We start from the raw sequence: 70,974 nt of genomic DNA on the forward strand, positions 1-70,974 counted from the left end.
GACTGCTGCTGTAGAATGGGATGTTTTTTTACATAACTTTAAACGTGTGCTTTAGCTATGTCAAAATGAAAGCAAATTTTTAAGGGCTCTGCGTTTTGTCAATTGTATAGCTTTAATAATAATAATAATAATAATAATAATAATAATAATGGATATAACAAATTATAATATTATAGTATAGACATTTTTACTAGGCTACTTTAATATTAATCCCTAACTGAAAAACGAATGTGAAAATGACTGGCAGCTGTGCTAAAATTAATATAATGGCAAATTTCTTCTGCGTTTTTTCCCTTTATAGCTCAATAGTTTTATTCAAAGAATATAGTTCTCTCTTCAACTTTCAGGTTTGAGGTGGGGGAAGAAGTGGCAGAGGCAATTCAAATGTACCATCTCTAAATTAAAAAAGGCCACTTACGCGGCATCTGTGTGTAAAGATTATTACCTTATATTTATTGTATTATTATTATTTATTTATTCATTCATTCATTCGTCATTCATTTTCTTTTTGGCTTAGTCCCTTTATTAGTCTGTAATTGCCACAGCGGAATGAACCGTCAACTTATCCAGCATATGTTTTACGCAGAGGATGCCAGGAGGGCCAGCTGGGGCTTCGGGACGGAGTGAAAGGAGAGGCAGGACTTTGCCCCGAGTCTGGGAAAGATGGCTTGCCGTCATTACACTAGTTTTCCGATGGCACACGATGGCACACGAGTTACATGCGCCAAACACATGAACAAATAAATTAATAAATAAGGGAAATAAAACATCTAGCCTTATAGGCTGAGTTCTTTTTGATTATAATCGCCGTTAAGTTTCCGTTTTAAATGTAAGGCTGTTGCAAAAAATAATAAAATTGCTTAAAATAATACAATTTTAATTTATAAGTGACTTTGCTGCGTCCCCCTTGATGTTTCAATAACGCATAATAATCTATACACCATATTAAAGACACTTAAATAGACATGATTTCGGCCTCACTGATGCCCATTAACTCCTGACAGACAAGCTTTTGGTTATGAGAAGGGGGAAGGGGTCTCCACTATTAAGTGTTTTTCACAAACATGAATACACAAAATCCAAAACTCCTATAGGACGGATGGCGTAACAAAACCTATGCGTTTAAAAACGAAACCGCATTAAATATGGGGCCTTATGAAAATGAATGTTTCTATCTTTTGAACGGTGACGGCATAATATCATGGAATTACTTTCAATAGCAAAATAAAAAACATCTCAAGGAAGAACGGACAAAAGAAAGTTTCACTTCTATCACTCTTTAAAAGTTTTGGTTTGGTTCATTGTAAATGCTCAGTCTCGTTATGAACTGATCGTCATTTCTCTGTGTTGGTGGAATAAAGCAGGCGAGTCAGCCGCACCAATTTATGAGCAGACAGAGCAGGATTCTCATGATGACCACCGGCGCAATTCCGCTCTTTGTTATGAGCCGTAGTTTCAGTGTAAACTTAGTAAAGGCGAGTTTCTTTGGCGATGATGTCTACAGTGTTAGATTTTATATTTAGCGGACATTTGCGCTGAACACGCGGTGAATGCAACGCATCAAGATTCGGGCACCTTCTCCGAAAACACTCGATTGATCTCAGCTGGCGGATCAACATTTACCTCATGTTATGATCGCTGTCATCTGCGCCATTATTATTATTATAACTTTAGGGGAGGTTTGCAAACCTGTGCACTTTTCACTCTTCAGCCGTTTGTATTTCCTGCAGTAACAAAATCTCCCTGTTCATTATATTCAGACACAAAAATGCTCCCAAATATATTATGAGGGCGCATAGATTACATTTCGGGCGCTCATGCGACCAAAATGGTTGCAATTTCGAGCCCTGTAGTATAAGGACATGTATTCAGACCACAACTGAACGTTTGAAGAAAATTGAATGCCTTATTATTTAGAATTAGCTATTATTGATGTAAATGCAGCCGTTCAAGGCGCATAATTGATTTATTACGGTGCTGACGGTATTAGAAAGTCCATGTCGTGGCGCAATGTCACACCGGTGATGACTATGACACCGGTGTACCGCCCACCCCTACTACCTGTTATTTAAAATATCTATATTACGCTCCAAGCATTCGCCAAAAAGAAAATATTTCTAAGTAAAAACACAGAACATAGCTGAATAGAGTGTTGCCTGCATTAGAGGATGGGTTAGTAATTATATTATAACTGGTTATGTTCAGGTCAATGAAATAATACCTTTAATAAATAAAATATGTTCGTAAGAACGTGGTGGGCCAGTGATTCCGTCGCTGTCATCAGTGGTTTAATGAGCTCAGGAGAATTCTGCTTTGCATTTTTCTATGCATTACTAACATCACTAAACCAGACATTTGTTTTATAAGTTAACCAAATATTCGCAGAGATTCAGCAGTTTTTTTTTTCTGACGCGTTTGCCAGTCATGCCAGTCAGTGAAAAAAAAGTAACCGTGGCCCTGTTTGCAGGTATTAATATTCGTTTTTTCGTCAATCTGATGCAACTTTTATTATTTATACAGGACGTTAAAATGCAATTAAAAGTTTAAAATCAATTAAACTCAATTTATAAAAAGGCTAGCCTATTTTATGCATTAAATATAACTAATTTCCTTTATTTCTGATTAGACCATGCATTTTAGACTATTTTACAATTGTAATATGTGCATATGCTTTTTTTAAAATAACATTCGTTTAACAAATATTTTAGCACATCGAAAGTAATTAAGTGACCTGTTTTTTTTTTTATTAAAACCTTTATGCAAAAGGATCAGAGGACAAATTATCGTAGGATAAACGTATCTTATGGAAAAACACCAGTTGACGGGCTCTGCTTTCGGTTTTAAAAGAATCAAGCAGGTTTAAAAAATATAATTTGCTAAAAAGAAATGACAGGAAAAAAAGAAAGAAAAAGAAAGATTAAATATATAGGGACTGTTAAAAAAACATTTCTCTTTAATATATTCTTTCGACTCCGAAACATCAGCTAAGATTATGATGAATGACGGAGTTTCTCTATTGCCTGCTTTAGCAGTGCGTCCCGGTCTATGAACGAGGAGGCGGAGAGAATGCGATGTTTAGTTTCGGCTTGATATATTTAAATAGAAACTAACACCGAACTGCTTTTAACGCTCAAAAAGTTAAACTAAAATGCACAACTCTTGTTGGTTGCACCCGCGGGATGCACAATGAAACGCGCCATTATTTTAATTCTATATTCGTGAAGAATGAGCCATGAGAGATTTTTGAAGGTGCTCTCTAGCGGCGAAGTTCCTGGCAGAGTAGCGAGTGAAAAAATGTGCATAAAGAAATTGGACAAGAGGAATAACATTTTAAATTATATAACAAACATCGTATTCTTTCTAATCCTCGCCCAGTTTTAATACAAGTTGTGTTTTTTAATATTTGTGGCTGGGAAGTTTATTAAGAATATATTTATAAGTATATATAATTAAATAAATACATAATTATATATATATATATATATATATATATATATATATATATATATATATATATATAGAGAGAGAGAGAGAGAGAGAGAGAGAGAGAGAGAGAGAGAGCGAGAGAGAGAGCAAAAAAAAATTTTTATTATACTTTTAGTGATCTGCTTAAGGTAGGTCAATTTATTTATTTTTTTTGCTTTTGATGAAGCAGCATTCAACTTAAGCTCTTTAGACCATGCCCCTGACGGTTTCTCAGTGTTTCGCCGCAATATCTTTAAATAAATTATTTATTTAGGCATATTTTCATTATTAATTTATTTTCATTATTCGTTTATTATTATGTACAATAATTCAGACATAAAATAAGATAGTAAAATATAATCAACAACGAAAATGTAAATAAAACATAAATAAAAACATAAATTAAAAAGTCTTGTCTTAGTCCTTTCAAACGGCAAACACTAAAAGCAGGCTAAAAGACTGCGTTATTTATTTATTTAAGACTACTTATTGTACTGAATGTTTGTGCTTTCATGCTAGTTGTCTTTTATTTCTTCAATTCCAAAACGAGTCCTCTTGCACTTAAAAAGTTTACAATAAAGTGTGTTAACAAATTTTAAATGATTAATGAAGGACTTATAATGCTTTGACCTATTGTTTAATATCATTTACAAGCACAGTAGCATATTTAAAGCTGCTGTAAAGGCTATTTCTTTCCGTTCGCATCCCGTCCCTTTGCGCCCCCTGGCGGCTTTTTCACAAACTGCGGTCTTACACTAAAAACAGAGCAGCATTTATTTCAAACGGCGGCGGTATAAGCCACGGCGGTAATAGCCACTTTGAACTCTCACCTACTGTATGTAGTTCTTCTGTAATTGGTATTATATCAGAGACTGTAAAGGGCTGTATGTCTCTATATATGTTCATTTATTTAGTTATTTAATATACTTACAGACGTTACAGTAGTCTGTTTCGCACTATCATTGATCTGCAGTTATGATCAACTCATGTTCATTGAAAAGTTAGTAATAAACATTTCTACACAAGTATTTATGTGTGTAGAGCGTATGTTTTGTGAGAAGTGCTTTTCATATGATATGTGAGTGACCCATACAGCTTTATTGTAGACATTTCCTCCAGCGAGAATGACGTCGACTGAAACTTTCTGTCATACACCACGCCCACCAAAAGGGTACCCCTGTTAGTGGAAACGCAAGCTTGATAAAGGTGACCCGTACCAAACCGAACCGTACCGTACCAGTCAGTGGAAACGAGCCATTAATGCGTTTACACTTATACATAGATATACACATTAGATGTTTCCTACCCTGTTGTTATCTATTGCAAGGAATGCGTCAATAGAGCCGCCATTTTAGTACAGGGTAGCGCTCCTTTGAAATGAATGCAGGACCCAGCGGCAGTGGAGGACTGTGGCCATCCAGAGATATACACTTATATCTATGATCGGGAGTTTTCCCGGAGGTCAGTATGCTAATTTTTTTTTAAATTACAAAACTTATAATTTTACATCACTTTTCTATGTTGATAGATAAGTGATCGCTCAGGCATTCCTGACAAAAAGCTTGTGCTTGTGTGTATGGAAATGTACTATACACCCTCCCTGTTAAATTTGATCTTATCTGTGTCCTGGAACACACCCTTCTCCTGCTTTCACTTCTCATACTGATGAAGGGAGCGATTTGTTTGTGAATGAATCTCCATTATGAACGACTCCTTCACTAGGCGACAATAATACAAGTTTCTAGCACCGCAGCATCACGTTGTCATATTTCTTTTGCTTTGTTTGCTGATTTTGTTCAACAAAACTAGCATAAGCCGAGTATTTAGTGCGAGTTGGTGCTACTTTGCCTTATGGTGAATGCAGTAGGTGACTGTATTATCATCAATAACGTTATCTGTTTAGCACAAAAGTTCATAACATACAAATCGTAAGAAACAAAATCTTACTATGAAATGGTCTGCCTTTGTGCTTTGTTTTCTTTTTTTTGCTCGTTACTACACCTGTACACAGCGCTAAAGTCCAGTATCTTCATGTAGGAACACTGTCTTGATTAGTGCGGTTGAATGACACTTGTCCTGGGAGCACCGTACAAATATGGCGGCGCTATTGACGCATGCTCAGGGTCCGTATGCGATACCTAGTGTATATATCTATGACACTTATACATCAGTCTTTGTCAGGTGACGTCACCCTCGTAAACACTGAACTGCATTATGGGACATAGCCGCCAATTGTTTTGTATCCAAGTTAACGTGAGCTGTTGTATGGGTTTAGTGTCTTTTGCAGAGTAAATACAGTGTTACGTTCTTGTTGTGTTAAGGGCTGTAAGTTAATAGCAAATCATGCGATAAAAAAGGTAAACAAATTATCACAACGACAGATATAAGGATATTGACAGACTGTAGCGGTGCATTGGGTGTCTTGGCCTGCTGCATTGAGACACAAAATATATCTTTTGCTGGCAAATCTCCGTTTATGCTCTCGACATTTTCACAAAGGTAAGTACGTACGAATACTTAAGTAACTTTACAGTTGTCATTGCTTGAGCTTTAAATAATCATTTTAATTCAATGTAACACTTTAGTTTTGGGGGTAGAACTGCATTTAAATCTTAATGAATCAACTTAGTGCATATGGATTTAAGATTGTGAAGTAATTGATTGTTAAAATATTGTAAAATACTTTTTAAATCTTAGTTACAACATACATTAACAAAGCAAAACTATCCCGTGAACTGCCAAATTATAAACAGCATGTTACATGTGCCACAAGAGACAGTAACATATTGGATCACTGCTATACCACAATAAAGGATGCACACCGCTCCATCCAATGAGCAGCTTTGGGGCACTCTGACCATTGTTTGATTCATCTCATTCCAACCTACAGGCAGAAACTGAAAACAGCCAAACCTGTATTAAGATCTGTGAAAAGATGGACTAACGAAACAGAGCGGGATCTACAAGCCTGTTTCTACCTCACTGACTGGAGTGTTTTTGAAGCTGCTGCAAACGATCTGGATGAGCTCACAGAGACTGTAACATCTTATATCAGTTTCTGTGAAGACGTGTGCATTCCTACCAGAACTCAACCAGAACAGCCCGACACAGAAACAGTTTCTTCCCTCAGGCAATCCATCTCATGAACACTTGATGATAATAATTGTGGAACCAACATCGCTACTTACTATACACTTTTATACACATATACACTTATTTAACAACACACTTTACATGCCAATTTGCACATAACAGCTGCACATATAACAATGTATATAGTAATATACCTGTACATACAATTGTTAATTTGTATATTTGCATTCACTACTTACTTTTATTTTTAAAATATATTTATTATCTGTTTTTTGTCCTGTCTCTGTAATTCTGTTGCACTGTAGAAGCTCTGTCACGAAAACAAATTCCTCGTATGTGTGAACATACCTGGCAATAAAGCTCTTTCTGATTCATAAAACAAATAACTCTCACTCCATAATCACCCTAGAAAGTTATTAGTCCAGTACTTCCTTGAACGCTATCACACACTTTACGTGTGATTAAACATTAATTTTATCAACATCGCTCACACATCAGCCATTCATTAGTGCATGCATAGTCTTGATAGCTGGATTATTTATTTTATTTCACTATGAATTGTTATACTTTTTCCTAATATATTTACTTTCCAAAAATGCATTTGCTTAAAAATGTAAAAGGTAAATTAAAGAAAGAAAACAGAGGCGCCTGCTCAAAAACCAAATACAAGTCAAGCAATGGAGTGCTCCCTCAATTATCAAAAAAAGTTTACATGCAAAAGAGGGGAAAAAATCCAGAAAGGTAACGGTTTTATGAATTTCTAAATCAAAAACAATTCAAAGCAAGTGTTGGCTTGAACTTCAAAATCAAACACCGGGCATTGAAAGATACTGCAGGACTTGTAATTAAGACAAAATGTTTTTATCATATGAAAAAATATATATATATAAAAAGTTACAATTTAAGATAAGAAGCTTTTATCATAAGGAGGTAAAAAAGCATGACATTACAAAAGAGTTATAGCTGAGATGCAATGTTTTTACCTTTTTCAGAATCTAACAGCACTTAGTGCTATAAATTCAACAAAGTTAATCAATATTGAAGTTTGCCGTACACATTCTTTTGCCTCAAAAGCTTAAAATGTTCATGTAATTATACAAATCAAAGCGTTTATGATTTTTAAATTACAATATAAATTCAACTTTCTGCAATGCATCAATAGTGAAATATCAATACTGAGACGGTATGCAATGCAGCTCAAATCTTTTCAGCATAATTGCTGCTGTTGGGGGTCGGTTATGAGCAGAGTTATTTTTTACCCCATGACCTTCCAAGAGGCCACACTCCTATAGTCAGATCTTGCAGTGTTAGCTTCTCACTGTAAACATGTTCAGTCCTTCCTTCTACTCCATTATATAATATTCTACTCTTCCATTTCACTCTCCTTAAACAAACACCTGTCTGCAGTTTAGGGTTTGTCCGAACAGTGAATGGCTTGATTCTTTCATAATTACTTTCATTAATGCTTGACACTACTACAGGATTCAGAAAAATATCCAAATATTCGTGCCTTCCTCTCCATCTTCAACGCTACATCTTTCTTCTATGAAACTTCCTACTGTATTAATGTTAATGCGTTCGTCAATGGCCTTTCTCCAGTCAACCATCGGCCACTCTCTTTCTACTTCAGCCAAACACCACTTAACTGTTAAATGCTTTAGGAATTATTTTTTTCCGTTGATTCTCACTTCTTTCCTAATATATCTATATATAGTGAGATTCTCTCCAAAAGTGCGTTTCAGAACCCGCAGTTTCAATCAAGGTCTTAGCTCTTTCTCTTCTAGTTTCTGTAGAAAAAATTGCATTCCAAAAAATGTGTCGATCAAAATCCATTTCTTTAATTTATTTTTTATTTATTTATTTTTAAATAATTTTTTAACTTCAAGTGAGAAAAAATGAGAGAGGAAAGGAAAAATAAGAGAAATAAAAAGGGAATTAGTAAATAAGGGAAGAAAATAGAGAAAAAGAAAAGGATAAAGAGAGGGTGAGAGAGAAGAAATATGTATTTTATTGCTATATATAATTATTCAATTGTTATCTCTTCTTTTTTTAAGGTATTAATGGTCTCGTTTCTTCATTATCGCAAATTTTACAATTTTCAGAATGGTCTAATAATATACACATCCAATATTTTGGTGGATTTTTCATTCTAGGGACTTGCTTTGGTTTGATTCTAATTCCTTACTTTTATTTTATTTCATTTCCTCATAATCCCTGGCTCGGGCCTTCACAAATAACACATAAGTCTACATTCATTGCGTCATCCAAAAATTTTAAATTTAAGACATTACCTATGTTTTCTTTATGTTGTTTGATTAATGTTTAGATTTTGTTCCTTTGTTTGCACTTGTATGTAGTGGAAGTTATTTATTTCCTTGAGTGTTGTTATTATTTGAAGTTATTATCTTCAACTGTGCTGTTATTTCACATTCTTATTAAACAGTTGCAGAAATGACCCAGTGTCTGTTTCAGTGGATTCAAATTATGCATTTTAAACTAAATAAAAGTGTAAACACAGACACAGTGTTTAGGATAAATTTAACGATATTTCAAACGATTTATTTCATTTAAAAACGAGTAATCCTTTAAAGAAAAAAAAACACTTCATTATTTAAAAGATATGAAGCTTTTTCAGATAAGTGCAACACTTTTTCCCCTTCACCTGAAAAGTGTGTGATAGTTTAAATGAATAAGAAAAAAAGGAAAATGACACGGAAAAACAACTTAATGATTAATTTTTTTAAAATTCCCTGCAATTTTCCTTTTTCCTAGTGATCAACCGAGAACAAAAATGAAGGAATCCACAAATATCCACAATATCCTAGAAAAAAACACTGAAATAACGGGCTCTGTATGAGAGCTCTTTGAAGAGAATAAGGCAGGTAGCCCAATTAGAAAAAACACTTTACAGCCAAATACAATAAGAATTTATTTAAGCAAAAGAGAAAAAGTCAATCTATTTTGGACAGAATTCAGTGTAAAATGTAAGACGTTATTTATAAAGACAGACAGGCCTACAGAATTATTTTTGGAGTGTTTGAACATGAATGGCAGCTGTTGTTTATGATCTAACATTTGCAAAACTACATGCTGAACGCTGTGAGTTTGCGTCGGGATGATGATGATACATTTTGAGCAATGTTAGACAGTACTATAGGGTGTGATGCTGCTTGGCTACTTAAGTAAAATTGGCAACAAACATTTTACATAAAAATTTAAATGTAAGTTAGTTTATATTAAAGTATCAATAGGATGTGAGGTCTAGTTATCCACCTATCTTCAGCTCAGTCCCTGATTTAACAGCCAATTATTCCAGTTAAGGTTTTACACAGCAGATGCCCTTCTAGCTGCAACTCAGTACTGGGAAACACCCATACACTCTCACATTGACACATGCACTACGGCTAATTTAGTTTATCTATACTGCATGTCTTTGGACTGTGAGGGAAACCGAATATTAACCTAGCTGTTGAAACTAAAACATGTAGTAGTAATGGGTACTTTTTACTAAAAGGGCACCTATTTTACCCCTTTTCAAGATTTAAGATAAGTCTTTTGTGTCTCCAGAATTTGTCTGTACAGTTTCAGCTCAAAACACCCATCAGATTATTTGTTATACGTTTTGGGATTTGGGATGTTGGGATTTTCTGCTTTAAACACTTGATTAAAAAGTTTTTCAAATTGTCCTAAAATTGTTTAGATTAAATGTTTTTGATTAACTTAAAATACTGAATATCTGTGTGTCTGTGTATGTGAGAGAGCAGATTTGTTGTGTAAAGTGGAAAACGAGGGAGAAATGTATCAAGTCATGATTACAATAGTGAGTGGCAAAAAAAAAAGCTTTTAAAAAAGACTTTTATTTTGGCGAGGCATGTGAGAACTAGAGAAAGGTTTGTTTTTAAACTTTTACATAAATATAAACCGATTGATTAAAGTTTCAGGTTTTCACCCGATGCTTCATTATGTTCCTACTGTTGACAATATTATTATTCTCTCTATATATAAGAAATGGAGCACTAGTTTTAATCAGCTCATTTATGGCTATTGTTTCTTACTCGGACTTAGCCGATTTCTTTAGTTAATTACTCTCATATAAAGAAACTGTTGAAGCAAGTGTTGAAGAGAAGTTATTTTGTTTCTGTTCATTGTTTTATTCAGTTTAAACAGGATATTTTTATTGTTTTGTTCATTTTAAACAGGATAAAGTGTCCAAACACAGAGAAAAGCTCCTGCTGAAGTGACTGATCTCCACACTGTTATAAAGATGGCGTTTATTAAAGTGGAGAGTGAAGATGTGAAGATTGAAGAAACATTCAGAGTCAAACAGGAAGATCTGCAGGAACAAACAGGTTGGTTTTCATTCTCAAAGACCAACTCAGTCATCTGATCCTCATTCAGATATATTTTAATAATAAAATACTAAATTAAATCCATCTTGCAGCCCTGACTGTGCTGCCTAGTTCTCCTAAATGCACATAAGCACTAATTGAAAGACAGGAATGAGCTTCTTTCTTGTTACTTGTTCTCATGTCTTTTGTCATTCTTTTATGTATTATTAGTCTCCCATTTTCTCTACCTTAATGTTATTGCTTTTCTTGTTCTACTGTTTGTAAAGCATCCTTAAGCACTGGCGCTATATAAAATAACTAAAAACAACAAATAAAAAAAGTTTAACTGAGCTGATGATATTTGACCTACAGTATTCTCATAGAAGATATCTGCTATTACAGTGATAGTGTTGGCTTAGTACATTCCATTTGCATATGTCACGTTGATCACAATTTTATTTTTTTTCATTAAATTCTTATGGGTTTAAACTTGTTTCTTGTAGTTGTTACTTGTTCTCACAGATAGTATCTTAGTTAGAATTACATCATTATTATAATTAATTACCAGGGCTATTGTGTTTAAACAGATTTCTGTGGCATCTCGGTGGGATATGAAATATTGTGTTGTAGGTCTTAAATCTTTTTTTAAACAAGTCTTCATTTTCCTTTGTTCATGTTTTGCTACCCAATCTGGCCAAAGCCCATACAATCACCAGCAATCCATCTCAATAAATCTTTCAACTTTTCATTCAAAAAGGTCATTTTAACTCTATTTATCATAATGGTTTAATTATTTTCCTTACAATAACATTTGTTTAAACGTGCTCCATGTATTTACTGCCGAGGACATCGACCTGACAGATTGTTGTGCATAGATTTAGTTTATTATAGTTTTTAAATCTTTAAAAACATTTGTTCATTTTTATTATTTTGTACAGAAAATTTATGTTGGTATGTGTATGGATACAAGTAAAGCTTGCTTGTTTTTTACACTATTTAAAATCTTTTGCTAAGAAATATCTAAAATATTGTAATTTTTTTATTATTCATTTATTATTGTATAATTAAATACATGATATTATAATATTGTTTTAATAGGGCAAATACAAATCTTTTCCATCTGGGCAATTTGAATAATTCTTTAGCCTTTTATGAGTCTAAAATATCATTCATAATAGTCTTAAAAATGTTTAAAGTCTTACATTTAACTTGGTGAAACCTGCAGAAACCCTGGATTAAAGTATGTAAAAAAAAAATGAGGAGGCCCCTAATTTTAAATGTGCTGAATGAAATTGACACTAAAATAATTAATTATTATTAAACATTGTACAGTATTCTAAACTATATGATGAAGTGTTGGGACGACGAGAGACAAAACGAACAAATTATAGTGGAACAATAACATTTAGCATTGCACTGACTACAACTGGCCAACAAACTAGTCTAAATGACTTTTGCTGCTTAAGAAATGGATTACAGCATGCTGATGATATGCAAACATTTGAGTGTAAAGTTCATCAGTATTGACCGTATTCTTCACGTACCAGCAGGCGGCACCATTGGAATCTATTTGCTTGACTTTATTTAAAGAATTAATTTTTAGATCTTAAAAACAGGTTTATGCCGCTTAGGGATGGGACGATATCCACTTTCAATGTATAAAACCGCTAAATGGTATATGTAAGTTTTTTTTTGTTTGTTTTAAGTTTTTTAGGACAACAGTATCTCCAGCAAAAAAAGATATTCAAAGATGCCTTTTAAGATGGCATTTCTGCATCTTGTCGGGTATATAAAATGTCATCACGTAGGTCTTCAGCTAAGCCTCAGGACATGCACAAAGGCAAGAAAACAGACAAAAGTACAAATGGATAAAAACGAATAGCAGAGTAAGTCATCTTGCCATCACCTCATCACTCCAGTTTACAGCAAACGTGGCATTAAGCATTTGCATAAATTCATTCATTCATTTTTCTTCAGCTTAGTCCCTTTAATTATCAGCGGTCACCACGGCGGAATGAATCACCAACTTATCCAGCATATGTTTTAAACAGCGGATGCTCTTCCAGCTGCAACCCAGTACAGGGAAACATTTGCATAATTTAAATACAATAATGCTTACTTACTAATATTAGTGTGAATTATGCGTACTTGCTGTGAACATGAAGATTTGTCTCAATCGGGTCTTCAAAGCAAGTTACAAATGTTTAAATCCAGTGGTAGATACACATGAGGGAACACAACACGAGTAAACTAGAGTGAGTGCATTCGATCATTTGCATTTAAAGCCACAGGCACAAAAACAGCTTGGTTTTTCTCTGACCCCCAAATTAAATATTCTGCAAGGTATAGGATCTGATTTTGAACTGAAACCTCAGACACATTCTGGGAACACCAAAGACTTTTTCATTTTTGGGTGAAACATTTATTTCATGCTTGTCTCTTTGTGCCTTCATACTAAAGTTAACTTTTTTTTTAAAGACCTGATGGTGCTGAAAGAAGAGACTCATCAATGGAACGAAATGAAAGAGAAACAGCAGTTTAAGAAACCCCAAGAAATAACGACTGATGAAAAACTCACACAGACTAAAAAGACTTCATCACTCGGAAGACCTTGGAAATCTAAATCTAGGTGTAAAACCCACATGAGAATTCCCACTGGAAAGTTCACATGCCAAGAGTGTGGAAAAAGCTTCTGTCATGCAGGAAACTTTGCAGCGCACATGAGAGTTCACACTGGGGAGAGGCCGTACACATGCCAAGAGTGTGGAAAAAGCTTCTATCATGCAGGAAACTTGGCAGCGCACATGAGAATTCACACTGGGGAGAAGCCTTACTCTTGCCCTCAGTGTGGTAAGAGTTTTAATCTAAATGGCACCCTTGAAGTCCACATGAGAACACACACTGGAGAGAGAAGTTTTACTTGCACACAGTGTGGGAAAAGTTTTTCTCAAAAACAAAACCTTCACACCCACATGAGGATTCACACTGGAGAGAAACCTTACACATGCACAGAGTGTGGTAAAAGTTTCCCATATAACAGCTCACTCAAACACCACATGATAAGTCACGCCGGAGAGAAGCCGTTTGCATGTGCTCAGTGTGGAAAGTGCTTCACATCCAAATCTAGCCTCATGAACCACATGAATGGTCACACTGGAACTATAGTGTTCACATGTGATCAGTGTGGAAAGAGTCTCACACATAAAGACTCCATTAAGAGCCACATGATGATTCACTCAGGAGAGCATTTTAGATGCAGTGAGTGTGGAAAGGACTTTAAACATAAAAGCAGCCTCAGCACTCACATGAAGCTTCACAATGGAGAGCAGAGTCCTCAAAAATGAGGCCTTGTCCACACAAACATGAGTATATTTAAAACAGCAGCTTGTTCGTGTAGTTTGGCTGTTCATTTACGAGACGTTTAATTATAAACTACTTTCAAGAGGATCACATGCATTAGCTGCATTAGTTGCATAATTCTGCATTAGCTAACACATGATTCACCAATCAGATGGATCCTAACTCACTGTAAATACCCAGAGTTTTTACCTCAGTTACCTTTGTCTTGAAGAAGCACCTTTCACAATTACAGCCTCGAGTCTTTTTAAATCCGATGCCACAAGCTTGGCACACCTGTTTTTGAAAATTTTGCCCATTCCTCTTTGCAGTACCTCTCAAGCTCTATCAGGTTGGATGGGAATTGAAGGTGTACAACCATTTTCAGATCTCTCCAGAGATGTTCAATAGGATTTAGGTCCGGGCTCTGGCTGGGCCACTCAAGGACATTCACAGAGTTGTCGTGAAGCCACTCCATTAGCCGCATATCCACTGTCGGGCCAGTGTGAGCCAGGGCTTTTAATGGATCGGGCTGAGCCAATCGCTCGGGAGGTAGAGCAGTGAGGCCAAATCATGTCGAGTTTCCACTGTCGGGCTAGTAGCTCGCAGCGCATCACGCAAATCCCACTCCCAGAAGTCCCCCGAATCAAACATCACACAACCCTCCCACTTCAGCGGGAAATCAGGCAGATAAAGCACACCATCGCATTATCACAAGAGCATTAAAATAAAGACAACTGAAACAAGCAAACGACACGATACTGTACAGCAGTACATTATATGTCTATACTGTGTGTTATTATTCATCATATTCATTTACTCACCGACCGACTGTTGGCATTGAAAAATCGAGTGGTCTCGCCAGCCGCATGGAGTGCACCATCCATAATATAACACCACAGAAATTCTCTGTTAATAACTCGGTAGAAAATGTAGTTTATAAAATCCTTATTTAGATATACGCTGTCAAACATTCAGCCCAAATGCTCCACAGAGCCCTGAAACATTCATTTTTCCCTATAGGCTATATGACACAATAGGTGATTCCCCTTTATTTAAGGATGCTGCAGTTTATTCTGTGATCTTGCACTTAAGAGCAAGTAATAAAATATAGCCTATAGTTTGTTGCGCTCAGCAGCTTTTCGTTAATAAATCTCTTCATGTATTTAAAGTTTCATTTTTAAATTTTAGCACGTCATATAAAAGCATAAACACTTGTTTGAGGACACAGAACACATTTGTATTTGCAGTTTTTCCTCGATGCGTTTGTCAAGAGGCGCTGTGCAGGACAGAAAAAAAGGTAGCCTATTTCGCTTTCACTCACCCATAAAATGCTCCTGTTTGCACGGTTTGATTTATATCATCGTATTTTAAATACTTTATAAGTCGTATTTCAAACCTCCTCCGGTGTTTATTGTTTTTAGAAAATATCTAAAATCTTTATTTCAGACAGGCCTTTGTAAAATGACATTTATATATGGCTTAACGGTTTGATTTATGTATTGTATATACCTAAATTGTTATAGCTAGCTTTTGTTTGTTTTATATTGGTTTATAAAAAATTCACCCCCCCCTCAGATAAAACTCCAGAGGAACAGCTGGATAGCTCGGTAATGCGACATTAATTGTTTTATACTGAAACTTTCCTTCTAATGTGCTTTCTTGGTCTTATCCATATTTATTGGTATGTTGAACACACATCGGCCCCACAACAGGAAATAAAAAACTGCAACTGCGTGAATTTTTTTTAACACGTTAAATATTTCAAATTAATCGCATGCGTTAACACACTAGTTTTGACAGCCTACTAATATATATCTGACTGCTATTAACCAGCAATGTTGGTGGGATTGGAGGGGCAGACTTTTGACTTCAAAAACCTGCATTTATGAATGAAGAATTTGGCAAAGCATAAAAGGATGTTAACCAGGTAATGCTGTATTTTCTTTAGTTACACCAAATTTAACTTGTTTATAGCAAAAAGGGTTTACATGGATATTGACATGAGACATTCTGTCATGAGCCTAAAATAACTCAGAGTATATACAATTGGAGAAAATATGCTCAGTGGTTTCAATATCACTGTCACAACCTCGACAAGAGTTCTCCTCAGTATCAAATCTCAGGAATTCTTTGATGGATACACATCATTAATCATTTTAAACTGAAGCTCTTTGATTTTGGGGAGAATTGGAAAAGAAATTTATTTTTTCTAATTCCTGTGAATTAAAGTCTTTAAAAATAAAATGAGGTCTGAGCTGATTAGGATGAAGCCTTTGAATAAGAATATTCCTTAAAAACGTATTATTAAGCTGGCACTGACATGATCATTGTTTTGATTTCTTATTAAGTACTCAAGGGGCTACACACTTAGCTGAATTAGCTACATTGAGCAGGACATTTCTTTCAGTTATACTCTTAAAGAGATGAAAATTAAATAAATTCTGTCATTAATGACGTGTCCTTCACTTGTTCCAAATTTGTCTGAGTTGCTTTCTTCAGTTAAACACACACAAAAAAAGGATATTTTAAAGAAAGATGAAAACCTGTGAACATTAACTTCCAGAGCATTTGTTTTTCCTACTATGGATGTGAATAGTTTCAGGTTTTCAGCTTTCCTCAAAAAACTCCCTTTGTGTTCAACACAATAAAGAAACTTGCAAGATTTATAAAAAAAGGTTTGCAGAGAGTAAATAGTGAACTATTCCTTTAACCCAAACTAGCTGACTTTACTAGAACATTGTATAGAAACCTATTGCCTTAAACCTTTTACATTTTAACAAGATACAATTAAACAGCCCCACTCGAATTAACATTTTACCGCAAGTCCAATAATATTGTAAAGGTTCTAAGTTAATTCAAGTAGGGCTGTTTAGTTTCACCTGGTGTAAATACAAAAGCGGTTTAAGGCAACAGGTTTCTTTGGAGTTTTCTAATAAAGTCAACTAGTTTGGGTTAAGAGTGTAATGGGTTACAGTAATAGCAGTGAAGGCATAAAATAAATGTTTAGCCATGTAAAGCATTAAACTTGTCATAATTTAGCAATATTTCTAAGGTGGAGTACTGTATGCTGTTGTAATCTTTAAGGAATTGATGAGTCGAACATGAGATGTGTGTTTTAAATTGCAAGAAGTGATTTACCAATATGTTCATCAAGATTCAAATCTTGCATCTTATATTTTTTAAGGTTTTGGGCCAATAATACTCATGTTCTGCTATTTAAAAAAGCCTGCTGGAATTCATGTCAGCATTCCCTTCGTTGAAAACTACAGCAGTGGACATCAGTAGAGATGATGCGATGCTGTAAACGTTCTAAGCACATCGGTTATCGCTCGCTTCAGGCAACACCCAGTGCTGAACACATCAGTGTTATCGTACGCATCAAAGGGTTTGAAGTGTGTTCATTTTTTTATTTATTATTCAGTGGATCTTCTGCAAACTACAGCTTGAGAACCACTGCCTTAACAGTGTGTGTGCAAATGTAACACTTTGTTGTTGTGTGTAGTGAAGTTAATTCTTGTGTGTAGTCACATATTGATGTTCATGTTTTCTCAGTGTAATAAATGAAGTGTAGTAAAAATAGCATAGTATTGGTCATTTGTGTCTGACTTGAAAATTATTTGTTTTGTTTTATTAACTGTATTATACAAATAATTTATAATTTCAAGACTATTATAATACATTTATTCCAAATAATCATAACAATACAGTAAAAAATCTTATATTACAAATATTTCATTTATTTTCTTTTCAGCTTAGTCCCTATATTAATCAGGGGCGCCCACAGCAGAATGAACCGCCAACTATTCCAGTTTTATGTTTTACACAGCGGATGCCCTTCCAGCTGCAACATAACACTGGGAAACACCCAGACACTCTTGCATTCACACACATACACTACGGCTGATTAAGCTTATTCAATTCATCTATATCGCATGTCTTTGGACTGTGGGGGAAATCGGAGCACCCGGAGGAAACCCATGGCGACGAGGAGAACATGCAAACTCCACACAGAAATGCCAACTGACCCAGCCAGGGCTCGAAACAGCACCCTTTTTGCTGTGAGGTGATTGTGCTACCCACTGTGCCACTGTGACACCAGCTGGAAAAATCTGCTGCGTAAAATATATGCTGGATAAATTGGCGGTTCTTTCCATTGTGATGCCTTTCACTCAGTTTTTAGTGTTTCATGAACTCCTGCAGCTAAAGGTGCCTTTTGCCAAGGCCAACACCAGACAGACACAACAAATGATAATGTAGGTGGTAGAAGTTTTCACATCATGCTTTTCAGACAAATGCACAGTCGATGTAAGTGTTTCCTCCGACAACATGAACAATGGGTCGTTCTATAAAAGGGCTTGACTTTCATGAGAAGAAATTAATAGGAATCTGTTGGTGGTTTGGATTTGTTAGTACCTACATTTGTAAAAGCTGATATTTTAAATAGAAACAGACTATTCCTCACGTATCTGGTCTCAGTTAACCGTCAAAATATTTCATAAACACACTTTACGTTAACTGGTCTCGAAATCGAGAAGGTATTCAAGATCGAGTGAAACAGGCAACAGAAGGAGGACGAAGTGAAAATGTGGAACAACAAAACTATTGTGGTAAAGTAGAACTTTTATTAATTTCAATTCATTTTTAGATAAGTCTATAACAGTGTCATGTAACACTCCTTTAAATGGAAATTAGAAAAAAATGACATACATATATATATATATATATATATATATATATATATATATATATATATATATATATATATATATATATATCATAACTTAATGTTAATTAACTTATAATGTGCAATAATAATTTTACATGTGTCAAAATAAACTACAAAATACAGCAGCCACACAATGTATCAAAATAAAATATTGTGTTAGGACTGTAGGATCTACTGTAGGACTTATTTTAATGTAGTTTGTCTCATTTTCTTGGCATTTACAATAGCAATCCATCCCAAACTACTGTTATTTAGTAGTTGTTTAGTAGTTAATACTATTATTTGTGCAGTATAGTCACTCGCCCGAGTGTTTAACTTCTTTAACTGGAGGAGTCACAGTGTGCCCTCTTAGTGAACATCAGTACACCATCTGCGGGTGTTTCATATTTCTAAACTTATGTTTCTAAACTCTAAACTTCTCATCCTGTTCTTAAGGACTGATATTTTATTTCTTCTAATTTCTTAAGCAAAGATGCTGATGCCAAATTGTACACTATAATGCCACACACATACATACACACAAAAAATTATATATATATATATATATATATATGTAATTATTTGAGGTATTATTCAGATGTACGATTGTAATGATTTGGGGAATCAAACATTGATTGTTATAGACACCTTTGCTTATTTGTCTAAGAGATGTAAGGCAGGAACAGCTATACCCGTTAACAGGTTTCTTATATGTAAAACAGTCCTATTCAGTTAATGGTCTGCCTATTAGACAGCTATTAAAAGATAACTGCACATGATGATGATCCATTTATTTAAATGAATATGTGACACGAGTATTTAAATTTCATTGTTGAAAATAAGTTACAGTAGTAAGTGCAGTTGTTGTTTTATGAGATGTCCACCACTGTAATTACACCATGGTGAAAAAGAAGTCTGAGAAATGCTGTAGTTGGTGTAGGTGGACATTAAAAGCTCTGCATTGTGTAGATATAAAAGTGCACTCTTGTCATTGAATTACCCTGTATAAACTGCCTATACAATAATTTTACTTGTGATGTGATTATTTCCTAGTTCTAAATATATAGATGGATGACAGATTTGATGGTGGATAACACGACAAAGGTAAGACCAAAGCTTGAAATCGCACCATGTGAGAGCATGAGACGAATAGACGATCAAAACATGACCTCTCTGGACATAAAATTTAAATATGGAGCAATCGCTTCCATTTATTAACGTCTAATCCAAGCGGCAACCTCCCGCTCTCCCTCGGGAGGCCAATACGGAAGTAACTGAAACTGCAATTCATCAAAATTCCGCTAGTCCTGGCTCCATAATAGAGCAAAGTGCAATTGAGCCCTCTGTTAGAATGGCCAACTTTACAGCAGAAAAAAAGGTGTTTACAGCCTGGTACAAAGAACGATTTTGGTTCATATAGCTAATATTACCCTCCATGACAACTGTGAGGGGGGGTGAATTTTTTTATAACTCATCCATTTCCTTTATATTAGGTTATATTAAGTTTGCATAATTAAGGGCGTGGCCACTTGAGTGACAGCTAGGTCTCGCTGGTCGCCGTCCCTTCACCTCAGCTGAATCCGGCAGATTAGCCACTGATCTCGGCATATTCATCGTATTATTGTGTTGTTTTATGTGGCTTTACACAGTCAGCTGTCTTTTGGACTTATTTCTTACAATTATCAGATGATATGGGATGCTGTGTGCATTTAATTGTGCTCACAAACCGTTCACGTGGCCTCGTTTCCCATGTGAGTAAAGTTATATACTTGTATACCATCTCTATAAATGTATTTGTTTTATTTAAGATCATTTATCATTAATATTTTTCTTTAGACCCGTAAAGCACTCCAGAATGTGACAGATTGATTAGCTGTAGGCTCTTGAACAGTCATCTGAAGCGTTGTCATACAGTGTTATGCTGGAGATCATCAATAGTCTTGCATTTACTAACAGACACACACATCTGAAGTGTTTGGAAGTAATTTGCGTTTTCCTTCTGTAGAAAAACGTCATAAGAACAATGTTTAGTGGCTCAATGTATTACAACAGTGTTTTTGAATGTCTAAACACTTTATTGATATAGTGTACAGCCAAGCACATTTGGTCAGAACACAAACGAGTCGCAGGTAATAAAGTATCAAGCGTTTCTCCCAAAGTAAAGTCTGTCTGCCAGGTCTTAGCAAAGTGCCAGCAGGTGTCTGTAGCTCCGCCCACTCTCCGCCTCTTTGCCCTTGTTTGGTATCCCGCCGTGGGTGCGATGACGCGCGAACAAAATGGCGACGGTTGGCCGCGCCTACTTGTGGCTTCTTTTGCGCTCTTCAGAAACCTATGGGTGACGTCACGGATACTCCGTCCATATATTTTACAGTCTATGGTCTAATCACAATGTTTTATCCCGCTCCTTTTCGCAGCACTGTACAACATAATTTCGCAAGCAAAAAACTCTGTATGACCGCAGCCTAACTTGCTTTCAGATTAACTATGCCCAGCTGCTACTAGTTATGAGCCTACCTTAGACAGAGTGGGTGCATTTAGAAGCTGCTGTGCTGTGGAAGTTTCTGACTAGAGGTTGCTTTCTTGATTAGTTTGTTACATGTTGCTTGATTTGTGCCCATTGCAAAAAAAAAAAAAACCTCTTGTTGTGTGTGTCTGTCTTGGTAACGTTTTAATGTGGTGATTTTTTTGTGCATTGGTTCAGTTGCATTGATTACTTTTGTCTATTAGGCTAGTTTCAATTGGATTTCAGAATGTCACTATGCAAATTGAGTGCATCTTCCCTCCTCCTGGTTAAGTGAGGAAGCTCTGGAAGTTGACAAAATCAAATAAACCCAACCTGGTCACAACGATGTTAACTGATTTGACATTGCTTGATATAAACCTTTCCTGTTGACTTGATTTTAGTTTGTGATCAACTCTTGAGAATACGCAGCTGAAAGTGTGACGTGCAGCAAACAGCCAATCTCACAAGCACACAAGTGCAGTAAACGGCCAATCACAAGACACATGAGAGAGTCAGTTTGACTCATTTCTCCAGAGTCAGTTTAATTCAGTTCTTTGTTGTAGATTATAGATATATCGTGATATAAAAATATAATGAATCTGAATACATTTACAATCCAGAAATAAACACTGCTGATGCAGCAAATGTTTAAGACGGCAATTTAAAACATAATATCAGTGCAAATCAATCAACTTAAGTTAAAGATTTAGCTTAACAAACAGGTCAATACACAGTAAAATCTTTATATATTGAAGCACATTTAGATGCATATTTAAATGTATATTTTCATATTAATTGACAATTCACACTAATTGAATGTATAACATTTAAAAATAATAGAATTAGTTATATTTCAGATAAAATAATCAATTATCAGCAACAAAAGACCAATTCATAATGCTTTTAGTGTAAAAGACTTTAATTTGAAGCAAAAAAATATGCTGGAGGACTGGATCAGATATATGGCACTTTACACCTGATTACATACATACATTAACATTTCACAGCACCTGGAATGAACACAAATGAGTTGAAGTTACAGTGTTTCTCATCCATTTGTGATTAATGTACAAACAATTATCTACAAAGGCCAAAAGTAGCAAAAAATGGCCAGTATGTGATCGCTTTACTGTGTTAAAAGGAAAAGGTTTTGTCACAGGGTATCTTATATATGCTTTTGTGAATGTTTATGCATATTTGTATGCACAAACACAAGTTATAATTAGAGGGAAAAACATCTTTGTTACCTACCAGGTGAATAAGAGGCTATCAAGAAAGCTGAGCTGCTCACACATGTTCTGTTCAACTAAAAACCGAAGGAAAGAAAACGAAATTGGCACAAAAACAAGTTACATTTTGATAGTTAGAATCTATAGACCAGGGCTGTCCAAACTACGGCGGCCCGCGAGGTTTTTTATAAATATCAAGAGAATTTGGCCCGCTATACAAAAATGAACAGTCAATGAATGCATTATTCAATGAATAACCACCGGGTGTCGCTATCACATGCCTTCAATTAGGCAACAGATCCTGTTATGAAGTCAAACAAACCAAACAAACCAAAGGAAACATAATTCAGGGCTTGACAGACTGCCCGATGGCCCGGGGTCAGTGTGCAAGACGCTTGGGCCAGTGTACAGAATGTTACTGGCCCAATCAGGCCAGTGCTGCCTTGTCACACAAGTTTGGCTGTGACTGTCTGTCAATTGCGTGTAAATACAATCTTAGGGTGCTTTCACACATAGACGTTTGTTTCGGAATCTGTCTTGTTTGCCCCGTTAGCGCAATTCGTTTGGCATATGTGAATTCAGCAATCTCGCTCGCATCCGCGCCAAATCAATCGGTCCGAGATCGCCTGAATGAGATGGTCTCTGCTCGATTAAGCCGATCGATTGTAGTGAGAAAACAAAACAATGCAACTAACGACCCAGGCTATCACAGTGTATTATGATTGTGTAATAGCCGTATATACGGCAATACAAAGAGAGAATGAGTAAACCAAGACGTCATTCCTACTGGTAAATATTGTTTAAATGCTGTGCTTTGTTATTATGGCAAGTTGTGGTGTCGATAGGATGCTCTCACAGAGCATGTGACAGTCCCTTCCTTTTCACCTCTATGGTGAACTTTGAGCTCTAACGACAAAGATATGTTCGAACTGCACAGGCATGAAAGCAGCTCTGAGCGCAAAAGACCTCCTTCGAGCCAGAGACCTAAGGATTGCCAACAACCCACCTACAGTCCTCCGCTCTACCAACTGAGCTATCGAAGGCTTATGAGAGCTTTCCACAAGCCCACCCTCTTAAGGTTGCTGCAGTCCGACTGCTGGCCAAAAAGGGCAGAAGCAAAAACGCTCAAGCCTTCCTATACCGGGAGTCCAAGCCGGGCCGCTGGGTGAAAAACAGGAATCCTGACCGCTAGACCATATGGGAGATATCACTTGTGAGGGCCAGTCTGCACAAACTTCAGTTCTTTCTGATCTCATATAGTCTCATGGTTTCCGTAAGCTAGAATCTTCTCATCCCTAGTCATAAGCGTTATCCTTTGTGCCACTGTCACTCTGTTCAGCACCTTGTTAGAACATTGTTTGAAACAAGGACAAGGCTCTGTCAACCTGGAGTTCCGTCACCACACAGTCTGCTTTGTTTTTATGGCAAGAGGTTGTGTGGATGGGATGCTCTTACAGGATTCCTGACAGTCCCTCCATAGAAGACCTGAGATCCAGGGTCGGAGACTCTCTCCTCTCCAAGAGGAGGTTAAAAGCCATAGTTTATTTTATGCATGTTTTATCAGAGCACTTAGGTATTGCTGCAGCTCAGAGACTTACAAGAGGAAGAGATTACGCTGCAAGTTGGCTGGGTGACTTCAAAGTGGTAGGGACTTTTGCAAAAAGTTGGCTGGGTTTATGGTTGGTGTAGCTGTAGTAGACGTTAAGAAAAATCAGCAGTTGGGATAGCCTTTGAAACCAGGGGAGCACCCCACGGGCTCTGTGCTGGCGGCCCCAGAAACTCGATTCACTCCAGAGTGGAACTGAACAGCTCCAGCGGGGGAAAGGCGACCGCAGTGCACTGACTGACAGCAAAGCAAAAAGACCAAAGCGAGCCAGCCAGGAGTTGAACCTAGAATCTTCTGATCCGTAGTCAGACGCGTTATTCATTGCGCCACTGGCCCTCTCAGCTTAGTTAGTCATCGTTAGCTTGTTGCTTGTAATAAGGACATGGCTCTGTCAACACGGAGTTCATTCAACAAATGCTGTGCTTTGTTATTATGGCAAGTTGTGGTGTCGAAAGGATGCTCTCACAGAGCATGTGACAGTCCCTTCCTTTTCACCTCTATGGTGAACTTTGAGCTCTAACGACAAAGATATGTTCGAACTGCACAGGCATGAAAGCAGCTCTGAGCGCAAAAGACCTCCTTCGAGCCAGAGACCTAAGGATTGCCAACAACCACCTACAGTCCTCCGCTCTACCAACTGAGCTATCGAAGGCTTATGAGAGCTTTCCACAAGCCCACCCTCTTAAGGTTGCTGCAGTCCGACTGCTGGCCAAAAAGGGCAGAAGCAAAAACGCTCAAGCCTTCCTATACCGGGAGTCCAAGCCGGGCCGCTGGGTGAAAAACAGGAATCCTGACCGCTAGACCATATGGGAGATATCACTTGTGAGGGCCAGTCTGCACAAACTTCAGTTCTTTCTGATCTCATATAGTCTCATGGTTTCCGTAAGCTAGAATCTTCTCATCCCTAGTCATAAGCGTTATCCTTTGTGCCACTGGCACTCTGTTCAGCACCTTGTTAGAACATTGTTTGAAACAAGGACAAGGCTCTGTCAACCTGGAGTTCCGTCACCACACAGTCTGCTTTGTTTTTATGGCAAGAGGTTGTGTGGATGGGATGCTCTTACAGGATTCCTGACAGTCCCTCCATAGAAGACCTGAGATCCAGGGTTGGAGACTCTCTCCTCTCCAAGAGGAGGTTAAAAGCCATAGTTTATTTTATGCATGTTTTATCAGAGCACTTAGGTATTGCTGCAGCTCAGAGACTTACAAGAGGAAGAGATTACGCTGCAAGTTGGCTGGGTGACTTCAAAGTGGTAGGGACTTTTGCAAAAAGTTGGCTGGGTTTATGGTTGGTGTAGCTGTAGTAGACGTTAAGAAAAATCAGCAGTTGGGTAGCCTTTGAAACCAGGGGAGCACCCCACAGGCTCTGTGCTGGCGGCCCCAGAAACTCGATTCACTCCAGAGTGGAACTGAACAGCTCCAGCGGGGGGAAAGGCGACCGCAGTGCACTGACTGACAGCAAAGCAAAAAGACCAAAGCGAGCCAGCCAGGAGTTGAACCTAGAATCTTCTGATCCGTAGTCAGACGCGTTATTCATTGCGCCACTGGCCCTCTCAGCTTAGTTTGTCATCGTTAGCTTGTTGCTTGTAATAAGGACACGGCTCTGTCAACACGGAGTTCATTCAACAAATGCTGTGCTTTGTTATTATGGCAAGTTGTGGTGTCGATAGGATGCTCTCACAGAGCATGTGACAGTCCCTCCCTAGAAGAACTGTGATCCAGGGTCTGAGACTTTCTCCTCGCCAGGAGGAGGTTACAAGCATTAGATTTATTTTTAACAGAGCAGCTGCAGCATACTTGCGTGGAGGCCCACAGTTAGGCTTGAGGGCAAAATTCTGCCAGCCTTCCCAGGTGGTCTACCGAAGGCTTACGAGAGCTTTCCACAAGCCCACCCTCTTAAGGTTGCTGTCTGCTTAGTTTGTCATCGTTAGCTTGTTGCATGTAATAAGGACACGGCTCTGTCAACACAGAGTTCATTCAACACATGCTGTGCTTTGTTATTATGGCAAGTTGTGGTGTCGATGGGATGCTCTCACAGAGCATGTGACAGTCCCTCCCTAGAAGAACTGTGATCCAGGGTCTGAGACTTTCTTCTCGCCAGGAAGGGGTTACAAGCATTAGATTTATTTTGACAGAGCAGCTGCAGCATACTTGCGTGGAGGCCCACAGTTAGGCTTGAGGGCAAAATTCTGCCAGCTTTCCCAGTCAGGGAACTTCCTTTTCACCTCTATGGTGAACTTTGAGCTCTAGCGACAAAGATATTTTCGAACTGCACAGGTATGAAAGCAGCTCTGAGCGCAAAAGATCTCCTTCGAGCCAGTGACCTAAGGATTGCCAACAACCCACCTATAGTCCCCCGCTCTACCAACTGAGCTATCGAAGGCTTATGAGAGTTATTATAGTGGAGGTGAACTCCCATGGCAGATAAAACGGTCTACATTTAACCATTAGAAATTCCAGGTTAACAGAGCAATGTCTCCCAACGACGACAGAGTTTGTGCACCAAGCTTTGTTAATATAAATGCATAATCCTCCGCCTCTGGTCTTACCGGATTCATCCGCTGTTCTGTCTGCTCGGAATGTTTTATGCTCCGTTAGCGATATAGCGTTGTCTGGTATCCCGCTGTTTAGCCATGTTTCTGTGAAAATCATGACATTACAGTTCCATAATCTTTTGCTGTGGTTGATGCGAAGTCGAATCTCATCCATTTTGTTCACCAGTGACCGTACATTGGCGAGAAAGATGCTGGGTAAAGAGAGCCTGTTTACGTTCTCTGCGCCGCCTCCGAGCACTTCCGCCCGGCCGGGTATGACTCTCAGGCTCGGGTGTTCTGGCGATCTCAGGGATGAGTCGAAGATTGTTAATAAAACTGTCCGGAATGCACAGTCCAATATCCAAGATGTCCTGTTGGGTGTACGATGTAAAGGCACTGCTGTTCCGCACGAACAGACCCGAAATGAGCAGGAATAATACTGCAAAATTGCAGATACTGGAGAGACACTGAGCCTTGCGAACCGAACGCGCCGCCATCTCAGATAGACCTCAACGGTTATGATATTGCCTCTGCAAACGAATAACTATAACAGCTACGAACTGTTCTGTGTACCAATCTGGACATGCAACGACAAGGTGGCATCAAACTTTAAACTGCCAGCAATCAGCCCTCTGGCACCAATGAGTGCATATGCGGTGTCAGCAGAACAGGTTATTGATTTGTCCAAAAATAATTACCTATACATTGTTTCATTTTTACTTAAAGAAAAGTATACACTACTTATGTGAATCTGGGAGAAGAGAATTGTGGGTAATCTGCTAAAGGGGGCGGAGTCACAACGCTGAACGGCAGAGAAAAGGGTTGAGATTGGGATGTATTTATTGGGCTGTACAGGGATTGGGGTAAGGTAATGAACAATGCAAGGGCACTGAAACCATATTTTGACAGAAATCCAAGGTCAGCTATGCTGCCGTTTTTAGACTCAGGCATTCTGTCTAGTTTCTCTCCAACAAAACCAGAAGAAACATGTTGCAGTTAATGTTGAACCATGAAGCCTGGTTTATACTTCTGTGTCAAGTGATCAGCGTGATCCACAGCGCAAGCCTTGCGCGTAGCCGTGCACTTATACTTCTGCGCACTGTTTCTGTTGCTCTGCAATACACTTCCGAAACGCTAGCTGGCAGTAGGTGTTTATGTTTCTCTGTGTTGAGTTTCTTCGCTGGTGTTTTGTTTTTTTCTGAACGCTTCCTTAATGTGCAAATGGCTCAAATTCACTCATTTTGAGGAAGGAACCAGTGGACGTGCAACAATTTTAATTAAAAGGTAAACACAAAGCAACAGTCTCCATCCGGAGCTCCTCCATAGGACTCCACACTTGTAAACACCCGCTGCTTCACGCTTGTGCGGCTCTCACCTCCGCCCACACTCGTCATCGCTACCAAGTCGACCAATCTCAGAGCTACGCGTACGCATTACATTTTTTGAGAGGTGCGCGTCAATGTCGCTGACGGCCACAGCGAGGTGCTATGCAATCACGTGTAGGCTGCGCCATGGCATACGCGTGAGCTTGACGTCGAGGTATAAATCAGCCTTAACTCTGGGGCACTGATCAGAGCTACTGATAAAGCTCCTTATGACAACCTTTATCTTCTTTTCTGTAAGAACATCCATTCGAGTCCCAAAAGTTAATCCTTTCTCTAGCACAATGCTGTGCTTACACATGACGAGGTGGCCGAGTGCTTAGGTTAGTATGTTGTACTCTGCAAGTTCTGGTTTAAATCCCAACCTCATAGTTTCATTGTTTTGAGAGAGGCAACTACTTCTGTCTAAGGTTTCCTACTTGCACCTCTCAGCGTCTTAAAGGATGTTTATGGCAAAATTGTATGTAATATTTAGCGAAAATAGCTGCAAAAACATACGTTTATGCCAAAGTCCAGCCTCCATTAGGAGAGCACCTATGTGCGCAGCGAGGTGGCTGAGTGGTTAAGGCGATGGACTGCTAATCCGTTGTGCTTTGCATGTGTGAGTCGAATTCCAGCCTGGTCGTTCGTTTAAGAGAGCCCGGTGTTTACGTGGAAGGTAATCTTCGTGCTTTGAAGCATGTTATGGCAAAATTGAGTGTCATCTTACCGAAAATAGTTGCAAAAACATACACGTACACATATGTGCTACAGTCCAGCCTCCATCAGTAAAATGGAAACGTATGTGACGAGGTGGCCGAGTGGTTAAGGCGATGGACTGCTAATCCATTGTGCTCTGCACGCGTGGGTTCGAATCCCATCCTCGTCGCTCAATGCTCTGGTTTTTGAGAGAGCCCGGTGCTTCCGTGGAAGGTGTTTTCTCGCACACTCTTAGCGTTTTGAAGGATGTTATGGTATAAATTAATCCAGCCTCCGGCAGGGACGGACCGCTAATCCACTGTGCTCCGCCTGTGTGGGTTCAAATCCCTTTCTCATCGTTCAATTGCTTTAGCATTTTAGAGAGCCTGGTGTTTCCATGGAAGATTTCTTACACGCACTCTGCTTGCATTCTGAAGAATGTTATGGTACAGGTTAATCCAGCCTGCTGCATGTTTAGGAGCTACACGAAAGTTGCAACATGTTAAAGAAACAGAAGCACAGCTATCCTTTTCAACAGAACATTAAGCCTACTAAGAGGCTGACAAAAATTGCCAGAGCTGACTGTATTTCAATTCATCTCAGCGAGGTATTGGGTAAAGTTTTCAACCAGCAATGATCACGCCTCGGATAGACCTCATAGGCTACGATATTGCCTCTGCGAAAGTATAGCTATAACAGCTATGAACTCTTCTGTGTACCAATCTGGACATGCAACGACAAGGTGGCATCAAACTTTAAACTGCCAGCAATCAGCCTTCTGGCACCAATGAGTGCATGCTGTGTCAGCAGAACAGGTTATTGATTTGTCCAAAAATAATTACTTATACATTGTTTCACTTTTACTTAAAGAAAAGTATACACTACTTATGTGAATCTGGGAGAAGGGAATTGTGGGTAATCTGGTAAAGGGGGCGGAGTCACAACGCTGAACGGCAGAGAAAAAGGTTGAGATTGGGATGTATTTATTGGGCTGTACAGGGATTGGGGTAAGGTAATGAAGAATGCAAGGGCACTGAAACCATATTTTGACAGAAATTCAAGGTCAGCTATGCTGCCGTTTTTAGACTCAGGCATTCTGTCTAGTTTCTCTCCAACAAAACCAGAAGAAACATGTTGCAGTTAATGTTGAACCATGAAGCCTGGTTTATACTTCTGTGTCAAGTGATCAGCGTGATCCACGGCACAAGCCTTGCACATAGCCATGCACTTATACTTCTGCGCACTGTTTCTGTTGCTCTGCAATACACTTCCGAAACGCTAGCTGGCAGTAGGTGTTTATGTTTCTCTGTGTTGAGTTTCTTCGCTGGTGTTTTGTTTTTTTCTGAACGCTTCCTTAATGTGCAAGTGGCTCAAATTCGCTCATTTTGAGGCAGGAACCAGTGGACGTGCAACAACTTTATTTAAAAGGTAAACACAAAACAACAGTCTGCATCTGAAGCTCCTTCATGGGACTCCACACTTGTAAACACCCGCTGCTTCACGCTCGTGCGGCTCTCACCTTCGCCCACACTCGTCAGCACTACCAAGCCGACCAATCTCAGAGCTTGCGCTACGCGTCCGTGTTACATTTTTTGAGAGGTGCGCGTCAATGTCGCAGACGGCCACAGTGAGGTGCTATGCAACTACGTGTAAGCTGCGCCGTAGCAAACGCGTGCGTTTGACGCAGAGGTAAAAATCAGCCTTAACTCTGGGGCACTGATCAGCGCTACTGATAAAGCTCCTTATGACAAACTTTATCTTAATCTTTTCTGTAAGAACATCCATTCGAGTCCCAATAGTTAATCCTTTCTCTAGCACAACGCTGTGCTTACACGTGACGAGGTGGCCAAGTGTTAAGGTTAGTATGTTGTACTCTGTAAGTTCTGGTTTAAATCCCATCCTCATAGTTTCACTGTTTTGAGAGAGGCAACTGCTTCTGTCTGAGGTTTCTTACTTGCACCTCTCAGCGTCTTAAAGGATGTTTATGGCAAAACTGTATGTAATATTTTGCGAAAATAGCTACAAAAACATACGTATTTGCCATAGTCCAGCCTCCATTAGAAGAGCACCTATATGCGCGGCGAGGTGTCTGAGTGGTTAAGGCGATGGACTGCTAATTTGTTGTGCTTTGCATGTGTGAGTCGAATACCAGCCTGGTCATTCGTTTAAGAGAGCCCGGTGTTTACGTGGAAGGTAACTTACTTGCACCCTCTTCGTGCTTTAAAGCATGTTATGGCAAAATTGAATGTCATCTTATCGAATATTTTTGCAAAATAGTTACAAGAACATACATATACACATATGTGCCACAGTCCAGCCTCCATCAGGAAAGTAAGAACATATGTGACAAGGTGGCCAAGTGGTTAAGGTGATGGACTGCTAATCGATTGTGCTCTGCATGTGTGTGTTCCAATCCCATCCCTGTCGCTCACATGCTCTGGTATTTGAGAGAGCCTGGTGATTCCGTGGAAGGTGTTTTACTCACACCCTCTTAGCGTTTTAAAGGAGTTCACATCGGACATTGTCAGCCATCTTGATGAGGTGAAAGGGATGATTACCTCCACCTATGGCCATATCCTGAAAACGGATTCTACAAAAAGGTACAATACATGAAGGTTTGACTATAAGGTTTATCTTCAGCAGTTCATGTAAATAATAAGAATAGATTTAATTTCATTGTAATCCTAAAAGTGTGTGCATTTGTGACAAAAAAAAGAAGGAAACCTATATCAGGCCTGCCAAAATGTCTACATTTTTTATGTTTGTTTTTGAGGTTACCAAAAAGGTGGCTGGTGCCATTGGGGACATGGCTGCATGGATGACCAACATTGGGTATGAGCTTGGTCAGGTTTTGAACAGTGTTCTTATAACAGCTGAAGGGCATCGTTAGATGCTACCAGAATGCTGGGGAGCCAGAGCCTGAGGTCATCTATATATCAATTATTAATTAACAAACACTGGCCCCACCATTATTGTATTTAACTATAAATATTATAATTAAAATTGTATTTAAAACATTTGACCTTTTACGTTTAAAAATAAATAAATATCTGAACAACAACATCAACAACAAAATGCAGTTTATTTTCTTATCTGAATTTTTACCATAAACTGTAATGAACTAATTTCTGATTAAATTAAGTTTTTGTGTAATCATCTTGATAAATGTGTCTTTTTTATTTGTAATTGTTTTTAAATTGTAAATGAAAATGAATTGTGAATTGAAATCAAATCAAATCCATGATTTTTTATTTTATATTTTCCCTCCAATATTTATTTTTTTCCACAGGTGCACCTGTGGTGCTAAATCTTTTCCGGCCATGAAAGTCTATTGTTGGGCTAGATATCTTCCATTTTATGAGAACATTCAACTGTGGCCTTACTACAAAGCACCACCCTCTCTATAGTATTTTTTTGTTCAAAACTTTCCTCTTGTACATTTGAGTGGGATCAGGAGTATGTGAAAGAACTTAAGGCAGCCAAAAGAGGGGAGTGGAAGACTCCTACTGCCCAGGTGAACTCACAAAGCATTGTAGGCAGCGAACACCAAGACTGAGGAGATTCGGGTCATGATTTCAGGGCTGCTGGAGTCAGTGTGGGAGCTTACTGACACCACAGGTCTTTATCTGGTTAACCCTGACAGCATGGACCATGTCTGGGAGACACAACAAAAACACTTGGAGGGCATCCAGGACCCTCCCCATGTGGAGTCATACACAAAGACAGGGACAATCCAGAAGGGTGGTAAAGTCCTAAATGTGCTTAGATGTGGCAGGGGGTCATCCTCACTGGGAAGTTTTAACCGCCATCTTTGTGCCTATATTCATTTACATTTAAATTTACATTTAGTCATTTAGCAGACGCTTTTATCCAAAGCGACTTACAAATGAGGACAAGGAAGCAATTTACACAACTATAAGAGCAGTTCCAGGTGTGTAAAGTCTAAGAAGCTAAGCATTTGTACATTTTTTATTTATTTATTTATTTTTTTGAGAGAGAGAGAGAGAGAGTGAGTACAGTTAGTGGTAAAGCCAGAGAGGCAGTTGCAGATTAGGAAGGAAAGTGGAGACTAAACAGTTGCGTTTTTAGTCGTTTCTTGAAGACAGCAAGTGACTCTGCTGTTCTGATGTAGTTAGGGAGTTCATTCCACCAACTGAGCAGATTGAATGTGAGAATTCAGGAAAGTGATTTCTTCCCTTTTCGGGATGGAACAACGAGGCGACGTTCATTCACAGAACGCAAGTTTCTGGAGGGCACATACATCTGCAGAAGTGAGAGCAGATATGAAGGATCAAAGCCAGAGGTCGCTTTGTAAGCAAACATCAGAGCTTTGAATTTGATGCGAGCAGCAACTGGCAGCCAGTGCAAACGGGTGAGTAGCGGAGTGACATGTGCTCTTTTGGGTTCATCAAAGACCACTCATGCTGCTGCGTTCTGAAGCAGCTGAAGAGGTTTGATAGAATTAGCTGGTAGCCCGGCTAGCAGAGAGTTGCAATAGTCCAGTTTGGAGAGAACCAATGAGTTGAGCTGTATGTTCAGATAGGAAGGGCCGGACCTTTCTGATGTTATACAGTGCGAATCTGCAAGATCGAGCAGTTCTAGAAATGTGGTCAGAGAAGTTCAGTTGGTCATCAATCGTTACTCCAAGGCTTTTTACCATTTTGGATGCAGTGATGGTTGCTCCATCCATCTGGATTGAAAAGTTATGGTGAAAAGTCGGGTTGGCAGAAACTTCAAGCATTTCCGTTTTCGTGAGGTTAAGCTGAAGATGATGATCTTTCATGCAGTGTGAAATGTCTGACAGGCAGGCTGAAATGCAAGCTGGAACCGAGGGATCATCAGGGTGAAAAGAGAGGTATAGCTGGGTATCATCAGCATAGCAGTGGTAGGAAAATCCATGTTTCTGGATGACTGTTCCTAAAGATGCCGTGTAGATAGAGAAGAGAAGTGGCCCAAGAACAGAGCCCTGAGGTACCCCAGTGTTTAGATGCTGTAGGTTGGACACCTCTCCCCTCCACGACACCCTGAATGACCTGTCCGAGAGGTAAGAACTGAACCATTGAATAACAGTGCCTGCGACGCCCAGTGACTCAAGCGTAGATAGCAGGATCTGGTGGTTTACAGTGTCAAAAGCAGCTGATAAATCCAGCAAGATAAGAACAGATGATTTAGAGTCTGCTTTAGCCAGTCTGAGATCCTCCACGACCGAGAGCAGGGCAGTCTCAGTTGAGTGGCCTTTCTTAAAGCCATATTGCTTGTTGTCCATGAGGTTGTTTTGAGTAAGAAAGTCCAGGACTTGATTGAACACTACTTTCTCCAAAATCTTGGACATGAATGGAAGCAGGGATACCGGTCGGTAGTTTTCAAGTAGCATTTGATCCAGGTTGGGTTTCTTTAGCAGTGGGGTTACCCTAGCCTGCTTAAATGAAGTAGGGAATAGACCAGAGTCAAGAGATGTGTTAATTATGTGAGTCAGTGTTGGTATGACTGCAGGAGAAATGGCTTGCAAGAGATGAGAGGGAATGGGATCAAGCGGACAGGTGGTTCCATGGCTTGATAGCACGAGATTGGACACCTCAGACTCAGAGAGCTGGGAAAAAGAGGTGAGTGTGTGTGGTGTTGGTGGTGTATCTTGCGTGTTTGTTGTAGGTGCAGCAAATTGAGCACTGATTTTTGCAGTTTTGGTGCAAAAGAATGTAGCAAAGTCATCAGTAGTGAGTGTGGAGGATGCTGGTAAAGGAGGAGGATAGAAGAGGGAGGAAAATGTTTTAAAAAGTAAGCGAGGATTGGTGGCACTGTTGACTTTCTGACGGAAGTATGTCTGCTTTGCAGAAGTAACCTCAGCCGAGAAAGAAGACAGAAGAGTTTGGTATGTTATGAGCTGTTCAGGATTTTTAGTTTTTCGCCAAATTCTCTCAGCAGCCCGAAGTTTTAAGCGATGCTCACGGAGAACATCAGAGAGCCAGGGTGCAGGAGGACTGGCCCGGGCTGGCCTGGATGTAAGAGGGCATAGTCTGTCTAGACATGATGTTAGCGTGGAGCAGAGTGTATCAGTGGCACTGTTCGTATCAAGTGCAGAGAGTTTGCAAGATGGAGGAAGAGAGTTAGAAACAATGGTGGATAGTCTATTGGGTGAGAGAGAGCGTAGGTTTCTGCGAAAGGCAACTAGAGTTGGAGTGTGTGGCGGCTCAGGAGTAATGTGGATGTTGAGAGAGAGAAGGAAATGATCCGATGTTTGTAGTGGAGTTACTAGTGTTTGATCAGCGAGGCAATGTCGAGTGTAAATAAGGTCTAGCTGATTACCTGATTTGTGAGTAGCAGAAGTAGGTGCTCTTTTGAGGTCAAAAGATGCAAGCAGAGTCTGGAAGTCAGCAGCTTGAGGTCTTTCAATGTGGATGTTGAAGTCACCTAGCACCAACAAGGGAGTGTCATAATCAGAAAAAGATGAGAGAAGAACATCCAGTTCATCTAAGAAGTGCCCTAATGTACCCGGGGGGTGGTAGATGACAACCACATTTATGCGGAAGGGGTGGATAATGGTGACTGCATGGAATTCAAAAGTGCTGATTTTTGGAAGGGACGGTCTCTGAGTGAATTTCCATTCTTTGGAAATCAGTAGTCCAGTCCCACCCCCTCTCCCTGTCTGATGAGGAGTGTGGGAAAGAGAGAAATTAGTAGAAAGAGCTACATGTGTAGCAGTGTCCTCCGGTCTCAACCAGGTCTCAGTTAGAGCCATGAGACTAAAGTCAAAATGAGTGGCTATGGAGGTAATACAATCTGCTTTGTTAACAGCAGATTGACAATTCCAGAGGCCCACAGAGAGAGAGAGTTGTGAAATAGAGGATACATGAATTGATCGAAGGTTGTGAGGGTTGCGCCTGCAGCATACCTCCCGTGCTTTGCGAGTGTTAGTAACAACAGGAATTAGTAAACACATAATAAAGTGCAAGGAAAACAATAATGAGTGCAGAGATAACGTAAAATAATAAAGTAAAAAGTACTCAAGTGCTTTGTCGGTGTCTTTGCTCGGTGGAGTCGCGCAGGTAGAGTCGATGGTCTTTACTCTCGTCGGTCTTAGTCACGCAGGTAGAGTCGATGGTCTTTACTCTCGTCGGTCTTAGTCGCGCAGGTAGAGTCGATGGTCTTTACTCTCGTCGGTCTTCACACGAGGCGGGCTTCACACGAGGCTGCAGCGACCGCTGCCGCGGTGAGACTAGTTGCTTATATACACCCCCGAGCGCTTTGCTGATTGAGCTCAGCTGGACACGCCTCGAGAGTAAAAACGCCCGAAACTGCAGCGGCGCGAAAAAACCTCCGGCTCGGCACACAAGCTCTTACAGTAACAAAGGAAACAGTGGCTAGTACTAAACACATATAGCTGAAAACAATTTTAAATGTCCAACAACCAATACACAACCAGCTGAAAACAAGTCTAAGTGTTCTCTAACCAAACACAGCAACTGAAAACAGGTCTAAATGTACTTACTCTGTGTTGCTCTCGATGCTAAAGTGCTTCTCCTGCTAGCTAAACCTACTGTGTTCAAATATATAGTCTTTACCTGGCGTTTGGACACGCCTCCAAAGTTAAAAAACACCCGAAACTGCAGCGGCGGGGGCGCGAATAAACCTCCGGCTCGGCACACAAGCTCTTACAGTAAAAAGGAAACAGTGGCTAAAGCTTGCTAGTACTAAACACAGATAGCTGAAAACAATTTTAAATGTCCAACAACCAATACACAACCAGCTGAAAACAAGTCTAAGTGTTCTCTAACCAAACACAGCAACTGAAAACAGGTCTAAATGTACTTACTCGGTGTTGCTCTCGATGCTAAAGTGCTTCTCCTCTTAAATTTTGAGTGTTCGATTGCAAAATGTTCTGTATATTTTTAAGCTTATAAGCAAATAAGTAAACTGCTGCTATTGTTTAAGCATTTTAGTCGCACCCTGGCCACTAACTGGATTTGGCTTCTTTTCATTAATTTATTGATTTAAGTTGTTATCATGGAATTTACAACCATAGTTGTCTCTGTATTTTGTTACTGTTCTATTACTGTCATAAAATTTTAGTTTTCTCAGTTTAAAATAACTGTTACCTGATTTTTTTAATTCCTAGGATGGAGATGCAATGCCATGTACACACAAATGTACATGTTAGAGGGGGCCTTGAGATGGAACATGAGCCGGAAAAAAGAAGCTGTGTCTGTGGCGAGGACCTCAAACATCAGGACATTTGATGTGTGTTTAATGTCTTATTTAAATAGCATAAGCCAACGAGTCCTTGGTAGGGCTTTGATGCCAGAATTCACCCCTCCAGGAAAACCCACTGGTAAGAGTATGTCTCAGGACAAAGCATTGGATTATTGCTCTCTCTGTCTCCTGTGTTAAAAATGTGTTAAACCTATTGCAGGTGAGCGCATTGCAGTGGAGTACTTGTTGGTTCAGTCCAATAGAGGAGACCAGTTGATTCCACATCAAAATGACATGCCTGAAATTCCTGCAGAGGAGCCTGAAGATGACAGTGAAATTGACACAATTGTGTGCCATGCAGCTGACCTTGCAGCTGGCGATCCTGACCCTCTAGTAGCTGTCTTTGAGGCCCAGGACAGTAGATGTGACTTAAGGGGTGTTTCTGGATGGGATGCAGTGGACAATTTGGCAGGGTATCTTGTCAGCCTCAACCGCACTATCACTGCTTTATCTACCAACGACATAGCAGAGATCTTGAGGTTGTATTCATGTTTGGATGCCATTGACCAGTTCCCCTCCAAGTATTCGCTTAAGAACAAGAAAAAGGTCTTGGAAGGTCCTTGGAGAGCTTCACTGAAGGGCAGTGGCTCAGCCCCAGTTCAACAAGCAGCTGAGAGGCAGGGTAAACTGTAACATTTGACATTAGTCTTTTGATGCTGCCTATGTAAAAAAATCAATCTATATGTCTAAAATACTATAATGAGACATTAAATACAGATCATACATAATTTATTCAAAGCATTTTTATATCCACAGACTGTTCATGATTCATGGCCAGGCTGCCCAGAGACCTAATGTCAACCGGGTTTCAGAATGTGTGACGCTGAAGCTTTTGAAGAACTTCAGGGAAGCAAGAAACAGGCCCAAAGACCAAAAGGGCAAAATCTTACCCATTCCTCAGGCAATTGTGATGACGTACAGGCACATTAAGCAGCTGCTTGAGGACTGCAGAGAGATTTTGGACAAGACCAACTTGGTGCTAGTTACAGTCAACACTACTACATTGTCATCATGGTAAGTTGGGCTTCTTACAATCACTTAAGTAGAATATTACTATGAACGACTGCTCTTCAGAAGCAAATATGAAACTAACTACTCATATGTCAGAATTAATTTTTATATTAGTTGCTATAAAAGTGCACAGTTTTTTCACAACAGCTTTACACAGAACTGTTACTGCTTACAGTACCTTATTGCTGTAATATTAATCACCTCTTGATTTTTGATTCTCACTGGTGAGTTGTGAGATTGCAAATTTAGTTTTAACGGAATTATGAACATCATTAACAGTAATGTTTAACAGATGGCTGATGCTATCTGAAGCCAGCTCTTCTTTTCTGTCTCTTAAATTACACTGCAAACTACATGCTTTATATTTCTTTAAATAATTTCCTGACATTTTTTATATATGGTTTTTCTCATTGCTTTGTGGTATATACTTAACCATTCTATACACTTGCATAAAGAGTAGTTGTGCTCTCTTCAAACTTAATGTTTTTTTTTTCTCACAGGCTTCTGGACCGACAAAAAAGAACTGAACGGGACACGCTGCTTCAAGGACTAGAGCTTCCCCAGCAGGTGGGTTTGGTAAATGAGCCACTGCTGATGCCTAAGGTGCTCCCAACTGCACCTGTTGAGCATGGACATGTTCCAATTCAGTTCCATGAGCCTGAAAATCAGGAAGGTGAGCGACCGATGCAGACCGATGCAGACTCCCTAAAGGCCTTTCAGATTACACAGTGCCGTTTGCCAGTTTGGACAGATCAGATTTGTGTCAGATTATGAGATGTTGACTTGAGAAACTCCTGATGTGTTGTGGCATCTCCTGTTTCCAAAATGCATCACAAACTGCTTACGAAACTGTTCTACTATGATAATTGGTAATCCACAACTGGAACCCAGCAACTTAGCTAATTATAGGCCTATTTCAAACCTTCCATTTATATCTAAATACTAGAAAAAGTTGTTTCTGCTCAATTATGCTCCTTTCTGCAGACCAACAATGTTTTTGAAGTGTTTCAGTCAGGTTTCAGAGCTCATCACAGTACAGAAACTGCATTAGTGAAAATAACCAACGATTTACTCTTAGCTGCTGACCAAGGGTGCATCTCGCTATTAGTTCTACTCGATCTTAGTGCGGCATTTGACACCATTGACCATGGTATCCTTATTAATCGCTTAAAGTCTACAGGTGTCTAGGGACAGGCCCTACAATGGTTTAAGTCATACTTATCTGACCGTTACCAGTTTGTAAATATAAATGGACAGCCTTCACAAATCAGCCCAGTAAAATACGGGGTGCCTCAAGGATCAGTTTTAGGCCCTTTACTGTTTACAATATACATGCTACCCCTGGGAGACATTATTAGAAGACATGGGATCAGCTTTCACTGCTATGCAGATGATACTCAATTATATATTTCAACTAAACCTGACGAGACGTCTAATCTGTCCAAGCTAACTGAGTGTATTAAAGATGTTAAAGACTGGATGACCAACAATTATCTTCTCTTAAACTCAGACAAAACAGAATTATTACTTATTGGGCCTAAATCCTGTACACAGCAGATCTCACAACTCGATCTACAATTAGAGGGATACAAAGTTAGCGTTAGTTCTACTATAAAAGATCTGGGTGTCATATTAGACAGCAATTTAACTTTTAAAAATCATATTTCCCATGTCACAAAAACTGCTTTCTTTCATCTGAGAAATATAGCTAAGTTACGAAGTATGCTATCCATCTCAGATGCAGAAAAGCTAGTCCATGCTTTTATGACTTCTAGGCTGGACTACTGTAATGCTCTGTTTGCTGGCTGCCCAGCATCCTCTATTAACAAACTTCAATTAGTACAAAATGCAGCTGCCAGAGTTCTAACCAGGTCTAGAAAATTTGATCACATCACCCCAATTTTATCCTCCTTACACTGGCTGCCTGTTAAGTTTCGTATTGAATTTAAAATATTGCTTCTTACATATAAAGCTCTAAATAATCTAGCTCCTGCTTATCTAACCAATCTTCTGTCTCGCTACAATCCAACTCGCTCTTTAAGATCTCAAAACTCAGGACTTCTGGTAGTACCTAGAATAGCAAAGTCGAGTAAAGGAGGTCGAGCCTTCTCATTTATAGCTCCTAAACTCTGGAATAGCCTTCCTGATAACGTCCGAGGCTCAGACACACTCTCCCAATTCAAAACTAGATTAAAGACCTATCTGTTCAGTAAAGCATACACTTAGTGCACCACTTAGGGGGCTTCCACACAGGTTATGCATCTTGCTGATATACACTGTGAACATCAGCTACGCTAATTATTTTCTTTATTCTCCATTTCCACCTGGGGATACTCTTCCCGAGGCCCTCAGACTATGCAGAGTCACTGATTCGATCCAAGACCAACGACGAGATGATCCCAAGGTTTCCATATCCTTGACCTGGCCGAATCCTGAACAACTACTGCGATGGTCATGGAAGAGTGGAGAACATGAGACTGTTTCCTATGACGCTCCAGAGACAGACGAGTCTTCGCTGAGGCCCGCTTCCAGCCTCCGCCACTGAGACTGCAGCTCTGCACAAGACGTTTGGCCAGCGGAGAAATTAAAATGGTCGTGCCCTACTGAGCCTGGTTTCTCTCAAGGTTTTTTTTCTTCACTTCCGCCTTTAGTGAAGTTTTTTTTCCCTCTCCGCTGTCGCCACTGGCTTGCATGGTTCAGGATCTGTAGAGCTGCGCATCGTTGGATTTGCTCTTCAATATTTGGACTCTCAGTAGTGATTATTAAACCACACTGAACTGAGCTAAACTGAACTGAACTTAAACACTACAAACTGAACTACACTGTTCCTATTTACTATGACCTTTTATGTGAAGCTGCTTTGACACAATCTACATTGTATAAGCGCTATACAAATAAAGGTGAATTGAATTGAATTAATCAAAATAAATGATATTCAGTAAGATGTACTTGTGTTTACTAACTGTTTATTCAGTTAAACATGAATGTTGAACTGTAGGCCTACATAAGCTCCAAACAGCGAATTATTATTATTTTTTTTATTACCTTAATCTGACTAAAGTCGTAACTGAACTAAACAGAAATGGAATTAAGATGTGGAGTATGCATATATTAGTGGCATTATTGAAGTAAACACTGCGATCAAACTATTACCGTCATGTAGGACTTTTCGCCATATTTTCCAACAAGATCCACACATGCGGATGTCAGTAAAGGACCGCACACACACATACACATCGTGAAATGCAGAATTTTTTTTCTTTCCATTTGTCTTGTGTTATTAAATTCTATAACACTCTCACCAGTCCTTACTCCCTAGTTGCGTCTAATACCCCAGTGTGTCATGGGGGCATGAATGCAATGTTTATGGTTGAATGTGGAACTGCCGAACTGCAGTTAAAGTCACCCAAAATTACAGGAAACTCTTACATGAAAGCACTTTACGTAAACACCTTAATTTTATTGTGGTGCATACATTTATACGTGTTACAGAATTCACAAGTTGTTCTTGAGGTTTTTCCCCTTTCAGAGTAGATAGTCTGTAGTGTCTTCGAAGTATGTGAAAGATCCAGAAGGGCATCTTGCTGATTTGATTTAGAAGGGGACTTTTTGTCAGGTATATATCCGCGCTAAAATATCAAGGTGAAAGTCATCATAGCTTGCGTGGAATAGACCCAGCTCCCAACCCAGCTGCAATTTTTTTTTTATCGCACTAAATTATATATATATATATATATATATATATATATATATATATATATATATATATATATATATATATATACAGTGAGGTCAATAAGTATTTGATCCCCATGTGATTTTTCAATATCTCCTACTTAGAAATCATGGAGGGGTCTAGGATTTTCACCATAGGTGCATTTCCGCTTTCAGAGACAGAATCTAAAAATAAAAATCCAGAAATCACGTTGAATAATTTTTTATCAATTTATTTGTAAATTACTGTGTCAAATAAGTATTTGATCACTTGCTTTTCAGCCAGATTTCTTACCCTCAAAGACCTGTTATTTTGCTTTTAAATAGTCCAGCTACACTCTGCTCATGATTCTAATTTAGTAGCATCGGTTTGAGGTTGTTAGCTGTCATAAAGACACCTGTGCAGCCCAAAATCAGTCAAAAGTCTAAGTAGCAACATGGGCAAAACCAAAGAGCTATCAAAAGACACAAGAGACAAAATTGTAGACCTTCACAAAGCTGGAAAGGGCTACGGGGCAATTGCCAAGCAGCTTGGTGAAAAAAGAACAACTTTTGGAGCAATTGTCAGAAAGTGGAAGAGGCTAATGATGACTGTCAGTGTCCCTCAGACTGGGGCCCCACGGAGGGTCTCTCCTCGTGGGGTATCAATGATGCTAGCAATGGTCAAGAATCAGCCCAGAACTACACGGGAGGAGCTGGTCAATGCTGTGAAGAGAGCTGGGATCTCCGTTTTCAAGGCTACCATCAGTAATACATTAAGACGTCATAGTTTAAAGCCATGCATCGCAAGGAAGGTTCCCCTGCTTAAGTCAGCCCATGTCAAGGCCCGTCTAAAGTTTGCCAGGGACCTTCTGGATGATCCAAAGGAGTCATGGAAGAAAGTCCTGTGGTCAGATGAGACCAAAGTAGAATTTTTTGGTCTTAACTCTATTCGCCGTGTTTGGAGGAAGAAGAATGATGAGTATCATTCCAATAATACCCTACCTACAGTGAAGCATGGGGCTGGAAGCATCATGCTCTGGGGGTGTTTTTCTGCACAGGGGAAAGGACGACTGCACTGTATAAAGGAGAGGATGAACAGGGTCATGTATTGTAAAAATATTGGGCAAAAACCTTCTTCCCTTAGTCAGAGCATTAAAGATGGGTCATGGCTGGGTCTTCAAACATGACAATGACCCAAAGCACACAGCCAGGAAAACCAAGGAGTGGCTCCGTAAGACGCATATCAAGGTTCTGGAGTGGCCTAGTCAGTCTCCAGATCTAAATCCAATTAGAAAATCTTTGGAGGTAGCTAAAACTGTATGTAGCTCAGCGATAGCCCCGAAACCTGACAGATCTAGAGAAGATCTGCATGGAGGAGTGGGCCAAAATTCCTAATGCAGTGTGTGCAAACCTGGTGAAGAGCTACATGAAGCGTTTGATCTCTGTAATTGTTAACAAAGGCTTCTGTACCAAATATTAAACATTTTTGACTCAAGTGATCAAATACTTATTTGACACAGTAATTTACAAATAAATTGTTAAAAAAATCATACAACATGATTTCTGGATTTTTATTTTTAGATTCTGTCTCTGAAAGCGGAAATGCACCTATGGTGACAATTCTAGACCCCTCCATGATTTCTAAGTAGGAGATATTGAAAAATCACAGGGTGATCAAATACTTATTGACCTCACTGTATATATATATATATATATATATATATATATATATATATATATATATATATATATATAAAGTATAATATTAAGAACAGAATTTGAATAAGATATAAAACTAAAACAAATGAATTAAACATGACCTTTAGAAATGTAAACAAATTAAATAATTACATAATAATAATTATTATAACTTTAATAATTGTAGCTTTAGTCAATATACTACTATTCATATTAATTTGGCAATGCATTCAAGGTTTACCTATTAATAAAACAAACTTATATTTTAATAGGACAAAAACAAACATAAGAAACTTTAACATTATTATTATTAACTATAACTATAAATAACTACACAACAACAGTAAAAATTAAAATAAAAACATTATTTTTTAAAGATAAATAAGTAAAAAAAAAAATTATATATATATATATATATATATCAAATTTAAAGTACATTATAATAACAATAACTACAAATACATCTTAAGTTAACCATTTTTTTTGGTTGTTTATTTATTTATTAAATCTTTAAGAGCTTTCCTTTACATTCTAATTTACATAATGCACTTTAAATGCACCAACTTAAAATATAATGTATGTATGAAAATGTATGCATGTATGTATGTATGTATGTATGTATGTATGTATGTATGTATGTATGTATGAAAGTCAAAACAAGTCAGTTACAAAACAGTTGCTACGCCCTTGGGTGGAGGAAAAGAAGACCATTGTGGAGGCGATGGTGATGGAGCTGGTGGAGCTGATGTCTCTTGGCCTGCTGGAAATGACCATCCCTGAGTGGGTGGTAGATCTGAAGCTGATGGCTGAGACCATCCCTGAGGCGGTGGTGGAGCGTATGAAGCTGTTGGTATGGTGGGAAAGAAGACCATCCTGGAGGCGGTGGAGCTGATGGTGGATATGATGGAAAAGAACAATCTGAATGTCCTTGCCTGGAATGCCACCCAGGAAAGTGCTGAGCCCCAGGCCAGAAAAAATGTGTGCCAGATGGAGATGCTCCTCCTTGCCCAGTGTCTATGCGTGTAATGGAAGCTGCTGCAGTTCCAGTTCTTGAATATTTTCGTTGGCGAAATAATCCTTTATTTTCACAGGTTTCACTCTCAATTCTCTTCAATTTCACAGATAGAAAAAATAAACTTGACTCTTTATCAGTAAGGTGAAAAACCCTTATAAGTAAAGATTTAAATTGTTATGAAATAAACTATTAAATAAAAATATATATTTTCTGGATTTATTCTCAACTGTGTTAAATTCTTCTTCCTCTCTGATCTATGCAATTTTTGTATGTTAAAAAAACAAATAAAACAAACCCAAACCTATTACACTTGATACATCAACAATAAATGAAGTAACGAACCAATAAAGCAGTTCACATATGATCACTTCACAGTTCTTTTTTTTCTCTATAAACTGCAAAAAGCAGTCAGTAAATGTATATTAACCGTTTTGTGAATATAAAATTTCTCAGGGAGCAACAGTGAATTGTCTGTCACTCAGTTTCTCCTCTGTGAGTGAATCCTTTTCCCAAAAGAAAGAATTGAACGACTGTTTGTGCTTATAGTTCAGTTTTCTACTATCCAGATCGGCAACAGTATCAGTTTCACACAATGACAAATTGAAGTTAGGTCCGTGTGGCTCGCCAGTCCCAACCAATTCAGCGATCACAGGAGTCAGAACGAATCCAGAATCCAGTAAGCATCAATCCCAATCCAGCATCAATTCAATGGATCACACAGGAGCACAACGATGGCACCAATCCAGGTAAAATAAGGGAAAAATAAAACAACAAAAAACCTGACCACAACCAGATGAACTTTTAATCTCTTTAATGTGAAGAACTTCTTTACTCGATCTAATTTAACTCTAATCGTGTTTCTTTTCAGACGATCTCCTATGTTAATCGAGTTAGTTTCACGTTAACAAGGCTTCTTGTTATCAGCTCCATCACAATCATTAACTAATTAAACACGATTTCTCTCACATAAACGGTTTCTTCTAGCTTTTCTTCCTGCTATATTGTCTTTAGACACATATAATTCAACATTCGATCAAGAATCTCTTATTTGCTCGTTATTTTCAAACTTAATGTAAAGACACCTAAATCTGCGTCTGCTTTCTTCCGCTCCGCCGATGCGAGTGTGCACGAATTCTAACCGCATCAGTGATCCGGAACTGGAAAGACGTTACGACATTCTAAATCCTTTCAGATCACTTTTACAGCAAAAAAATATTTTAATGTCTTCTAATCGCCTATAAAAATAATTTGTAAAACAGAAAAAGAAAAACTAAATGTTCCGTATATTTAATTAATTCATTCTAATCTTGTTTCTATTGGTAACCTGGGTTACAAAAAAGTTTTGTGAAATTGCTGACAAAAGTCCAAAATTGGAGGTAAATCTGTGTTTGTTCACGCAAGTGACAATCAAACAAAGTGAATGATCAAAAACACAATCACATAAGGGTGTAGGACAGTGTTCCCTGCATCTCCCTAAACATTTTCTCCTCCTTAATCCTTCTAATTATCTTTTCAGTGCCGACCCTTTGATTGAAGTGTGAAATGTGCACAAATATGGTTATTGGTTCATAATAAGTTGAAACACATCGTTAGATTATTTATTTGCTGTATTTGGCTTAACCGTTCATGGGTGGCTCGCCAATGTATAGATGACTCTGATACATCAAATAAGTAAGCTGACCAAAATTCTTACGGGCAGAAGACTTTATTGAAGACGATGAATAGTGCAGTTCCTGAGCAGTGATGTTAACTCGTCGGTCTTCAAGTAACTTAACCCAAAGTACTCTCTGTGAGACATTACTTTATAACAAAGGATGTAACCCCCCAGAGATTACCCAACTGCTTTGGTTGGATCACAACCTTCCTGTAGGCCATTTGGTTCACACCTTTTCAGATGCTGATACTTGTTTGCATATGTTGAAAAAATATATGTTTATAAAAAAATCTAAAACTCTTTCTTCACATTGTCATTATGGGGTATTGTGAGTAGAATGTTAAGGAAATAAATAAATTTAATGCATTTTGGAATAAGGCTGTAACATTAAAAAATGTGGAAAAAGTGAAGCGCTATGAGTACTTTCCGGATGCACTGTAGGGATGGCTAAAGGGAGATATATGGCTCACTAAGAGCTCAACTATGGTACCAATATAAAATGTTCAGTTTACCTAGGTTGTGTGTTTTTGGACTGGGGGGAAACATGGGAACCCAGGGGAAACCCAAGTCAGCACGGGGAGAATGAGCAATCTCCACACCAAAATGTCAACTGGTTTAGTAAGGACTTTAACCTGTGACATTCTTGCTGTGAGGCAACAGTGCTAACCGCTGGGCTGCCGTGTCGCCCAATCTAGAAAAGAGGGGTATTCTTCAAGATGAAGGTAACTGAGGTAAATCTACTCTGGGTATTTATAGTGAATTAGGATTCATCTGATTGGTGAATCATGTGTTAGCTAATGCAGTACCATCATAAGCATGTGATCTTCTCGAAAGTAGTTTATAAATAAACTTCACGTGAATGAACAGCCAAACTATATTAAAAAGCTGCCGTTTTGATTATACCCGTATTTGTGTGGACAAGGCCTAAATTTTGAGGACTCTAATCACCATTGTGAAGCTTCATGTGAGTGCTGAGGATTCTTTTATGTTTAAAGCCCGTTCCACACTCACTGCATCTAAAACGATCCTCTCCTGAGTGAGTCTTCATGTGTTGCTTAATGGAGTCTTTGCGTGTGAGACTCTTTCCACACTGATCACATGTGAACACTATGGTTCCAGTGTGACCATCCATGTGGTTCATGAGGCTAGCTTTGGTTGTGAAGCTCTTTCCACACTGAGCACATACAAACGGCTTCTCTCTGGCGTGACTTATCATGTGGTGTTTGAGTGTGCTTTTATATGGGAAACTTTTACCACACTCTGTGCATGTGTAAGGTTTCTCTCCAGTGTGAATCCTCATGTGGGTGTCAAGGTTTTGTTTTTGAGAAAAACTTTTCCCACACTGTGTGCAAGTAAAACTTCTCTCTCCAGTGTGTGTTCTCATGTGGACTTCAAGGGTGCCATTTTGTTTAAAACTCTTTCCACACTGAGGGCAAGAGTAAGGCTTTTCCCCAGTGTGAATTCTCATGTGCACTGCCAAGTTTCCTGTATTATTGAAGCTTTTTCCACACTGTTGGCATGTGTACGGCCTCTCTCCAGTGTGAATTCTCATGTGCGCTGCCAAGTTTCCTGCATGACAGAAGCTTTTTCCACACAGGGGGCATGTATACGGCCTCTCTCCAGTGTGAATTATCATGTGGGTTTTAAAGCCTTGTATTTAACCAAAACTCTTTCCACACTGTTCACAGGTGTAAGGTTTCTCTCTAGTGTGAACTCTCATGTGAACATCAAGCTTTGACTTTTTAGTGAAACTCTTTCCACACTGTTTACAGTTAAAATTACACCTAGATTTGGATTTCCGAAGTCTTACGTGTGATGAAGTCCTTTTAGACAGTGTGGGTTTTTCATCAGTCGTTATTTCTTGGGGTTTCTTAAACTGCTGTTTCTCTTTCACTTCATTCCATTGATGAGTCTCCTCTTTTAGCACCATCAGGTCTTAAAAAACAAAGTTAACTTTAGTATGAAGTCACAAAGCGACAACCATGAAATGGATGTTTCACCCACAAATTAAAAAGATGTAAAATTAGTCTTTGGTGTTCCCAGAATGTGTCTGAGGTTTTAGCTCAAAATCAGATCATATACCTTGCAGAATATTTAATTTTGGGGGTCAGAGGAAAACCAAGCTCTTTTTGTGCCTGTGGCTTTAAATGCAAATGATCAAATGCACTCGCTCTAGATTACTCGTGTTATGTTCCCTCATTTGTATCCTTCACTCAATTTAAACATTTGTAACTTGCTTGGAAGGCCCGATTGAGACAAATCCTGCATGTTCACAGCAAGTACGCATGATTCACGCTAATATTTGTGAGTTGCATTATTGTATTTAAATTATGCAAATGTTTCCCAGTACTAGGTTGCAGCTGCAGCCATCTAAAAGGGCATCTTTGGATATCTTTTCTGCTAGAGATACTGTGTCCTAAAAAACTTAAAACATAAAAAACGTACATATAGCATTTGGCGGTTTTAGACATTAGAAGTGGTTATCGTCCCATTCTACGTGGTCCATATTCTGATGAACTTTACACTCAAATGTTTGCATCTCATCAGCATGCTGTAATCCATTTCTTAAGCAGCAAAAGTCATTTTTAGACTAGTTTGTTGGCCAGTTTTAGTGCAATGCTAAATGTTATTGTTCCACTATAATCTGTTCATTTTGTCTCACGTCGTCCCACAGCAACATCATATAGTTTAGAATACTGTACAATGTTTCATATTAATTAATTATTTTAATGTCCATTTCATTCAGCATATTTTAAATTGGCGGCATCTACGTTTTTTGACATACTTTAATCCAGGGTTTCTGCAGGTTTCACCAAGTTAAATGCAAGACTTTTTAAGACATTTTTAAGACCAATAATAATGAAATTTTAGACTCATAAAAGGCTAAAGAATTATTCAAATTGCCCAGAAGGAAAAAATTTTTTTTATTTGTCCTATCCAAAAAAATATTAGAATTTCATGTATTCAATTATACAATAATAAATGAAAAATTACAATATTTTAGATATCTCTTAGCAAAAGATTTTAAATATTGTGTAAAAACATACGCTTTTTTCAAACATAAACTTTCTTTACATAATAATAAAAAATGAACATTTGTTAAAAAGTTTTAAAAACTATAATAAACTAAATCTATGCACAACAATCTGTCCAGGTCGATGTCCTCAGCAGTAAATATGTTAAGCATGTTTAAACAAATGTTATTGTAAGGAAAATAATTAAACCATTATGAGAAATAGAGTTAAAATGACCTTTTTGAATAAAAAGTTTAAAGATTTATTGAGATGGATTGTTGGACATTGTATGGGTTTTGGCCCGATTGGGTAACAAAACATGAACAAAGGAAAATTAGGACTTAAAAGATTTAAGACCTACAACACAATATTTCAGTAAATTTAAAACTTTTTAAGGCCTAAAATTTTGATTTTAGATATTTAAGACATTTTAAAACCCTGTTTAAACACAATAACCCTGGTAATTAGTTATTATAATAATAATGAAATAATTTTAACTCAGATACTATCTGTGAGAACTAGTAACAACTACTAAGACAACTTTAAAAGTTATGGAAATTGTGGAAAATATGGAAAAAAAGGGAACGTGACATATGCAAATGGAAAGTACTAAGCCAACACTATCACTGTAATAACAGATATCTTCTATGAGAATACTGTAGGTCAAATATCGTCAGCTCAGTTAAACTTTTTTAATTTATTGTTTTTATTTATTTTTTTAGTGCCAAGTAACAAGAAAGAAACTGATTCCTGTCTTTCAATGAATGCTTATGTGCATTTAGGAGAACTAGGCAGCACACTCAGGGCTGCAAGATGGATTTAATTTAGTATTCTTATTATTATAATATATCTGAATGAGGATCTAATGACTGAGTTGGTCTTTGAGAATGAAAATCAACCTGTTTGTTCCTGCAGATCTTCCCGTTTGACTGTGAATGTTTCTTCAATCTTCACATCTTCACTCTCCTCTTTAATAAACGCCATCTTTATAACAGTGTGGAGATCAGTCGCTTCAGCAGTTTTTCATCTGCGATTGGACACTTTATCCTGTTTAAAATGAACAAAACAATGAACAGAAACAAAATAACTTCTTTTCAACACTTGCTTCAACAGTTTCTTTATATGAGAGTAATTAACAAAAATAAAGCTGGTGAAAGGTTTCATTAAAACACTTATTACACACATTTCTGTTATATTCAACCATTAGCCCTCGGTTACTGAAAATAAAAAAGTACTTTGTTGTATAAAGGGTTAAAATAATATTTTCAACAGCAGGAACATAGCATGGGATAAACAAACCTAAAACTTTATTTAAATCGGTTCTTTTTCTTCTTAGTTTTTTTTTTTTTTTGGCGAATTCCATTCTTTGTGCATTAATTAAATCGGTTTATATCTGTAAACGTTTTAAAACACAAACCTTTCTCCAGTTGAATCACAGCACTGAAGCGGCGCCGCCTGATGACGTCACACGCCACACCAAAATAACAGTAAGTGGCAAAAAAAAGCTAAACAAAAAAAGACTTTTATTTTGGCGTGGCATGTGACATCATAAGCATGCGCCGCTACTGCACTGGGATTCAACTGACTCTATGCACGATCTCTTCCGCGTTTGCGGTTAGCCCGCAGGACAACTTCCGGTGCAGCACAGCGCTCGCTTTAAGCGGATGGCGCAGGTGAGGATGATAGATAGCACTCGCTGTTTCTAAGAGTTTCCTCGGTTTATCGTGAAGGACGTTAATCGAATCGTGAGACAGAGAGCTGTCACATCAAGCAGCAAAGAAGAGAAGAGGTTCAAATCCTACATTTCGAGTTACAGTCATCATTTTGAGGGCGAGTATCATGCTATATATACGAATAGCAATAAAACATTAGCCGTGTCTGTTTCTCACAGTTCATATAGATTTTTATGTTATATTTTAATTACCTGTATAATTTCTATCCATCTGTATATCTATCTATTTACATATTTATGAACTAGTTTGAGTTATTAACTATAAGTTATAGTTTCCAGGTTTCCTGTAAGGATGGAGTGACAGGAGAGATCAGCATGTTTCAGGTCGATGATGGAGTCAGAGAAGCTACATAGTTTGAGTGGGAGGTTATTTATTCTCAGGATGACATGATGATCCAGCTCATCTACAAAGACATCAGAATGTTTGAGAAGAAGCTGACCATTTCTTTTCTTTTTTACTTTTACCTGTCACAATGATTACAGATTTGAACAAAACACTCACACAAATTATTTAAAAATTGTTTAATGTTGTATTTTTACACATCGCTGTAAGGGAAATGTTTAACATTGTGTCAAACTTTTTATATTTATACTGCAGTGCAAATGTCTAAAGTTATGTTTTTACATTACTGCAGTGCAAATGTTACTTATATTTACATATTTCAGGGTTTTCCTTGTTGAAAATGAGTTGGAGGTGGTATCCCATTCATTACATTGTTGTGACTTGAAACAAATGTATTTTGCATTATTCTTGTCTTTTTTAAAAAGGCTAACATTAAATGTAATTAAATACAACTAGTGCTTGAGCATCACTTGGGTTCTGACGGTAGTTGCCCGACTGATTTTTGTCAAAAGACAGAGGCAGTACGTTTGATGGAGGTAAGCATTGCATATTTCTCTATGCACATAATACCCTGCTTATTTACACCTGCAGTGCAAGTATCTAAAGTTATTTATATTTACATTAGTGCAGAGCAATTGTTCACTCAAATTGTTCTGTAATATATGTTTACATGATTATGTTGAAAATTAATGTTTATTATATTGACAACTTTATAATCCTGCAGTGCAGGCAACAACATATAAATTATGTACAGTGTGTGTACGCTTTAATTTTTACTAATGGGCAGAAGGCAAGCCTTTGTATAAATCTGGTTGGTGCTCGCTGTAATAGAAAGAGATGATGACTCTCCATCCTGTGTTGCTTCATGCTGAGGATGAGATGCACAGAGTGGACCCTCAGCCATGCCATGGACGGTATCCCCCTTACAGTTGCCCTTACTCTGGACACGTTACTCTGGATGTAGGATGCAAGTTGTGAACCTAAATCAGATTTAATGCAAGTAGATGTATAAAACAGAAAGAAATATATTAGGTTTTGCATATAAACACTTGTGCTTAACACATTTGTTTCAGTTTATTTTTTCACTATTACATGACACTAGAATGTTTAGTCTCTGTGTTTGTGTGTGTATATATATTAACTATACTGCAATTTATTGAAGTTCATGATAGTTAATACTACAGTATGTTGCTGCAATTATTACAGAAAGTAGTAGATACTACAATATTCATTCGTCTTCTTTTAAGCTTAGTCCTTTTAAGTACTACAATATATACAGTATAGTACAATTTACTATATTCTGGTTAAAAACGTAATATTTAATATAACATACAATTACAACTTGTTACTTCAGTCTCCTTTCAGTCACTCCACCTCCTCATGGAGACTGTCAGCCTGATACGGTGCATTAATCATCTGCCCTGGGTTGTGGAACTGAACTAAAATGATGTTCCAGATGCTGGGCATCCACTGGCACGGGACCATCATCAATTTAAGTTTAAATCTCCCTCCTTTGCCTTCCTTTGAATGCGTTTAGGTTTCGCCGCTATAAGATTTCAGTGTAGAACGCGCTATGCGGAAGCAGAGTCACTGACTTAAATTCTACCGGACACACGTCAGCAGAGTTCATGCATAGAGTCAATTGTGCATATTGTGCCTGTGATATCCCTCCCTGGTATGCCATAAGCTTGATTTGGTGATATTATGCTTCGCACTACTCTTTTTATTCTATTAGCTAAAATTTTTGTTAAAATCTTATAATCTGTGTTCAAAAGACTTAATGGCCTATAATTTTCCAAGTTTAGCAGACTGCCTTTATTCTTGTAGAGTATGGTGATTACTCCCAAACCTGTTGATTCTGGTATCTCCTTTCTTTCTTCCATATGTTTAAATAATTTCATCAATATCGGTGCTAGTATCTCTTTAAAAGTTTTATAAAACTCATGCGTTAACCCATCTGACCCTGGACTTTTATTCACTTTTGTTTCTTTTATTGCTTGTCTTATTTCATCTATATTTATGTCTCCTTCGCATGTTTCCCTGTCTTCATCACTTAACTTAATGCTTACAGTATTTAAAACCTTGTCCACATATTCCTGTTTTGTACTCTCTATCTTAAAAAGTCTTTCATAAAATAATTGTACTGTTTCTAATATTTCTACATAGTCTGTTATCTTTTCACCATTTTCATTTAGTTCTGTAATGTAATTTTTCCTCTGCTTTCTCTTTTCCAAATTTAGAAAGTATTTTGTACACCTCTCCCCTTCTAGTACATACTTTGCCCTACTTCTCACTATTGCACCTTCACATTTTTCTGTTTCATACATCTCCATTTCCCCTTTTATCCTCAGAAAGTTTTTTTTTTGTATACTCGGGGTTATTTTCTATTTTCTCTGCTTCTTTCTCTAAACTATTTCTGATGATTTCCATCTCCTTTTTTCTCATAAAGTTCCTCTGTTTTGAATATCGCATACTTATTTTTATTTTCTCTTTCAAAACCTCCCACCACTCGCATACATTATTTTCAAATACTGGACTTTCCATTTCATACCTTATACATCTTTCAATGCTCTCCCTATATGCCTCTTCTTTTAATAAAGTTGCATTAAGACACCACATCCCCCCACCCCTTGATTCTAAATTTAAATTCAACTTTACCATCATAGCAGCATGATCTCCGATTTCAATAAACTTATAACTTACATTTTTCACATACTGCAATATTTCCCTTTTCACTAAACATAAATCTATGCGGCTTTGTTTTAAAACCCCTAATACTAATTGCCTTCTTGAACATTCCCTCCTGAATGGGTTCTCCTCCCTCCAGGCATCCACCATGTTCTCACTTTGCATTAATTCAATTAAGTATCTTCTGGATGCATCTGATTTAAAATTAATGCTTTTAGATACATCAAGCCTTGTGCACCAAACATTAAAATCTCCAACTATTGTGCAATTGCTTGTGCATAGTGGTTTCATTGTTTTAAAAACTTCTTTTCTGTCAGTTTCTATGTTAGGAGCATATAAATTAAGCAATCTAAAGGATTCATTGTAATACATGAAGTCTATTCCCAACAATCTCCCATTACCATCGTTATGTATTTGCTTTACATTATGTATTCCTCCTTTTTTAAGCAAAATCGCCACACTGCATGCTCTCCTGCTTCCATGATTTACATAAATCTCTTCACCCCAGACTTTTTAAATATTTCTCATTATATCATTTGACCAATGTGTTTCTTGCATACAAATTACATCTGTTTTAAACTTTCCAATCACCCTCTCAAACTTTTCCATATCTCTGAGTTCAAACAGGCAATTTTCAACAAGTCGTACATTGCATATAGTATAAAAAAGAGGAAAACCCACATTTAAACTTTGTTCAGTTCTTACTTTTTTGTAGTCTTTTCTTCAGTGCCTTTCATTTTCCTTTTCAGCATCTTGACATTTCCCGCACTCATGTCCATTTCTTCCTCCAGTTGTATCAGTGGTGTCTCTAATATTCTTATCATGAAGTCTCTTCCCCTTTCAGTTTCCTTATGCTCTTTCCCATCTTGGGTAATTTTTTATTGACCTCCTTCCTTATCAGTCCTTCCTCCTTCAATTAATAATTCCTCTTTCTCTTGGGCCATTTGCATCTATTACCTCTTGTACTTCTTCTTCAGACTTTCATTCTACCATTAACTCTCCTTCATTTTGTTCATCTTCTTCATCTTTTTCCTTTTCTGTTAATGTCTCCTCCACACTTTCATATAGGTCCAGTGAGCTTCCCATGATTTCTTCCTCTGGAATTCTGCATACATACATTGGATTGACCATCTTACATAGCTTGCATTTTCCTTTGTCACATTTTGCACATAATGACCCTGCATGCCGCATTTATAACATTTAAAGTTAGGGCAATCTCTTACTATGTGGCCTGGTTGAATACAGAGACGGCACACTTTCCCCTGTCTGTCGTGTATGACCCTAAAATGTTCTGTTCCTGTCAGCGTCTCAAACTTTGTTGAGTATGGTAGCGATTTCACAGTATCTGTGAACTTAACTTTTACAAACCGTGTTCCATCTGCAATATCCGTTCACGGCCACATTCTCCTTTTGACAGGCGAAGCTGCTCTCACTCCCCATTCATTTAGTTTTTCAATTATTTCCTCATCTTCAATGTGTGTTGGCAGATTTAGAAATGAGACCACCATCTAATTGTTGTTTATTTCCTTCACCATTATCCGGCTGCTTTTTATCTTCAGCCCATCCAGTATTTTTTCTTTCCCTTCCTCTTCATTCATGGTTAATTCATACTCTTTTGGGTTCTTATATCTACAGCCAATTACAACACCACAATCTTCTCTCACTTTCTTCAAAAGCTCCATCATTGTAATTTTATCTTCTCCCACAATTTCAACCAATACTGTTAGCCTTTTCTGAAAAACACGTCTTCCTTGGCCATCATCTCCATCCATGCTCACAATCTGCTCACCTCTTTGTTTTTCCATCTTAATGCTGTTTAGCCTTTGTCTTCAGTCCAGCCCAGTAGACAAAAAACATAAATAAAGATTCCCCAAACAGCAAAAATGCTGAGTGGGGAGTGATATCTCCAAACTGAAAAACTTCTTGATCCTCTTTCGGTCTTCTTTAGGAAAAAGAGAGAAAAAACTAGAAAGAAAAATAACTTTCAAAACAAAGACAGTGTTCTCACACTTCTTCTTCTACCAGTAATCACACTTGCTTCTTTGCTCAATAGCGCCTCAGGCATTGCCAGGGTGGTATGGCCGTGAGCGGGAGCAGCCGTCAAGAGTTGGCTATTTAAAAATAGGCGCGGCACCAGGAGCCGAGCGCAGCTCAGCTTGCCTTGACACAGCACCGACAGAAACAACGCCCTTGTCCCCTCAATAGTTGACCTGTTTTTTTTGTTTTTTTTTCTGCTCTGGGGCACCAACGGCTCTTGCTAGGTTAAACCAGCCAAGTCAGTGTACTCACTTTCCCCCGAATGGAATCATGGAATCTGGTTCCAGAGATCAGAGAGGAATTCAGAGTTTTTTTTTTTTTTGTATTTTGGGAAGTGTATTAGCTGCCAAATGAAGAAATTCAAAAAGCTTACAACACCTGGTATTACCAGGTGGTCTCACAACCAAGTAATAATCGGGAATCGAACCTAGACAGCAGCTGTGAGAGCGTCAAATCCTAACCACTAGACCACCAACGAAGGTCCGGTAGAATCTTGCCCTCAAGCCTAGCTGTGGGCCTCCACGCAAGTATGCTGCAGCTGCTCTGACAAAAATAAATCTAATGCTTGTAACCTCCTCCTGGAGAGGAGAAAGTCTCAGACCCTGGATCACAGGACTGTCACATGCACTTTAAGAGCATCTTATCGACACCACAACTTGCCATAATAACAAAGCACAGCATGTGTTGAATGAACTCCATGTTGACAGAGCCGTGTCCTTATTACAAGCAACAAGCTAACGATGACAAACTAAGCAGGCAGGGCCAGTGGCGCAATGGATAATGCGTCTGACTACGGATCAGAAGATTCTAGGTTCAACTCCTGGCTGGATCGCTTTGGTCATTTTGCTTTGTTGTCAGCCAGTGCACTGCGGTTGCCTTTCGCCCCCGCTGGAGCTGTTCAGTTCCACTCTGGAGTGAGTCAAATTTAAGGGGCCGCCAGCACAGAGCCCATGGGGTGCTCCCCGGTTTCAAAGGCTGCCCCAACTGCTGATTTTTATTAACATCTACTACAGCTACACCAACCGTAAACCCAGCCTACTTGTTGCAAAAGTCCCTACCACTTTGAAGTCACCCAGCACACTTGCAACGTAATCTCTTCCACTTGTATGTCTCTGAGCTGCAGCAATAGCTAAGTGCTCTGATAAAACATGCATAAAATAAACTATGGCTTTTAACCTCCTCTTGGAGAGGAGAGAGTCTCCGACCCTGGATCTCAGGTTTTCTATGGAGGGACTAACAGGAATCCTGTAAGAGCATCCCATCCACACAACCTCTTGCCATAAAAACAAAGCAGACTGTGTGGTGACGGAACTCCAGGTTGACAGAGCCTTGTCCTTGTTTCAAACAATGTTCTAACAAGGTGCTGAGCAGAGTGCCAGTGGCACAAAGGATAACGCTTATGACTATGGATGAGAAGATTCTAGCTTACCGAAACTATGTGAGATCAGAAAGAACTGAAGTTTGTGCAGACTGGCCCTCACAAGTGATATCTCCCATATGGTCTAGCGGTCAGGATTCCTGTTTTTCACCCAGCGGCCCGGCTTGGACTCCCGGTATAGGAAGGCTTGAGCGTTTTTGCTTCTGCCCTTTTTGGCCAGCAGTCGGACTGCAGCAACCTTAAGAGGGTGGGCTTGTGGAAAGCTCTCATAAGCCTTCGATAGCTCAGTTGGTAGAGCGGAGGACTGTAGGTGGGTTGTTGGCAATCCTTAGGTCGCTGGTTCGACTCCGGCTCGAAGGAGATCTTTTGCGCTCAGAGCTGCTTTCATACCTGTGCAGTTCTAAAATATCTTTGTCGCTAGAGCTCAAAGTTCACCATAGAGGTGAAAAGGAAGTTCCCTGACCGGGAATCGAACCCGGGCCGCGGCGGTGAGAGCGCCGAATCCTAACCACTAGACCACCAGGGAAGGCTGGCAGAATTTTGCCCTCAAGCCTAACTGTGGGCCTCCACGCAAGTATGCTGCAGCTGCTCTGTCAAAAATAAATCTAATGCTTGTAACCTCCTCCTGGCGAGGAGAATGTCTCAGACCCTGGATCACAGTTCTTCTAGGGAGGGACTGTCACATGCTCTGTGAGAGCATACTATAGACACAACAACTTACCATAATAACAAAGCACAGCATGTGTTGAATGAACTCCGTGTTGACAGAGCCGTGTCCTTATTACAAGCAACAAGCTAACGATGACAAACTAAGCAGACAGCAACCTTAAGAGGGTGGGCTTGTGGAAAGCTCTCGTAAGCCTTCGGTAGACCACCAGGGAAGGCTGGCAGAAATTGGCCCTCAAGCCTAACTGTGGGCCTCCACGCAAGTATGCCGCAGCTGCTCTGTCAAAAATAAATCTAATGCTTGTAACCTCCTCCTGGCGAGGAGAATGTCTCAGACCCTGGATCACAGTTCTTCTAGGGAGGGACTGTCACATGCTCTGTGAGAGCATACTATAGACACCACAACTTACCATAATAACAAAGCACAGCATGTGTTGAATGAACTCCGTGTTGACAGAGCCGTGTCCTTATTACAAGCAACAAGCTAACGATGACAAACTAAGCAGACAGCAACCTTAAGAGGGTGGGCTTGTGGAAAGCTCTCGTAAGCCTTCGGTAGACCACCAGGGAAGGCTGGCAGAATTTTGCCCTCAAGCCTAACTGTGGGCCTCCGCGCAAGTATGCTGCAGCTGCTCTGTCAAAAATAAATCTAATGCTTGTAACCTCCTCCTGGCAAGGAGAATGTCTCAGACCCTGGATCACAGTTCTTCTAGGGAGGGACTGTCACATGCTCTGTGAGAGCATACTATAGACACCACAACTTACCATAATAACAAAGCACAGCATGTGTTGAATGAACTCCGTGTTGACAGAGCCGTGTCCTTATTACAATCAACAAGCTAATGATGACAAGCTAAGCTGAGAGGGCCAGTGGCGCAATGGATAACGCGTCTGACTACGGATCAGAAGATTCTAGGTTCGACTCCTGGCTGGCTCGCTTTGGTGTTTTTGCTTTGCTGTCAGTCAGTGCACTGCGGTCACCTTTCCCCCCGCTGGAGCTGTTCAGTTCCACTCTGGAGTGAATCGAGTTTCTGGGGCCGCCAGCACAGAGCCCGTGGGGTGCTCCCCTGGTTTCAAAGGCTGTCCCAACTGCTGATTTTTCTTAACGTCTACTACAGCTACACCAACCGTAAACCCAGCCAACTTTTTGCAAAAGTCCCTACCACTTTGAAGTCACCCAGCCAACTTGCAGCGTAATCTCTTCCACTTGTAAGTCTCTGAGCTGCAGCAATACCTAAGTGCTCTGATAAAACATGCATAAATAAAGTATGGCTTTTACCCTCCTCTTGGAGAGGAGAGAGTCTCCGACCCTGGATCTCAGGTCTTCTATGGAGGGACTGTCAGGAATCCTGTAAGAGCATCCCATCCACACAACCTCTTGCCATAAAAACAAAGCAGACTGTGTGGTGACGGAACTCCAGGTTGACAGAGCCTTGTCCTTGTTTCAAACAATGTTCTAACAAGGTGCTGAACAGAGTGCCAGTGGCACAAAGGATAACGCTTATGACTATGGATGAGAAGATTCTAGCTTACGGAAACCATGAGACTATATGAGATCAGAAAGAACTGAAGTTTGTGCAGACCGGCCCTCACAAGTGATATCTCCCATATGGTCTAGCGGTCAGGATTCCTGGTTTTCACCCAGCGGCCCGGCTTGGACTCCCGGTATAGAAAGGCTTGAGCGTTTTTGCTTCTGCCCTTTTTGGCCAGCAGTCGGACTGTAGCAACCTTAAGAGGGTCGGCTTGTGGAAAGCTCTCATAAGCCTTCGATAGCTCCGTTGGTAGAGAGGAGGACTGTAGGTGGGTTGTTGGCAATCCTTAGGTCGCTGGTTCGGCTCGAAGGAGATCTTTTGCGCTCAGAGCTGCTTTCATACCTGTGCAGTTCGAAAATGTCTTTGTCGCTAGAGCTCAAAGTTCACCATAGAGATGAAAAGGAAGTTCCCTGACCGGGAATCGAACCCGGGCCGCGGCGGTGAGAGCGCCGAATCCTGACCACTAGACCACCAGGGAAGGCTGGCGGAATTTTGCCCTCAAGCCTAACTGTGGGCCTCCACGCAAGTATGCCGCATCTGCTCTGTCAAAAATAAATCTAATGCTTGTAACCTCCTCCTGGCGAGGAGAATGTCTCAGACCCTGGATCACAGTTCTTCTAGGTAGGGACTGTCACATGCTCTGTGAGAGCATACTATCGACACCACAACTTGCCATAATAACAAAGCACAGCATGTGTTGAATGAACTCCGTGTTGACAGAGCCGTGTCCTTATTACAAGCAACAAGCTAACGATGACAAACTAAGCAGACAGCAACCTTAAGAGGGTGGGCTTGTGGAAAGCTCTCGTAAGCCTTCGGTAGACCACCAGGGAAGGCTGGCAGAATTTTGCCCTCAAGCCTAACTGTGGGCCTCCGCGCAAGTATGCTGCAGCTGCTCTGTCAAAAATAAATCTAATGCTTGTAACCTCCTCCTGGCGAGGAGAATGTCTCAGACCCTGGATCACAGTTCTTCTAGGGAGGGACTGTCACATGCTCTGTGAGAGCATACTATAGACACAACAACTTACCATAATAACAAAGCACAGCATGTGTTGAATGAACTCCGTGTTGACAGAGCCGTGTCCTTATTACAAGCAACAAGCTAACGATGACAAACTAAGCAGACAGCAACCTTAAGAGGGTGGGCTTGTGGAAAGCTCTCGTAAGCCTTCGGTAGACCACCAGGGAAGGCTGGCAGAAATTGGCCCTCAAGCCTAACTGTGGGCCTCCACGCAAGTATGCCGCAGCTGCTCTGTCAAAAATAAATCTAATGCTTGTAACCTCCTCCTGGCGAGGAGAATGTCTCAGACCCTGGATCACAGTTCTTCTAGGGAGGGACTGTCACATGCTCTGTGAGAGCATACTATAGACACCACAACTTACCATAATAACAAAGCACAGCATGTGTTGAATGAACTCCGTGTTGACAGAGCCGTGTCCTTATTACAAGCAACAAGCTAACGATGACAAACTAAGCAGACAGCAACCTTAAGAGGGTGGGCTTGTGGAAAGCTCTCGTAAGCCTTCGGTAGACCACCAGGGAAGGCTGGCAGAATTTTGCCCTCAAGCCTAACTGTGGGCCTCCGCGCAAGTATGCTGCAGCTGCTCTGTCAAAAATAAATCTAATGCTTGTAACCTCCTCCTGGCAAGGAGAATGTCTCAGACCCTGGATCACAGTTCTTCTAGGGAGGGACTGTCACATGCTCTGTGAGAGCATACTATAGACACCACAACTTACCATAATAACAAAGCACAGCATGTGTTGAATGAACTCCGTGTTGACAGAGCCGTGTCCTTATTACAATCAACAAGCTAATGATGACAAGCTAAGCTGAGAGGGCCAGTGGCGCAATGGATAACGCGTCTGACTACGGATCAGAAGATTCTAGGTTCGACTCCTGGCTGGCTCGCTTTGGTGTTTTTGCTTTGCTGTCAGTCAGTGCACTGCGGTCACCTTTCCCCCCGCTGGAGCTGTTCAGTTCCACTCTGGAGTGAATCGAGTTTCTGGGGCCGCCAGCACAGAGCCCGTGGGGTGCTCCCCTGGTTTCAAAGGCTGTCCCAACTGCTGATTTTTCTTAACGTCTACTACAGCTACACCAACCGTAAACCCAGCCAACTTTTTGCAAAAGTCCCTACCACTTTGAAGTCACCCAGCCAACTTGCAGCGTAATCTCTTCCACTTGTAAGTCTCTGAGCTGCAGCAATACCTAAGTGCTCTGATAAAACATGCATAAAATAAAGTATGGCTTTTACCCTCCTCTTGGAGAGGAGAGAGTCTCCGACCCTGGATCTCAGGTCTTCTATGGAGGGACTGTCAGGAATCCTGTAAGAGCATCCCATCCACACAACCTCTTGCCATAAAAACAAAGCAGACTGTGTGGTGACGGAACTCCAGGTTGACAGAGCCTTGTCCTTGTTTCAAACAATGTTCTAACAAGGTGCTGAACAGAGTGCCAGTGGCACAAAGGATAACGCTTATGACTATGGATGAGAAGATTCTAGCTTACGGAAACCATGAGACTATATGAGATCAGAAAGAACTGAAGTTTGTGCAGACCGGCCCTCACAAGTGATATCTCCCATATGGTCTAGCGGTCAGGATTCCTGGTTTTCACCCAGCGGCCCGGCTTGGACTCCCGGTATAGAAAGGCTTGAGCGTTTTTGCTTCTGCCCTTTTTGGCCAGCAGTCGGACTGTAGCAACCTTAAGAGGGTCGGCTTGTGGAAAGCTCTCATAAGCCTTCGATAGCTCCGTTGGTAGAGAGGAGGACTGTAGGTGGGTTGTTGGCAATCCTTAGGTCGCTGGTTCGGCTCGAAGGAGATCTTTTGCGCTCAGAGCTGCTTTCATACCTGTGCAGTTCGAAAATGTCTTTGTCGCTAGAGCTCAAAGTTCACCATAGAGATGAAAAGGAAGTTCCCTGACCGGGAATCGAACCCGGGCCGCGGCGGTGAGAGCGCCGAATCCTGACCACTAGACCACCAGGGAAGGCTGGCGGAATTTTGCCCTCAAGCCTAACTGTGGGCCTCCACGCAAGTATGCCGCATCTGCTCTGTCAAAAATAAATCTAATGCTTGTAACCTCCTCCTGGCGAGGAGAATGTCTCAGACCCTGGATAACAGTTCTTCTAGGTAGGGACTGTCACATGCTCTGTGAGAGCATACTATCGACACCACAACTTGCCATAATAACAAAGCACAGCATGTGTTGAATGAACTCCGTGTTGACAGAGCCGTGTCCTTATTACAAGCAACAAGCTAACGATGACAAACTAAGCAGACAGCAACCTTAAGAGGGTGGGCTTGTGGAAAGCTCTCGTAAGCCTTCGGTAGACCACCAGGGAAGGCTGGCAGAATTTTGCCCTCAAGCCTAACTGTGGGCCTCCGCGCAAGTATGCTGCAGCTGCTCTGTCAAAAATAAATCTAATGCTTGTAACCTCCTCCTGGCGAGGAGAATGTCTCAGACCCTGGATCACAGTTCTTCTAGGGAGGGACTGTCACATGCTCTGTGAGAGCATACTATAGACACCACAACTTACCATAATAACAAAGCACAGCATGTGTTGAATGAACTCCGTGTTGACAGAGCCGTGTCCTTATTACAATCAACAAGCTAATGATGACAAGCTAAGCTGAGAGGGCCAGTGGCGCAATGGATAACGCGTCTGACTACGGATCAGAAGATTCTAGGTTCGACTCCTGGCTGGCTCGCTTTGGTGTTTTTTGCTTTGCTGTCAGTCAGTGCACTGCGGTCACCTTTCCCCCCGCTGGAGCTGTTCAGTTCCACTCTGGAGTGAATCGAGTTTCTGGGGCCGCCAGCACAGAGCCCGTGGGGTGCTCCCCTGGTTTCAAAGGCTGTCCCAACTGCTGATTTTTCTTAACGTCTACTACAGCTACACCAACCGTAAACCCAGCCAACTTTTTGCAAAAGTCCCTACCACTTTGAAGTCACCCAGCCAACTTGCAGCGTAATCTCTTCCACTTGTAAGTCTCTGAGCTGCAGCAATACCTAAGTGCTCTGATAAAACATGCATAAAATAAAGTATGGCTTTTACCCTCCTCTTGGAGAGGAGAGAGTCTCCGACCCTGGATCTCAGGTCTTCTATGGAGGGACTGTCAGGAATCCTGTAAGAGCATCCCATCCACACAACCTCTTGCCATAAAACAAAGCAGACTGTGTGGTGACGGAACTCCAGGTTGACAGAGCCTTGTCCTTGTTTCAAACAATGTTCTAACAAGGTGCTGAACAGAGTGCCAGTGGCACAAAGGATAACGCTTATGACTATGGATGAGAAGATTCTAGCTTACGGAAACCATGAGACTATATGAGATCAGAAAGAACTGAAGTTTGTGCAGACCGGCCCTCACAAGTGATATCTCCCATATGGTCTAGCGGTCAGGATTCCTGGTTTTCACCCAGCGGCCCGGCTTGGACTCCCGGTATAGGAAGGCTTGAGCGTTTTTGCTTCTGCCCTTTTTGGCCAGCAGTCGGACTGTAGCAACCTTAAGAGGGTCGGCTTGTGGAAAGCTCTCATAAGCCTTCGATAGCTCCGTTGGTAGAGAGGAGGACTGTAGGTGGGTTGTTGGCAATCCTTAGGTCGCTGGTTCGACTCCGGCTCGAAGGAGATCTTTTGCGCTCAGAGCTGCTTTCATACCTGTGCAGTTCCAAAATGTCTTTGTCGCTAGAGCTCAAAGTTCACCATAGAGATGAAAAGGAAGTTCCCTGACCGGGAATCGAACCCGGGCCGCGGCGGTGAGAGCGCCGAATCCTGACCACTAGACCACCAGGGAAGGCTGGCGGAATTTTGCCCTCAAGCCTAACTGTGGGCCTCCACGCAAGTATGCCGCATCTGCTCTGTCAAAAATAAATCTAATGCTTGTAACCTCCTCCTGGCGAGGAGAATGTCTCAGACCCTGGATCACAGTTCTTCTAGGTAGGGACTGTCACATGCTCTGTGAGAGCATACTATCGACACCACAACTTGCCATAATAACAAAGCACAGCATGTGTTGAATGAACTCCGTGTTGACAGAGCCGTGTCCTTATTACAAGCAACAAGCTAACGATGACAAACTAAGCAGACAGCAACCTTAAGAGGGTGGGCTTGTGGAAAGCTCTCGTAAGCCTTCGGTAGACCACCAGGGAAGGCTGGCAGAATTTTGCCCTCAAGCCTAACTGTGGGCCTCCACGCAAGTATGCTGCAGCTGCTCTGTCAAAATAAATCTAATGCTTGTAACCTCCTCCTGGCGAGGAGAAAGTCTCAGACCCTGGATCACAGTTTTTCTAGGGAGGGACTGTCACATGCTCTGTGAGAGCATACTATCGACACCACAACTTGCCATAATGACAAAGCACAGCATGTGTTGAATGAACTCCGTGTTGACAGAGCCGTGTCCTTATTACAAGCAACAAGCTAACGATGACAAACTAAGCAGACAGCAACCTTAAGAGGGTGGGCTTGTGGAAAGCTCTCGTAAGCCTTCGGTAGACCACCAGGGAAGGCTGGCAGAATTTTGCCCTCAAGCCTCACTGTGGGCCTCCACGCAAGTATGCTGCAGCTTCTCTGTTAAAAATAAATCTAATGCTTGTATCCTCCTCCTGGCGAGGAGAAAGTCTAAGACCCTGGTTCACAGTTCTTCTAGGGAGGGACTGTCACATGCTCTGTGAGAGCATCCCATCGACACCACAACTTGCCATAATAACAAAGCACAGCATGTGTTGAATGAACTCCGTGTTGACAGAGTCTTGTCCTTATTACAAGCAACAAGCTAATGATGACAAACTAAGCAGACAGCAACCTTAAGAGGGTGGGCTTGTGGAAAGCTCTCGTAAGCCTTCGGTAGACCACCAGGGAAGGCTGGCAGAATTTTGCCCTCAAGCCTAACTGTGGGCCTCCACGCAAGTATGCTGCAGCTGCTCTGTCAAAAATAAATCTAATGCTTGTAACCTCCTCCTGGCGAGGAGAATGTCTCAGACCCTGGATCACAGTTCTTCTAGGGAGGGACTGTCACATGCTCTGTGAGAGCATACTATAGACACCACAACTTACCATAATAACGAAGCACAGCATGTGTTGAATGAACTCCGTGTTGACAGAGCCGTGTCCTTATTACAAGCAACAAGCTAACGATGACAAACTAAGCAGACAGCAACCTTAAGAGGGTGGGCTTGTGGAAAGCTCTCGTAAGCCTTCGGTAGACCACCAGGGAAGGCTGGCAGAATTTTGCCCTCAAGCCTAACTGTGGGCCTCCACGCAAGTATGCTGCAGCTTCTCTGTTAAAAATAAATCTAATGCTTGTGACCTCCTCCTGGCGAGGAGAAAGTCTAAGACACTGGTTCACAGTTCTTATAGGGAGGGACTGTCACATGCTCTGTGAGAGCATCCTATCGACACCACAACTTGCCATAATAACAAAGCACAGCATGTGTTGAATGAACTCCGTGTTGACAGAGCCGTGTCCTTATTACAAGCAACAAGCTAACGATGACAAACTAAGCAGACAGCAACCTTAAGAGGGTGGGCTTGTGGAAAGCTCTCGTAAGCCTTCGGTAGACCACCAGGGAAGGCTGGCAGAATTTTGCCCTCAAGCCTAACTGTGGGCCTCCACGCAAGTATGCCGCAGCTGCTCTGTCAAAAATAAATCTAATGCTTGTAACCTCCTCCTGGCGAGGAGAATGTCTCAGACCCTGGATCACAGTTCTTCTAGGGAGGGACTGTCACATGCTCTGTGAGAGCATACTATAGACACCACAACTTACCATAATAACAAAGCACAGCATGTGTTGAATGAACTCCGTGTTGACAGAGCCGTGTCCTTATTACAAGCAACAAGCTAACGATGACAAACTAAGCAGACAGCAACCTTAAGAGGGTGGGCTTGTGGAAAGCTCTCGTAAGCCTTCGGTAGACCACCAGGGAAGGCTGGCAGAATTTTGCCCTCAAGCCTAACTGTGGGCCTCCGCGCAAGTATGCTGCAGCTGCTCTGTCAAAAATAAATCTAATGCTTGTAACCTCCTCCTGGCGAGGAGAATGTCTCAGACCCTGGATCACAGTTCTTCTAGGGAGGGACTGTCACATGCTCTGTGAGAGCATACTATAGACACCACAACTTGCTATAATAACAAAGCACAGCATGTGTTGAATGAACTCCGTGTTGACAGAGCCGTGTCCTTATTACAATCAACAAGCTAATGATGACAAGCTAAGCTGAGAGGGCCAGTGGCGCAATGGATAACGCGTCTGACTACGGATCAGAAGATTCTAGGTTCGACTCCTGGCTGGCTCGCTTTGGTGTTTTTGCTTTGCTGTCAGTCAGTGCACTGCGGTCACCTTTCCCCCCCGCTGGAGCTGTTCAGTTCCACTCTGGAGTGAATCGAGTTTCTGGGGCCGCCAGCACAGAGCCCGTGGGGTGCTCCCCTGGTTTCAAAGGCTGTCCCAACTGCTGATTTTTCTTAAAGTCTACTACAGCTACACCAACCGTAAACCCAGCCAACTTTTTGCAAAAGTCCCTACCACTTTGAAGTCACCCAGCCAACTTGCAGCGTAATCTCTTCCTCTTGTAAGTCTCTGAGCTGCAGCAATACCTAAGTGCTCTGATAAAACATGCATAAAATAAAGTATGGCTTTTACCCTCCTCTTGGAGAGGAGAGAGTCTCCAACCCTGGATGTCAGGTCTTCTATGGAGGGACTGTCAGGAATCCTGTAAGAGCATCCCATCCACACAACCTCTTGCCATAAAAACAAGCAGACTGTGTGGTGACGGAACTCCAGGTTGACAGAGCCTTGTCCTTGTTTCAAACAATGTTCTAACAAGGTGCTGAACAGAGTGCCAGTGGCACAAAGGATAACGCTTATGACTATGGATGAGAAGATTCTAGCTTACGGAAACCATGAGACTATATGAGATCAGAAAGAACTGAAGTTTGTGCAGACTGGCCCTCACAAGTGATATCTCCCATATGGTCTAGCGGTCAGGATTCCTGGTTTTCACCCAGCGGCCCGGCTTGGACTCCCGGTATAGGAAGGCTTGAGCGTTTTTGCTTCTGCCCTTTTGGCCAGCAGTCGGACTGCAGCAACCTTAAGAGGGTCGGCTTGTGGAAAGCTCTCATAAACCTTCGATAGCTCAGTTGGTAGAGCGGAGGACTGGAGGTGGGTTGTTGGCAAACCTTAGGTCGCTGGCTCGAAGGAGATCTTTTGCGCTCAGAGCTGCTTTCATACCTGTGCAGTTCGAAAATATCTTTGTCGCTAGAGCTCAAAGTTCACCATAGAGGTGAAAAGGAAGTTCCCTGACCGGGAATCGAAACCCGGGCCGCGGCGGTGAGAGCGCCAAATCCTAACCACTAGACCACCAGGGAAGGCTGGCAGAATTTTGCCCTCACGCCTAACTGTGGGCCTCCACGCAAGTATGCCGCAGCTGCTCTGTCAAAAATAAATCTAATGCTTGTAACCTCCTCCTGGCGAGGAGAATGTCTCAGACCCTGGATCACAGTTCTCTAGGGAGGGACTGTCACATGCTCTGTGAGAGCATACTATAGACACCACAACTTACCATAATAACAAAGCACAGCATGTGTTGAATGAACTCCGTGTTGACAGAGCCGTGTCCTTATTACAAGCAACAAGCTAACGATGACAAACTAAGCAGACAGCAACCTTAAGAGGGTGGGCTTGTGGAAAGCTCTCGTAAGCCTTCGGTAGACACCAGGAAGGCTGGCAGAATTTTGCCCTCAAGCCTAACTGTGGGCCTCCACGCAAGTATGCTGCAGCTTCTCTGTTAAAAATAAATCTAATGCTTGTAACCTCCTCCTGGCGAGGAGAAAGTCTAAGACCCTGGTTCACAGTTCTTCTAGGGAGGGACTGTCACATGCTCTGTGAGAGCATCCTATCGACACCACAACTTGCCATAATAACAAGCACAGCATGTGTTGAATGAACTCCGTGTTGACAGAGCCTTGTCCTTATTACAAGCAACAAGCTAATGGTGACAAACTAAGCAGACAGCAACCTTAAGAGGGTGGGCTTGTGGAAAGCTCTCGTAAGCCTTCGGTAGACCACCAGGGAAGGCTGGCAGAATTTTGCCCTCAAGCCTAACTGTGGGCCTCCACGCAAGTATGCTGCAGCTGCTCTGTTAAAAATAAATCTAATGCTTGTAACCTCCTCCTGGCGAGGAGAAAGTCTCAGACCCTGGATCACAGTTCTTCTAGGGAGGGACTGTCACATGCTCTGTGAGAGCATACTATCGACACCACAACTTGCCATAATAACAAAGCACAGCATATGTTGAATGAACTCCGTGTTGACAGAGCCGTGTCCTTATTACAAGCAACAAGCTAACAATGACAAACTAAGCAGACAGCAACCTTAAGAGGGTGGGCTTGTGGAAAGCTCTCGTAAGCCTTCGGTAGACCACCAGGGAAGGCTGGCAGAATTTTGCCCTCAAGCCTAACTGTGGGCCTCCACGCAAGTATGCTGCAGCTGCTCTGTCAAAAATAAATCTAATGCTTGTAACCTCCTCCTGGCGAGGAGAAAGTCCTCAGACCCTGGATCACAGTTCTTCTAGGGAGGGACTGTCACATGCTCTGTGAGAGCATACTATTGACACCACAACTTGCCATAATGACAAAGCACAGCATGTGTTGAATGAACTCCGTGTTGACAGAGCCGTGTCCTATTACAAGCAACAAGCTAACGATGACAAACTAAGCAGACAGCAACCTTAAGAGGGTGGGCTTGTGGAAAGCTCTCGTAAGCCTTCGGTAGACCACCAGGGAAGGCTGGCAGAATTTTGCCCTCAAGGCCTAACTGTGGGCCTCCACGCAAGTATGCTGCAGCTTCTCTGTTAAAAATAAATCTAATGCTTGTAACCTCCTCCTGGCGAGGAGAAAGTCTAAGACCCTGATTCACAGTTCTTCTAGGGAGGGACTGTCCACATGCTCTGTGAGAGCATCCTATCGACACCACAACTTGCCATAATAACAAAGCACAGCATGTGTTGAATGAACTCCGTGTTGACAGAGCCTTGTCCCTTATTACAAGCAACAAGCTAATGATGACAAACTAAGCAGACAGCAACCTAAGAGGGTGGGCTTGTGGAAAGCTCTCGTAAGCCTTCGGTAGACCACCTGGGAAGGCTGGCAGAATTTGCCCTCAAGCCTAACTGTGGGCCTCACGCAAGTATGCTGCAGCTGCTCTGTTAAAATAAATCTAATGCTTGTAACCTCCTCCTGGCGAGGAGAAAGTCTCAGACCCTGGATCACAGTTCTTCTAGGGAGGGACTGTCACATGCTCTGTGAGAGCATACTATCGGACACCACAACTTGCCATAATACAAAGCACAGCATATGTTGAATGAAACTCCGTGTTGACAGAGCCGTGTCCTTATTACAAGCAACAAGCTAACGATGACAAGCTAAGCTGAGAGGGCCAGTGGCGCAATGGATAACGCGTCTGACTACGGATCAGAAGATTCTAGGTTCGACTCCTGGCTGGCTCGCTTTGGTGTTTTTGCTTACTGTCAGTCAGTGCACTGCGGTCGCCTTTCCCCCCGCTGGAGCTGTTCAGTTCCACTCTGGAGTGAATCGAGTTTCTGGGGCCGCCAGCACAGAGCCCGTGGGGTGCTCCCCTGGTTTCAAAGGCTGTCCCAACTGCTGATTTTTCTTAACGTCTACTACAGCTACACCAACCGTAAACCCAGCCAACTTTTTGCAAAAGTCCCTACCACTTTGAAGTCACCCAGCCAACTTGCAGCGTAATCTCTTCCTCTTGTAAGTCTCTGAGCTGCAGCAATACCTAAGTGCTCTGATAAAACATGCATAAAATAAAGTATGGCTTTTACCCTCCTCTTGGAGAGGAGAGAGTCTCCGACCCTGGATCTCAGATCTTCTATGGAGGGACTGTCAGGAATCCTGTAAGAGCATCCCCATCCACACAACCTCTTGCCATAAAAACAAAGCAGACTGTGTGGTGACGGAACTCCAGGTTGACAGCGCCTTGTCCTTGTTTCAAACAATGTTCTAACAAGGTGCTGAACAGAGTGCCAGTGGCACAAAGGATAACGCTTATGACTATGGATGAGAAGATTCTAGCTTACGGAAATCATGAGACTATATGAGATCAGAAAGAACTGAAGTTTGTGCAGACTGGCCCTCACAAGTGATATCTCCCATATGGTCTAGCGGTCAGGATTCCTGGTTTTCACCCAGCGGCCCGGCTTGGACTCCCGGTATAGGAAGGCTTGAGCGTTTTTTGCTTCTGCCCTTTTTGGCCAGCAGTCGGACTGTAGCAATCCTTAAGAGGGTCGGCTTGTGGAAAGCTCTCATAAGCCTTCGATAGCTCAGTTGGTAGAGCGGAGGACTGTAGGTGGGTTGTTGGCAATCCTTAGGTCGCTGGTTCGACTCCGGCTCGA

The 70,974-nt window shown here is 40.5% G+C and overlaps 1 protein-coding gene, 17 non-coding genes and 1 pseudogene across 18 annotated transcripts in view; 10 read left to right on the plus strand and 9 right to left on the minus strand.

Moving 5' to 3' along the window:
• The first annotated feature begins 10,772 nt into the window (after positions 1-10,772).
• On the plus strand, positions 10,773-14,733 carry LOC130222367 (gastrula zinc finger protein XlCGF8.2DB-like). The gene is made up of 2 exons (XM_056454950.1): positions 10,773-10,907; positions 13,365-14,733. Exons 1-2 carry the CDS (start codon positions 10,823-10,825, stop codon positions 14,228-14,230), a joined length of 951 nt encoding a protein of 316 aa, XP_056310925.1. The 5' UTR covers positions 10,773-10,822; the 3' UTR covers positions 14,231-14,733.
• A 9,798-nt stretch (positions 14,734-24,531) lies between these two features.
• On the minus strand, positions 24,532-24,604 carry trnar-acg (transfer RNA arginine (anticodon ACG)). Its single transcript has one exon. It is a non-coding gene; the product is annotated as a tRNA-Arg (tRNA).
• A 1,142-nt stretch (positions 24,605-25,746) lies between these two features.
• On the minus strand, positions 25,747-25,819 carry trnar-acg (transfer RNA arginine (anticodon ACG)). The gene has a single exon. It is a non-coding gene; the product is annotated as a tRNA-Arg (tRNA).
• A 3,151-nt stretch (positions 25,820-28,970) lies between these two features.
• Positions 28,971-29,052, plus strand: trnas-gcu (transfer RNA serine (anticodon GCU)). The gene has a single exon. It is a non-coding gene; the product is annotated as a tRNA-Ser (tRNA).
• Positions 29,053-29,409: 357 nt separating this feature from the next.
• On the minus strand, positions 29,410-29,550 carry LOC130224229 (U4 spliceosomal RNA). The gene has a single exon (XR_008837297.1). It is a non-coding gene; the product is annotated as a U4 spliceosomal RNA (small nuclear RNA).
• Positions 29,551-45,833: 16,283 nt separating this feature from the next.
• LOC130222400 (gastrula zinc finger protein XlCGF8.2DB-like) lies at positions 45,834-50,648 on the minus strand (annotated as a pseudogene).
• Positions 50,649-57,648: 7,000 nt separating this feature from the next.
• On the plus strand, positions 57,649-57,735 carry trnay-gua (transfer RNA tyrosine (anticodon GUA)). Its single transcript is given in 2 exon segments — positions 57,649-57,685; positions 57,700-57,735. It is a non-coding gene; the product is annotated as a tRNA-Tyr (tRNA).
• A 94-nt stretch (positions 57,736-57,829) lies between these two features.
• trnae-cuc (transfer RNA glutamic acid (anticodon CUC)) lies at positions 57,830-57,901 on the minus strand. The gene has a single exon. It is a non-coding gene; the product is annotated as a tRNA-Glu (tRNA).
• A 1,004-nt stretch (positions 57,902-58,905) lies between these two features.
• Positions 58,906-58,978, plus strand: trnar-acg (transfer RNA arginine (anticodon ACG)). Its single transcript has one exon. It is a non-coding gene; the product is annotated as a tRNA-Arg (tRNA).
• Positions 58,979-59,979: 1,001 nt separating this feature from the next.
• On the minus strand, positions 59,980-60,051 carry trnae-cuc (transfer RNA glutamic acid (anticodon CUC)). The gene has a single exon. It is a non-coding gene; the product is annotated as a tRNA-Glu (tRNA).
• A 1,359-nt stretch (positions 60,052-61,410) lies between these two features.
• On the plus strand, positions 61,411-61,483 carry trnar-acg (transfer RNA arginine (anticodon ACG)). The gene has a single exon. It is a non-coding gene; the product is annotated as a tRNA-Arg (tRNA).
• A 1,002-nt stretch (positions 61,484-62,485) lies between these two features.
• On the minus strand, positions 62,486-62,557 carry trnae-cuc (transfer RNA glutamic acid (anticodon CUC)). The gene has a single exon. It is a non-coding gene; the product is annotated as a tRNA-Glu (tRNA).
• A 649-nt stretch (positions 62,558-63,206) lies between these two features.
• On the plus strand, positions 63,207-63,279 carry trnar-acg (transfer RNA arginine (anticodon ACG)). The gene has a single exon. It is a non-coding gene; the product is annotated as a tRNA-Arg (tRNA).
• Positions 63,280-64,106: 827 nt separating this feature from the next.
• trnay-gua (transfer RNA tyrosine (anticodon GUA)) lies at positions 64,107-64,193 on the plus strand. The gene is given in 2 exon segments: positions 64,107-64,143; positions 64,158-64,193. It is a non-coding gene; the product is annotated as a tRNA-Tyr (tRNA).
• A 94-nt stretch (positions 64,194-64,287) lies between these two features.
• Positions 64,288-64,359, minus strand: trnae-cuc (transfer RNA glutamic acid (anticodon CUC)). Its single transcript has one exon. It is a non-coding gene; the product is annotated as a tRNA-Glu (tRNA).
• Positions 64,360-66,782: 2,423 nt separating this feature from the next.
• On the plus strand, positions 66,783-66,855 carry trnar-acg (transfer RNA arginine (anticodon ACG)). The gene has a single exon. It is a non-coding gene; the product is annotated as a tRNA-Arg (tRNA).
• A 996-nt stretch (positions 66,856-67,851) lies between these two features.
• Positions 67,852-67,924, minus strand: trnae-cuc (transfer RNA glutamic acid (anticodon CUC)). The gene has a single exon. It is a non-coding gene; the product is annotated as a tRNA-Glu (tRNA).
• A 2,065-nt stretch (positions 67,925-69,989) lies between these two features.
• On the plus strand, positions 69,990-70,062 carry trnar-acg (transfer RNA arginine (anticodon ACG)). Its single transcript has one exon. It is a non-coding gene; the product is annotated as a tRNA-Arg (tRNA).
• An 829-nt stretch (positions 70,063-70,891) lies between these two features.
• trnay-gua (transfer RNA tyrosine (anticodon GUA)) overlaps positions 70,892-70,974 on the plus strand; it is an 87-nt gene continuing 4 nt past the window's right edge. Inside the window, 2 exon segments of the tRNA in view lie at positions 70,892-70,928; positions 70,943-70,974. The exon segment at positions 70,943-70,974 is cut by the window's right edge and continues 4 nt beyond it. This is a non-coding gene — a tRNA (tRNA-Tyr).

This window comes from Danio aesculapii, chromosome 4 (genome assembly GCF_903798145.1).
Source record: "Danio aesculapii chromosome 4, fDanAes4.1, whole genome shotgun sequence".
In the NCBI taxonomy this organism is placed as follows: Eukaryota; Metazoa; Chordata; class Actinopteri; order Cypriniformes; family Danionidae; genus Danio; species Danio aesculapii.

Excerpts from the sequence above, each read along its gene's own strand:
- LOC130222367 (XM_056454950.1), top strand. The coding sequence starts at position 10,823 with ATGGCGTTTATTAAAGTGGAGAGTGAAGATGTGAAGATTGAAGAAACA. Across the intron at positions 10,908-13,364 it reads AGATCTGCAGGAACAAACAG|ACCTGATGGTGCTGAAAGAA; the intron begins GTTGGTTTTCAT and ends TTTTTTTTAAAG.